Source organism: Impatiens glandulifera, chromosome 7 (assembly GCF_907164915.1).
Source record: "Impatiens glandulifera chromosome 7, dImpGla2.1, whole genome shotgun sequence".
NCBI lineage: Eukaryota > Viridiplantae > Streptophyta > Magnoliopsida > Ericales > Balsaminaceae > Impatiens > Impatiens glandulifera.
In genome coordinates this window covers 35185827-35246774 of record NC_061868.1, presented here as the reverse complement: position 1 = coordinate 35246774, position 60948 = coordinate 35185827, and the positions used below count along the sequence as shown (strand labels likewise).

Sequence of the window (60948 nt, the reverse complement as noted above, 5' to 3'; positions counted from 1 at the left end):
ACGTGTATATGCGACACACCCTCCACCACCACCTAAGCATTAATTAAACCTACCACCGTGGCCATTGGATTTTGTATTTAAAGGTGGACACACTTTGTCTAGGTGAAAAAAAGTTTAATTTCAAACATCCCAACACTAAGCATATAAGAATCTCACTACCACAAATGCCTTTAAGGCTGTAGCTGATCACAAACTTAAGATGCCTCTGGATCATTAAGATATGTAAAACCAAAAGTAAAAAGAGTATGAATAAAGATTGATAAAAGTGTGTGTTTGATGGGTTAATATAATTTTTTACTAAACAAAATTGAAATGGTTCAACTACAAGTAAAATTGATTATGTAATTCTTCTTAATTTGAATAATAATTTTATCATATTTGAAAAATTTGTTCGATCACATGAGATAAAAATATAACAAGCAAACTCGTATATTTGTTATAACCAGATTTTTGTTATTTATTTAATGCACATTAACAGTTCTGTGTTGTTTCATTGTACATTAAAAAAAATTAACTTAGTTGTCTTTAATTTTATTTTACATTTTTTAAAGATAAAACTATATATTTCCATTTAGCAAATCCATATATATAATAATGCTTAATTTCAAAGTGTCTGGATTGTCAGGTTGTGAGTTATGGTTAATTTGGATATGGATATTTGAGTCAGATTATGGGTTGACCCACTCATAAACTTAAAACGGTTAAAAATAAAATTAAAAATGCTATAAGTATGTTTTGACTTGCAACCTAACAAAAACAAGTATAACCATTTAACTAACTAGGCTAATAAAATTTACTTTATATCTTAAATTCAACGCCAAATTTAATGAACGTGGTACATTTTTAACAATATAAGTTTAACTTTTTAACTAACTAATATATATATATAATAATAATAATAATTCTTAATTTCAAAATGTCCAGATTGTCGGTCGAGAGTTGTGGTTAATTTATATATATATATATATATATATATATATATATAAAAGAGTAAATGAATATTTAGGTTAGATTATAAGTTGACTCACCCATAAACTTAAAACGGTTAAATAATTAATATATATATATATATATATATAATTTATAACATGACAAGTCGAATACTTTAAAAAACCTTTTTAATTCATATATATATATATATATATATATATATATATATATATATATATATATATATATATATATATATATATATATATATATATATATATATATATATATATATATATATATATATATATATATATATATATATATATATATATATATATATATATATATATATATATATATATACCTTAATAGTGAAAAAGAGAGTTTAGTTAATTATAAAAGAAATTGACACATTTCATTATTTTTTATTTTATTAATAATTCTAAATAAATAAAATTTAAATTTTATTTAAAACAATAATAAAAAATCAACATTAATAATATAATAATAATTCATTCATATATATATATATATATATATAATTAACCTTAGTGAAAATTTAATTGATTTTAAAAATTAAAATTTAATTTAAATATATTAAAATAATAAGTATTTATTAAATATTTTTAATAATACAAATATTACATATAAGTATTTTTTTTTAATTATTAGTCAAATAAATTATATATGCATACACATTATAAATCAACAATCTTAAGTGGTCTAATAGTTGAAGTGTTAATGTTACATAATAGAGACTATATTTCAAATCTTGTTAGGCACAATTTTTAAATTATTAAAAATATTGATGATTAATATGTGAAATAAAAATGTTGGTTTATCAGTAATGAGGAGATGACATTCACAAAATTAGAGGTTAAAACTAGGGGGAATTTGAGCAAATGACCCTAAAAAGGCCTTAAATGCGTCGGTGATCACAGCATAATTTTAATTGCACTGGTGACCACTTTATTTTTTTTTATGAAAATACTCACATCACGTAACGCAATGAGAAAAAGTGTGAAAAGTACCGAATATCCTTACTATTTAATATAACTTCGACATCTTTTTTTCATTTCTCTTATTCTCCTTTTCTTTTTTCCGCTCTTCTCCTCATTCTCTCTAAACGACGACGATATTCGACGGACACCACCACGAGCACGATAAGCACGAGCACTTTGGAAACTAATACTCTCGATATGTTTGTTGTTTTTATTGTTTATTTAAATGCATGCAAATGAGTTCATCTTGTTTCAGGGAAGATTCATTTAATTTTCGCGACTGGGCTTCTCGCGAAGGGCCTTCCCTTTTCGAGATAGGTCGCGAAGAGACATCCATTTACGAAGGGCCTTCCCTTTTCGCGATGGGTCGCGAAGGGCCTTCCCTTTTTGCAAAGGGCCCTCCCTTTTTGCGAAGGGCCTTCCCTTTTCGCGATGAAACTTCTCGCGAAGGAACATATTTAATGAATAATTGCATGACTTCCATATTATTATTTATCCATTCATGTTTTCTATTGCAGCTGAAGTTTTTGTTTTTTATAATGGAGAGTGAAAATTTGCTACTGATGGTATAATGTATTTTCATGCAACTTCAATCAAAACTTTGGATTTACCCTAAAATACTACGTTTGCCGAATTAGTTGATATCCTCTATGATAGACTTAATGTGAAAAAATCTACATATGATTTAGTGTTTCAAGTCAAGTATGATGTTCCGCGTATCACAAATCCTCCCCCTCTTATTATTGATCAAGATGAGGATGTGAGCACATATTTATCATGGTTGATTTCGGGTCGCACTATGTCACCACTATGTGTCTCTGTAGTAGAGAAGTCACCACATACTCAAGAAAGTATACAAATACTTACATACCCAACTCAAGAAAGTATACTACCACTATCACTTACTCAAAAAAGTCTACCACTTACTCAAAAAAGTATACCATGAGTTGTAACCTCACATGATGTCTTTGAAAGTCAAAATGAAGCAGTAGAAGAAAAATATTTGCCTCATTATGGGATACTTACTTAGGACTTGCATGCTACTACTAGTGCCGCACCAGCAACTGCACCCACGCCTCATCGAACATCACTACCTACACCATATACTCCAAGAGATACATTTCAATCGACAAAACGATCATCAATACCTACACCATCTAGTGCAAGAGCATCAATGGCTACACCATCTAGTGAAAGAGCATCAATGGCAACACCATCGACAGACCCGACAGACCCATCACCAATAGACCTATCACTAACAGACCCCTCTTTTGCAATGACATTAAGTAGTGAAACCATATTGGAAGTCGATGTGTTTTTTAATAGTAAAAAATAACTTCAACTGAGGTTATATAAATATGCGATGACTAATCATTTTGAATTCAAAGTGGAGAAGTCAAGAAAACATCTTTGGTATGTGAAATGTTTGGACGAGACATGCAAGTGGAGATTGCGTTCTGTGAAAGGTAAATTATCTGAGGTGTTTGAGATTCAGAAATTCGACCAACAACACTCATGCTCAGATTTGTCGAGGCTAGAGAGAAAATGCATACACCAACATGGGTTATTGGGTAGTGCATGAAGAGTAAGTACATGGACCATCACTATGACCACCTGCTTAAGAAAATAATTGAATACATGCAGACAACTTATGGGATATATTTGAGTTATAATAAGGCTTGAAGGTCAAGAGAAAGGGCTTTAATGGCGGTGCGAGAAACGGTAGAGGATTCCTATGGAAAATTGTCATCATACTTTTACACGTTGGAGAAGAATAATCCGGGTACCATAACAGACAAACGAATTCGGCCACTTCAGGTATATGTTCATGTCCCTAGGACTCTCAATTAGGGGTTTCAAAGCCTCTTTCCGTCCTGTATTGTGCGTTGATGCCAGTTTTCTTAAGCACAAGGTGGGAGGTCAACTATTTGTGGCTATTACATTGGATGCGAATGCGTAACTATATCATATCGTATTCGACATTGTTGATTCCGAGAATAATAACTCTTGGAATGATTTCATGCAAAAACTAAGAGAATCAATTGGATTAGTTGTTGATCTCGTATTCGTATCCGATAGATTCTCAAACATCGTCAATGCCTTGTGTGCTGTTTTTTCAAAAGCAGACCACGGTGCGTGCACATATCACATAAAGATGAATATTATGGCCAAATTCAAAACTTATAAATCTCATATGGAGTTTTATTTGGCTTCTCGTGCGGACACAATCTCCAAATTTAATCGGTTTTTTAACAAGATCAGAGTTAAAGATCAAAGGATTGCTGCCTATTTGGAAGAAATTGGGTTCCAAAGATGGAGTAGAACATTTTCCCCTAGTAAGCGATACAATCAACTCACAAGTAATTATGCTGAGAGTTTTAATAGTTAGAGTAGGGAAGCCATAAAGTATCCATTTCAACAATGGCTGAGTATTTAAGATTCACAATACAAAATTGGTTTTATGATAGAAGAGAAAAAACGTCCAACCACCAAAAACCTTTATCTCCAACTTATGAAAAGTTATTACGTGAGGAATTCGAGAAAACCAGATTTTATACCATATCCTCGCTTAACCGATTCGAGTTTTATGTGCATGACAATGAGTTCCATTTTAAATTCAATTTGAAATACATGAACTGCACTTGTAGGGTATTTGAAGTATCCGGCTTCCTTGTATGCATGCACTAGCTGTTGCCCGCCATAATTCTTTGGTATGTTTTAGATGTAAAGTTCATGTTCATTTCTTTGGTATGTTATCTTGTCTAAATCTTGGTATGTTTTAGATCTTGGTATGTTTTAGATGTAAAGTTCATGTTCATTTCAATTTAGACGTGAAGTCCCATCGCGAGACATGAAGTCCCATCGCGAGACGTGAAGTCCCATCGCGAGACGTGAAGTCCCATCGCGAGACGTGAAGTCCCTTCACGAGACGTGAAGTCCTTTCGCGAGATGTTAATTTCCTTCGCGAGACGTAAATTCCCTTCAAGTACAAATAGTCCAATGTAATGAATACAAAATAAGGCCGAATACAAAATATACAAAATTCACTTCAAGTTCTCTCTAAAATTCACTTCAAATTCACTTTAAGTACAAAATATTAACATTACATCAACTTTACAAAATACAACAACTATGGTTCTATAATTTGATGGAATAACCTGACCGCCAACTTCTTTCTCAAAAATCCATTTCATCTGAGGTCACATGTACACCTTGGTTAGTAGTCAAGTATTCCATTAATGGTGTATGCATGTAACTCTTCTTCCTATATAATAAAACAACCCAAAAAAAACTATAGAAAAGCAAAAATAGATCATTTCCTTAAAAAATAAATAGTAAGAAACAATCAGCAAATCTCAAACTCTTAGGCAAACTTATCTTTCATGCGAGAAATGAGCTTAATTTTTTCCTCCGTCTCAACCAGCTTCTGAAGATCAGATTCTGAAGCTCTATCTAGGTGAAATCTCAACACTGCACGTTTATAAGTTGCTCGGACCTAACCAAATAAAATAAAATTCAAGTCCTTGTTCTCTTTTGGTTTTTAAAATAACCCAAACAAAATATTAAAATACCCTCTATTTCAAACTAATATTTATATATATCAATACCTTTTAAGTCTTTTTACCAAAAATAATCATCATCTCCTCAAAATCATCAACATTCATTATTTATTTCTCCCTCTAGGTTTTAAAAAAAAACAATCCGAACATGATCCAATAGTTAAGTAAATGACTAGAAGAAAATCAAGGTGTTAGATTAGGTTAGGCAAGGTAACTCACAACATTTGGAAGAGGATGGAGTCCACCCTCAACATGAATTCCTAAGTTACGTAAAAGTGAAGCCATATATAAACAAGTTCTTTCTAAATATGGTTAAGCTCTACTTGTACTCCAGCTCTCGTAATTTCTCCTTCAAGTTCAGACTCTCCTCGTCTTAAAAATTAATTAAAAACTAAAAATAAAAGTAAAAAAGGCCTTTAATCTTCATATCCATCAAATTGCTGAAAGGGAACCCAACCTTCTTTTGAGTCTCCCGAATTTCTTCAAGCCTTAGTTGTTGCCATCTTTCCATGTCAATTAGACGCAAACTTTCATTTTTCTTTCGCTTCCGCAATCTCCAATGCATTTGTGCTTCTTCAGCTTATAAAAATGCAATCAGATAAAAAGAAGTGGGTAAAAATAACGGGAAATTTGATCAAATGACCCTCATAATAAGGTTATGTTTAAAAATAGCAGGCCTACAATGTTATTTGCAAAAATAACTTTTTGCCCCTAGCAAAAGTCTAAACTACCCTTATTGTATTTCCCCTTTTCCCTTATTCCCCTTCCATTCTTCATTTCAGTTTCACTCACTCCCTCCCCTGACCGTTGGGCTCCCGACTCCCCTCTTCTTCCTCCCTGACCTAACTAGCGCTGCAATTCCCCCGACTCCATACTCCCTAAACAATACAGGCAACAACTCCTAGCAACTCCCAACGATGCTGGAACACCTCCCCCGATGACGTCTTCATCATTTCAGCAACCGACGTCTTCAACGTTCAGGTGAGTTTTTGTTTTTCCATCGTTTTCCTCTTGCATGCATGCTGAGTGAGTATGAAATGGTGTAAATCTATATATTACGTTTATGTTTTAGGGTTTTAGGGGAATAATTGTTTTGTGTGAATGCTGAATGCTTTGAAATGGTATGAATTTGTATAATACGTATGCGCAATTGCATTTTGTTTCTACGATGATGCATTTTTCATCGGCGCAATTGCATCGACTCAAATTGCATTTTGCGTCGGCGTAATTGCGACGATGCAAATTGCAATTGCTCAGACGCAAATATAATTGCGCTGACGCAATATTCAATTGCGTTGACTCAATATGCAATTGCGCTGACGCAAAATGCATCTCACAGACGCAAAATTTAATTGCGCAAACGCAAATTGCATCTTCGTAGACACAAAATGCAATTTTCACTTTGCATTGAAGTATATTGTGTTTTCATTTGTTTAACATATTGTTTATTTGCAGATGACACCAACCAAAACCAAAACCAAATTTATTATTGAGAAGTTTCTTGGCGTGTTTCATGGAAATCCGCTAGTAGCTGCTAGTCAAAGATAATGGATATGTTTAATAACCTTGATCTTATGTACATGGCTTTGCAGACCCAATTCCAGCATATATTCAATGCCAAGATTGTATTTTTATCAGGAACAATAATCCATCAGATGTTGATGAGGAAAAGCAGCTCAAATTCAAAGAAGATAAAGTTCATAGTCAATGGTCAGGAGGTCTGTTGGGGCATGAAGGAACATGCCTTGGTGACAGGCCTCAACTTTGGTAGATTTTATGTGGTGGAAAACAAGGACATTAAAGAATGTCCGCAATGTCCACCCATTGTCCTTAAATATTTTGGAGGTAAAATGATTGTTAGAGTGATAGAGGTTGAAGCAAGTTTCCTCTGATGCTCTGATAAGGAGGATGCATGGAAGATGAGACTCATATACCTGATTTACTAGTATCTTTTCGCAGCTGATAATATGAGGAGGGTAAGTTTGGAAATCTTCCGCATGGTGGAGAACAATGAAAATGAAAGTACTCCCAAAGATGAAAGGACTCCCAAACCGGCCACAAAGAGGAGAACACTACATAATCCCTAGCCCTCCAAAACTACACTAGCCAAGAGGAAGAGGACCAAAAGGTCATTTAATGATGAATCTAACCAAGACACCTCTCGGTCTACTCGGCAAGTCCCTTTTACGATGAATCCTCAACATAACCAAGATAATTCTCCATCTAGCCAAGACACAAATCGAGTGACTCAAGCCTAGACTGATGTCAAACTTGATGAGCTAACAAAGGATGTAAAGGAGCCGACAAATGATGTAAATGAGCTTAAAACTGAAATGAAGCACATCAAAGAGGATCAACGTCTTTTGTTCAACCAAATAATCACATTATTGGGGGAATAAAGAAACAGAATAATGTTGATTCAGTGGAGAAGGAGTTAGAGAAGGACAGGCTTGAGGAGTTGAAGAAAAATGAAGATGATGATGAGTTGGAGTTAAAGAGGCTTGATGAGTTGAAGAGAAAGAAAGATGATGATGAGTTGGAATTGAAGAGGCTAGATGAGTTAAAGAAGAAGCAATGTGATGAGTTGGAGAAGAATAGGCTTTTGAAGTTGAAGAATATGCAAAATGATGATGAGTTGGAGAAGAATAGGCTTGAGGAGTTGAAGAAGAAGCAAGATGATGATGAGTTAGAGAAGAATAGGCTTGAGGAGTTGAAGAAGAAACAAGATTATAATGAGTTGGAGAAGAATGAAGATGATGATGAGTTAGAGTTGACGCAAGAGAAGAGAAAGCGGAATGAGATACTTGAGTTGAAGTGGGTGGAGTCATTCGAAGAAGAGGAGTTGGAGAAGAAGAAAGTTGAGTTGAAGAAGGACGACAAGAAATATTTGGCCACGAAGAAGAAGGAAGATGATGATGAGTTGGAGTTGAAGAGGCTTGATGAGTTGAAGAAGAAGAAAGATGATGAGTTGGAAAAAATTAGGCTGAGTTGAAAAGGACAACAAGAAAAATTTGGCCACAAAGAAGAATGAGTTGGCCACGAAAAGGAAGGAGGAGTTGGCCAAAAAGAGGAAGGAGAAGTTGGAGAAGAAGAATGAGTTGAAGAAGAAGAATGATGGTGATCAGGAGTTGGAGAAAAAGAAGGATGATGATAATTTGTTAAAATTCACTCCAACAAAGTTTTCGGGAAAATGATTTCGGAGAAAAAGGCAGAAGTCCACCCGATTGGGGAATTACACAAATCCTAGTGGAAAAAGATTTAAACTCAATGATCTGGTAACTGTCAATTCTCTTTTAGATTATGACATTGAACAGATGAATGAGTTAAACAATTGAATGTAACTGAAGGAGGTGAAGGGTAAAGACTTGAAGGATGTGAATACTTGCATAGCTGATCAACAATTCTTTGATAAATTTCTGAAACCTCAAAATTGGCTATATGATAATGTAAGTTTTATTTAGTAATATACATTTTATGGCGACGTAAATGTATTTTGCGTCGGCGTAAATTGAAATTTACGTTGGCAAATGCAATTTGCGTCTAAGAAAATTGCATTTGCATCGGCACAAAATGCATTTGTATCGGCGCAAAATGCAATTGCGCAGACGCAAAATGCAACTTTGATTTAGTTGGATGCTAGTTGTCAATATGTATATTGTGCTTATTTAATTTTTTTATTGCGTAGGAGATAGAAGCAATATGTTTCCTTATTAGATGAAGGGTTGTCGAATTCTTCAGGACTTATATTCCAATGAATTTCACAATATGTGACTCATATCGCTCCGAAGTTTCAATCTCATTATGAAGAGCTCGCAGTAAATCCAGAAAACTTTAAGTTCAACACGAGCTTAATGGAATATTTTATGGGTGATGTTGACAGATTCATGACTTATTGGAATAACATAAATATCATATATATCCTTATGAACCTAAAGTAGAAGCACTGGGTCCTGTGCCAGGTGCACCTACAAGATTGATGCATCAATGTATATGACTGCGAACATGGACTTTTAAAAAAGGATCATTATGACAAGTTCATGAAACCACTATATGAAATGCTTCCATATTTGCTTGAACAGGGAATTACCCATGTTGACAAGTCCAGGTATCCTCGGTTCAAATTGAAAAGTCTTCCATATATTGTAATACCACACCTAATAGTCCCCAAGACAACCAAGAATCGGGACTGCGATATTTTTACAATTATATATATGTAGTACCTTACTTCCTCAATAGATGTATCAGATGTGATCACAGAAAACATGAATTTTTGGAGAAAGAAATGGACGGTAAGGTTATTCCACCAAATAATAGACCCATAGGTATTGGATATTTACATTTGAATATACAGTTTTGGAATATTCGATCTTCTCAGTTGAAAGCACCCTTTTACTCGATCATCTTAGTTGAAAGCACCTTTCTACTCGATCCATGTAAGAATTTCTTATATACATGTTCTTAAATAGTTTACTATTTTATCAATTGCCATTTCTGAGTGTTTAACAACACGGCTTAACATGTCAATATGTTTCAGTCTTGTTATAGCATGTTCATTTGTGGACAATCACCGGAGATGAAAGAGTTGAAGAAACTGTTTGACATGGATTAATAGTTATATTTGGGCAAAAAGAACTACAGAAATTGATGTCTATTTTGACAGTCATATTTGCTTTTTTAAGTTTAAATGCAAATTGATGTATATTTTGCAATGTTATAAGGACATTTATTATTGAGTATATAATGTAGTCTATTAACATTAATGTAGTCTATTAACACTAATATAGTCTATTAACATTTTTGAAAAGTATATAAGTCTATTAATGTTATTTTCCCAAAAATAAATCTATTAGCATTAATGATTGATATAACATTAATGTAGTCTATTAACATTAATGATTGAAGTATATAAAGAAATCTATTAACTTTAACATTAATGAGCAAAGTGCACTAATTTGTTACATTAATGAGCAAAGTGCACTAATTTCTTCAGTATTATACACTTTGCTTAGGCGCAAATTGCAATTGCGCAGACGCAAAATGCAATTTGCGTTGGCAAGTGCACTATGTGTCGGCGCCAATTGCAATTTGCACTTAAACAACTTGCATTTGTGTCCGCGCAAATGTAATTTGCGTGGACTCTCACTATTAAACCCTTGTCCAGCACATAACCTTCCTACTAGTGTAGAAAGGGGATAGTATCATCTACAGATGCTCAATTAGTATATATTTCATCCATCCATTATAAGACACATAACCTTAAAACAACAAAATATCACCATCCATTAGAATCCATTAGAAGACACCCAAGAAATCTATTTTAATATCACAAACAAAAAGGAGATAACAACACTCAAACACATAACATTCAAACTCCTATATAAAACACAACACTTTTCACACCACAAACAAAACACCAAAAAAAGGAACAACAATCAAGAAACCTATATAGTAGTAGAACAAAGCAATTTAAATATCCAACAATCATTTTTCAAGCATCAACTCTAACACATTCTTTAAGCATCAACCCTAACACTCTCTTAATATATTTGTTTGATTATAAATAATCTAACACAATTTGATCAAGAAATATCATTCTATCATGCCAAAGGTTGTGCATTAGATTGTGAATGTTGTGTACTAGATTGTGATGGTCTTGTAGTAGATAGTGTAGGCATCACTGTTGAGCATGTTGCCCTGTTATAGCATAAACCGCCACATAAGATGCACTATCTTTGTTCCTTACGAGACTCACATTGTGATGACCTACGCTTTAATGGTAGTTGTCCTTTCTTAACCTTAACATGGGTTTTAGGCACACTCGTTCCTTGATATATTCGGAAATTTCCCAAGAACCTTCGTTACAAACTGGATAATATGTCTCTGCATATGCATTGTACCACACTTTAGTTGAGTAAAACCTGAAAAATTATATTTAAGTCATATAAATTCAACATGCGGTCAATTTGTTACATTCTATAACCTTGTGTAGCACTCATAGAGAATCCGTTTCCGAGAATGGGCAGTAGCCAGGACATGCGTACAAGGAAGATCGGATACATCAAATACCCTACAAGTACAATTTCGAACTTTGAAGTCAACTTGAAAATCAAATTCACCGTCATGCACATGAAACTGGAATTGGTTAAATGGATTAACGTTGTAAAATCTAGCCTTCTCGAGTTTTCATGTAAAATTTCTCATAATATGGAGATAAACGTTATGTGGTTGAAAGTTTTTTCTCTTTTTTGATGAAATCATTCTTGTATTGTGAGTATTAAATAGTCAGTTGATGTTGTTACATGATATTTCCTAGCATTCATGCTCTAACTAGTAAATCTCTCTCTACGTAATTGTATGTCATTTAATTGCACCGCGAAGCGGGGAAAAAGGCACAACTCCATCTCTCTAGTCCAATTTGTTCCAAATATTCAGCAATCTGAGAGTCTTTAGTCCTAATCTTGTCAAAATGCAGATGAAACTTTGACATGGTGTATGCGCGAGAAGCCAAATAAAACTTGGTAGTTATTAGTTTTAAATTTGGTCATAATATTCATTTTGATGTTGTATGTGCATGCACCGTGATGTACTTCTGGAAAAACCGCTGACAAGGTATTGACAATACTTGAGTGTCTAACGGATACGAAGACGAGATCCGGGACTGATTTCATTGTCACTCTTAGTTGTTGCATGAAATATATCCAGGAGTTCTTATTTTCTAAATCAACGACGCCAAAAGTAACGAGATATAGTTGCTCATTTGCTTCCAATGTTATTGCAACCAATAGTTGACTTCCAACCTTGTGCTTAAGAAAATTGTCATCGACGCACAATACAGGACGACAATAGCTTCTGAAACCCCTAATTGAGAGGCCTAGGGACATGAACATATACCTGAAGTGACTTTGTTCATCCGTCTGGATGTTAGTTATGGTACCTGGGTTATTCTTCTTCAACATGAACAAGTATAATGACAATTTACCATATGAATCATCTACCGTTCCTCGGACCGTCATTAAGGTCTTTTCCCTGGACATCCAAGCCTTATTATATGTCAGATTTAACCCATAGTTTGTCTTCTATTATTTTCTTAGGTATGTGGTCATGGTGATGGTGCATGTACTTACGTTTGATGCACTTCCCAATTATTCATGATGGTGCTTGCCTCACATCCTCTTGCCTCGTCAAAATTGAGCATGTGTGTTCTTTTATTAATTTTCGAATCTTAAACATCTATGAGAAGTTTCATTTTGTAGCACGTAATCTCCACTTGTAGTTCTCACCCAGAAATTTCACAAACCAAAGATCTTTTGTTGACTTCTCCACTTTGAGGACAAAATTATTAGCCATCGCATGTCTATATAACCTCAATTGAAGTTCTTTTTTGTTATCAAAAAACGTACCCACTTCCAATCCACTTTCAAGGGTTAATTGAGTAGGTGTTTCAATCTTGAGTGGTTCATATGAACTAAGCCACTCAGTATGGCTGGATGTTTTCCTGGTATGGGAAGTGATTGGTTCCCGAGGTACAAGAGAAGGACATACTCCGGTACTAGCAACCAATTCACTAGCCCCTGACTCGGACACAAACATGGACCTTGTTCTCCTTCTTCAACATGGTTTAACAATATATAATTTTGACTTGGAAAGACATCTTGCTTCTCAAATATGTCATTTTAACTTGGAAAGACATTTTGTTGCTCAAATATGTCATTTTTCTGGTCAAATATTGGGAATACGTCACGATTACATCATAGAACTACATTTCCTAGTATTTTTGGTTTCTTGAGTTGAAAGTAGTGACTTCTCTACTAAAGAGACACACAGTGGACTGCGATGATTGGGGAGTGAAGTTGAAATTTCTTTTAAATAGAACGCCACATCCCTATTTAGCTTGATAACAGTAGGAGAAACATTACCATACCCATATTATACTTCACTTTGACCACTAAATCATATCTTAATTTGTCCACACCAATAGCATCATAGACGATGTCAACTAATTCAGTCATATGTAGCATTTTGGGGTAGATTCACACCTTGACATGAACTAGAGACAAAAGAACTAACACCATTATCGATTTTCCACACTAAGGACAAATATATTGTGATCTGCAATTGATAAAAATTCGCAGAAGTGAGTGAAAAGGGCAAAGTGCAAAGTGCAGTTTGCAAACTGTAGATTGCGTTGAAGTTTGCGCCGACTCAAAGTGCAGTCTGCACCGACGCAAAGTACAGTTTGCGCACTGAAACAAAGTGCAGCAAAGTGAGCAAAGTGCAGTTTGCACTGATTCAAAGTGTGCAAAGTGCATCATGTGCCGACACAAAGTGTAGTTTGCATTGGCGCAAGATGCACTTTACGTCGGCGCAAGATGCACTTTGCGATCCCAATTGATGAATAACAAGTGTTTTCAGCTAAAACAAAGAAATATCTAACTTACTCATTGATTCGGCGTTTGTTGGAGATCTAGCTTGATAGTACAGTCGTTGGGGGCTACAGTTCTGTGTAGATGCTATACAGAGTCGTCGAAGGGATAGTATACATCAGGAGGGGAAGCATAAGTAGACGTTGCTTTGCTTATGATAGACGTGTCGTCGGGGGATAGAAGAGACGTCGGAGGGGATAGTAGACTCGCTTTTGCTGTGGGAGAAGAAGAGAGAAAGAAGAAGAAAAGTTATTATGAGTAATTTGAATTTTCCCCAAGAACAAAAGGTTATTTTTGCAAATAACATTGGAGGTTTTTATTTTTAAAAACAACCCTAGGGTCTTTTGATCAAATTTACCAAAAACAACATCATAGCTTTGAATGTAATCATCTCACAAATCAATTGTCCTCAAAGTCTGCTTTGAGGTTCACTTCCAAAGAAATCTCTGGTTTGGTGTGGGTTACAAATCATCAATCTACTCACTAGTCAAATCACGAACAAAATTATAAAAATACCTTCTATTTTAAAAATATATATTTTTCATTATACATTTATACCCTCATCAAGAAAATAAGATATTGTGAGCATATACTACTAACAAGAAAGAGATTAAAACAGATGAAACAAAGAAACAGAAATTTGATCAATAAATAAGCTTAGAGGTGAAATTTTGTAAATATTAAATCCCTGAAACTGAGTCAATAACTCTTAGATTTGGATCGCCGGTACTCCAAATGGGCGAGTCATTTGAAAATGTCCAACCCACAGATGGTATAATAGAAAGCTAGAACTGAAGTTTTTCCAAAAAAAAGAAAAGCTAGAACTGAAGTTCCTAATATGTGAAGAGGCCCGAATACCTAATGTTACCTATTTCTCAACTTTGAAGTAGGGTTGTACAATGTATTGCCCTTCCCAACTCTATACTTGAGCAATTTACTTGTTTCAAGTCTCGAGATTTTCTTTTTCTATTCCAAAAAATATCAGATTTAAGTTCAATTGAGGAGAAGCTCATTTGATTACATTAGATTGGATTCAACTAACCCAAAGAGAGTCTTGATTCATAGATATAGCCAATAAATGTTTCATGAAAAAAGTTTTGTTCCACACCCACACCCAACTATTCTTAAATCCAAAACATTCACATCCAACTCATTTTCTTACATCCACTTCCCATATTGCCCTTTTAGATAAAATTTCTCATCTTTAGGTTCGGTAGATTTGTGACTTTCATCCCACCCGGAGTAGTTCACATGGTATGAGTCTTCAATTAAGAGTTGAGATCTCATCTTCGATTCTCACTAAAAGCAACTTGATTGAAAGGTTATGGCGGTGGGATGTTGTGCTAGACTTCTCTAGAAAAAAGTCAGGTCTGAGAATAATTAACAGAAGTTTTGTGACTTTCATTGGGATCCTCAAGTGCTCTTTCTTAATGGTACAAAATAGTCGAATTGGTATTTTGGACCAAAACATGAATTTTCATGATGGTTGTATTAATCGTTTCTCATATTATCATGTAAACAATCCTTTGATGAAAAGTTCCTGTCAATGGACAACTTTTTTCCTTTAAGTATAGTAGATCCTAAAAAAATTGGTTATATTTTTCAGATTGCTATTAGTGGGATTGATGAGGAAGTTCTGGAGATTGTATTTGCATTTTTCTTTTACCAATCAATAGTTTTGGGAGACTGATGGGTTGAAGAAGAGAGTTATAGTGTTGTTATACCAGCCAGTTGCTCTTTCGTAACATCATAATACTTTATAATTATATATATGTTGAAGGAAGATATATTTGAATTAATTATGTGTTTACCATCTTGAAGTTATAGCTCTACTTAAAATAGGTTTCACCTCGTAGTAGTTTAAATGGTAAGATTATTAAAGATTAAATTTGTTCATAGTTTTGGCCAAAGTCTTAAATTTTGTACTCAGAATATTAAATTTGTTCATAATTTTGGTTAAAGTCTCGAATTAAAAATACATATTATAGACACTTTTTACATATTATAGACACGTTCTTATAAATTTTGTTATTTTATCCAAATTTTGTTATTTGATCCAAATTTTGTTTTATCATGAATTATAAAATTGTGAAGACCGAAGGCGTGACTTAAAAGCTGAAAAAAAAAACATCTTCATAACTGCTACAAAAAAAAATAAGAGAACAAGAACAGACAAGGAATAACCCAATAAACATGACTAAAAAAAAGGAACAAATGAATCATGATATTAAGTAAAAACTCTTCAAGGATGCAGCCTATAAGATAGAATAATAGATATACACTTTAGAACACATAATATTTCAAATCAATAAGTATAAATAAACATCAAGACCATTTATGGACCCCTCCCAACAGTAAAAAGAACATCATAACAATAAAAGGAAGTAAGAAAGTAAATTGAGCCAGTTTTAAGAGTTTGGAAACAAAAGAATCAAAATAAACAAAATGAGTATTTAGTACAAGTTGATGAAACAAAAAAAAGTTTTTTACCATAGAACAAAAATAGAAGAACATTTCATTGAAGTCATAGACACAGAGGACGGTTCAGGAAAGGACTTAGTCTCTCTGGCTTGTTATCCCAAGTTCAAGGAACATAAGGTTTGTTATCCCAAATCTCTCTGGCTTCAAGCACATCCAATTTATATCGTTGCGCTAGAATTTCAACTAGTTCAGGAAAGGACTTAGTCTTATAATTATGAATATGACGAATCATTTGGTTCCATCGCCTCCTACACACTTCGCCCGGCCTCTGTTCGATAATATTATCCCAATCCACTTCTTCTACACTGCAAGCATCCAAGTTAAAAAGCATACCCAACAATCGATAGTCATCTGTATCAGCCCAAATGCCTTCTTTCACCATAGGGGACGTCAGTTGTTCGTACCATTTAAGGCAGCAAAATGCAGGTATTCTTGTAGATAACGTATCGCTAATCGCAGTCCAACCAATGTTGTCCCTCAACATTCCGTGTTTCGATTTCTTTTCTGCAAATACTTTTAGCTTCAGATCGGTGTTGACTAAATCGAATAATTTTTGGTATTCGTCTTGAGACCAACGTCCTGATTTCTGGTCTGCCAATTTTATTCTACGCCATGTATCCTTAATGTGAAGTCTATGGCGACCTGTTATTTCAGCTAGTTGCTTCCATTTTGGACCATATTCTGCGTGGAACTTTCTTAACATATCGAATTCATCTTCATTCCATTTTCCATTATCGCCTCGTTCAAATAGAATGTGGGCTCGGTAATAAACAGCAGCGGAAGGTCTGTGGGGCAAAGCTAGTCCGATTTCCTTCCAGCAATTTCTTATTTCGGGATATTTCATAGAGTGCATAAGCATGTCCAGACCTTTTTCACCCAAGTTGTGATCAATTATGTAGTTATTAACCGCTTCCTTAATCTTCTCATCCTCCTCGGGAGTAAACCGCTTACCTTGAATTAGCTTTTTTTCATGGTTCTCCTTTGGAAGACCGTCGTTGTCTAATGGAAAAACCTCCACTTCAGAAGAGAATGTAACTTTCTTGGATCTTTTTTTCTTCTTTTTGACTTCCTCAATTGCTTTATTTTTCCTCGACTGATTTTCAACTTGCTTAGTTACATCATTGACATTTTCGGTTGCTGACAAATCCATCTTCATCATTTTCTTTTCTAACTTCCTCTTCTTTTTCTCAGATTCCTTACTCAAATCACCATCTTGAACATTGGCTTCCTTCTCTCCTTTGTGACCCCCATCATTAGCCTTTTCCTTGCTTTGTTTCTTCTTCTTCAACTTTTCAGTCTTGTAATTCCCATCCTCAATTTCAATGTTGCATTCATCCTTCTTCTTTTCCTTTCTAGCTTTATGAACCTTCGATTCCCTGGTGTCACTGCCTTCCAAGGTCATGTCAACATGATCAGATGATGGCAGACTCTTATCCTCAAGAGCTTTCAGCTTTCTGTTCTTTTTCTCTTCTCCCTGATCTGGGTTTAGTGTTGTGTCTAAAGCTTCTTTACAAACACCACCATCTTGATGAACTTTAGTCTTCTTTTGTTTCTTCTTTACTTTCTCATCATCCTTGCTCATGTTAACTGCATCACTGAAATGCTCGTTGTCTTGCTTATCATGTTTTCTCTTTTTAGACTTATTCTTCTTCTCACTGTCAACGAAAGAAGCATCGTTTTCCAAGGTCATTATCTTGAATATAAACTTCCAACACAATTGACCTGGCAGAGAACACAAAGAAAAGAGAAGCAATTAAAACTTGAGACATTCTAACGCATCCCCCCAATCTCCTCCCTAAACCCAAAAAGCCCAACTTTATTTGCTTTTGGAATCTTAATTCTTGACACAATGTACAACTTAAGAATTGAGTCCTAAACCATGCATCAAAAACCAAATTCAGTTAGGGAATCAATTTGCTAAACCCTTGTTTGAAATCAGTTGAAAAAAAAACAAGACATTTTAGAAATTTCAGAAAGTTATAAGATCAGTTATCCACCTCAACTTCCAAATAATTTTCTCACAATTGGATTTACCCCCAAGAAAGTTATCCTATGTACTTTGACATCTTAGCTATCAGTTTTTGTTAAGAAGCGATTTCAAATAACATTCGTTCGTGTACCTAAAAAGCTTACCGTTGCGGTGAGAGAGCAGGCAGGCACAGAGAGAAGCGACGGAGACCGGTGAGCGAAAGAGAAAGATCGGCAGTCGAATTGGGAGAGTGTTGGCTGCAGAAAGAGATTAGGGCGACCTATTTGGTTTGAGATTTTTGTTCTCTTTTTATTTATATAATATATTATTTGAGTTTTAATTTATTTAATTATTCTAATATTTTTTATATTTATAATTGAATGATAACATAGTTGTAAAAATAATTAAGTAAATTACTTTAATTTTAATTTCTTACAAACATTTTTTTTTATTTGAACTATTTAAATAAATATTTTCTAATTCAACTAATAATAAAATATTTTTAAGTCAATTTTTCTAAAATAAAGTTTCAATCAAATATATTTGTAGGCATAGTGAAATCTATTGAATATATTTTAGAAAATCAATTACTTAGTTTTATTTTATTTTGTAATGTTGTTCAACTATTTTTTTATCATTTTAAATTTAATGTAATAGAACAATAATGAATAAATAATAAGTTACAAAATGTCTATATTTGTGCATGGATGAATTTACTCTCATTTACATTCCAAATCTATTCAAGTGGTAGAAGTAACATTTCCTTCATGCTTAACTAAAAAGTTTAGCTCCTATCAATTGTGTTTTGTTCTCAAAATAATTTCTCCATTTAAGCATGACATATGATCATTTTTATATTAATGGTCTCTTTTTTTAGGGCTAGGGAGATTAAAAGCAAAAGTAACATGAGCTTGAGTTGAAATTGATAATAATTATATTTTTTACTTTATAAATCATAATCATAATATTTAGTAATGATAGTTCTACCTCTTTACCCAATTTCAGAAAAAAAAATCCTAACTTTATTAACCATAACTCAGGATAGCTTACAAATATGAGTGACCTAGAGAGGAGCATTTCATGGGCACATATACATCAAAATTGAGAGTGGACTAAGATGAGTTTTATTTATCGTGTATTTGTAATGTGTCAACTTTTCATTATGATATAATTACACAACAAAATTTTATCAATTTTATAGTGGTTGATTAATAAGAAGGTTAATAAAACATTAAATGTGGTGATTATGTGCTATGTAATTAATATAGTGCAATGCAAATATTAAACCCGTGACATAAGGATACTAACATAAAATCAAGCAAGAAAAAACAAGAAAACAAGAAAGAAAGCAAACAAACAAAGAGGTTCTTCTCTATAATTTTAAGTGTTTTGGTGTTTTCAAATATATATATTAATATTTAATAAAAAAATAGGTAGAATTTTTTTTTGCCGACTAGCTCTCTTAAATTAAGTTCAATTTTAGTTATTTGTTTTAAAATGTATTTTTATATTAATTATTTTTAAGCTTAAATATTTAACATTATTGAATGCAGATAGTTGTAATTGTGCTATGTTAAGAATACGAATTAAAAAAGATTAATATATGGAATGTTCAAAAAAATTATATAATTTTGTACTTTAATTTTGGAATTTTATGTTTTAGAATTTTGATTAGTAACAGTGGTTTGATATTTTCTAATTCAATTAATAATAAAATATTTTTAAGTCAATTTTTCTAAAATAAAGTTTCAATCAAATGATATATATATATAATTTTGTAGGCATAGTGAAATCTATTGAATATATTTTAGAAAATAAATTACTTAGTTTTATTTTATTTTGTAATGTTGTTCAACTATTTTTTATCATTTAAATTTAATGTAATAGAACAATAATGAATAAATAATAAGTTACAAAATGTCTATATTTGTGCATGGATGAATTTACTCTCATTTACATTCCAAATCTATTCAAGTGGTAGAAGTAACATTTCCTTCATGCTTAACTAAAGAGTTTAGCTACTATCAATTGTGTTTTGTTCTCAAAATAATTTCTCCATTTAAGCATGACATATGATCATTTTTATATTAATGGTCTCTTTTTTTAGGGCTAGGGAGATTAAAAGCAAAAGTAACATGAGCTTGAGTTGAAATTGATAATAATTATATTTTTTACTTTATAAATCATAATCATAATATTTAGTAATGATAGTTCTACCTCTTCACCCAATTTCAAAAAAAAACCTAAACTTTATTAACCATACCTCAGGATAGCTTACAAATATGAGTGACCGAGGGAGGAGCATTTCATGGGCACATATACATCAAAATTGAGAGTGGACTAGGATGAGTTTTATTTATGTATTTGTAATGTGTCAACTTTTCATTGTGATATAATTACACAACAAAATTTTATCAATTTTTAATGTGTTTTCTTCTAACTTAAGGGGTTGTAAAAAAATATGTCTTACGTTAATGAACCATTAAATATGTTGATTGGTTAGTAGGAAGGTTAATGAACCATTAAATATAGTGGTTGATTAGTAAGAAAGTTAATAAACATTAAATGGGGTGATTATGTGCTATGTAATTAATATAGTGCAATGCAAATATTAAACCCTTGACATAAGGATACTAACAAAAAAAAAGCAAACAAGAAAAAAACAAGAAAACAAGAAAGAAAGAAACCCTTAAACCATTACATATGTTGGTTGAGAGTAAATGAATATTTGGTTCAGATTATGGGGTTGACCCGTCCATAAACTTAAAACGGTTAAAAATAAAATTAAAAATATTATATATATGTTTAAAACTTATAAGATAACAAAACAAGTCTAACACTTTAAAAAACTACTTTAATTCTCATATATATATATATATATACCTTTACTCAGGTGATTTTTCAAACCCTAGCACGAATCTTCTCTGCTACAATATTCTCGCAAAAATGGCTTTTAATGGGGATGGCGTCGAAAGTTCTTTGTGATATTTGGGATGATGCTAATGCAACATTGGATCCCTTAAAGTGTGTAACGACTTGCTGTTGGACATCTGCGATTTCTCTGTTAGAAATCGTCTTTCGAGTTTTTGTCTTCTTTTTGCAGATTTGGGTTAACCAGATCTGTAAGAGACTGTTCATCTTCTTTTTTGATTTTAATATTCTTCCCAAAGTATTCGGATGATGTCGTCTGTTAACTAGGTAAGACTCTAAAAGATCTTCTCGCATATCTTAACAGGTATAATGGAGGCTTTCTTTAACAACTATTACGACAAAAATACTTCATATCATTCACTATTAATCAACATTATTACTCTGTAACTCAATTTTATTTTTCTAATGGACAAGAGTAGGATTATATATGTTGTGAGATATGTGGGAATGAAGGGTTATAATGAATGTCTTGGTATTTGTTCTTCCTGTTATTCTCACCCGCATATATAAGATAATATCACTTTGCATGTCAGTCATTTTTTTTTAGATATATGTTATCAATAATAATTTATATTGCAGAGATATAAATTTTTTCTACTTCATCTCTTTGATAGTAACAGAACATTATAATAGATTATTAAATCAACGTTCTTGCATTTTTTTTAAAGTATTGCATGGTGGAGTGGAGGTGGTGCCAAAAGAATGACATTGTGAAGAATGTCACACAAAAATTAAAGGTGGTTTATGTTTCTATCAATTATACTATAATATTTGTTTGTGATTGTGTAATAAAACTAGTTTGTAAGTCTACTATATGAGAAATGCATACATATTTTTATAAACAGCCATCCTTACAATCACCTAATATACAGTCATATGAGGTCTATTGTTGAATCATTTAGTGTGCTAGACTTCTCTAGAAAAATGTCTGGTTTGAGAATAATTAACAAAAGTTTTGTGACTTTCATTGGGATCCTCAAGTGCTCTTTCTTAATGGTACAAAATAGTCGAATTGGTATTTTGGACCAAAACATGAATTTTCATGATGGTTGTATTAATCAATTCTCATATTATCATGTAAACAATCTTTTGATGAAATATTAAGAAAACAGAATAATTAGGTTTTGAGATGAAGAGTTAGAGAAAACAAGAAGATAGAATTATCAGAAAAAGTAATGACACATAGGGGGTCATCTCCCGTTTTATTGATTAATGAATAATGTCAATAATAGTCTCTATTCTTTATCTATCTATCAATCTGAGTATCTTAATAATACTTATATATTCAGTTTAGACTAAAGTTATGTCTAAACTTATTTTAATACATCTATAATATTCCCTCCAATTCCAATGTCAATTCCAGGGTTATCAAACACGCCCTTATGGATTTCACAAAAAATATTAGAAAAACTGACCTGCAACATTTTTGCTAGTTGATGTTTAAGAAGAAAAAGAGTTATTCTGCTTCATTTGTTGTAGTACAGCACTCAGCATAGAGATGGTTTCTTGAGTATTTTCCCGCTGAGAGTTGTTATACTTTTGATCATCGTCGAAATAGTTGAGGGGAGTGGACGCCATGTTAATGTGGTTTTTCATCTTTTTTTCCATCTTTGTTCTCTTTCCACCAGTCAGGGTACCCAATAATTTTGAAGCATCCCTCTTGTAGATGTTCATTTCCTCGATAAAAATTGCAGTAGAGGTTTCCTTTTGAGCTTCCCCTTTAGTGGTTTTATTCACCTTGTTCTTGCTCTGATACCATATTAAGAAAACAGAATAGCTATGTTTTGATATGAAGAGCTATGGAAAACAAGAAGGTAGAATTATCAAAAAAAATTGATGATGCGTTGAGGTATATCAAGTTTTATTCATTAATGAATAATGTCAATAATAGTCCCTATTCTTTATCTATCTATCAATTATCTTAATAATACTTTTATATATATATATATATTAAGTTTAGACTAAAGTTACGTCTAAACTTATTTTAATACATCTATTAATATAATTTATAATACAACTTTACCTACAGCTTCTTTTATCTAGCTCTAGCTATTTGGAAGAGAATAAAGAAGGTGGTTGTGAGAAGAAGAGTGATGTTGAAGAGAAAGTAATTTGAGCCAGTTTTAAAAGTTTAGAAACAAAAGAATCTAAGTTCATGAAACAAAACAAAGTTCTTTACCATAGAACATTTCATATAAGTCATAGACAGAGGAACGACTTCAAGTTATCCCAAGTTCAAGGAACATAAGGTTTGTTATCCCAAATCTCTCTGGCTTCAAGCACATCCAATTTATATGATTGCGTTAGAATTTCAACTAGTTCAGGAAAGGACTTAGTCTTATAATTATGAATATGACGAATCATTTGGTTCCATCGCCTCCTACACACATCGCCCGTCCTCTGTTTGATAATATTATCCCAATCCACTTCTTCTACACTGCAAGCATCCAAGTTAAAAAGCATACCCAACAATCGATAGTCATCTGTATCAGCCCAGATGCCTTCTCTCACCATAGAAGACGTCAGTTGTAAGTACCATTTAAGGCAGCAGTTTGGATTAGCTCTTGTAGATAACTTATCGCTGATAGCAGTCCAACCGATGTTGTCCCTCAACATTCCGTGTTTCAATTTCTTTTCTGCAAATACTTTTAGCTTCAGATCAGTGTTGACTAATTCGAATAGTTTTTGGTATTCCTCTTGAGACCAACGTCCTGATTTCTTGTTTGCGAGTTTTATTCTACGCCATGTATCCTTAATGTGAATTCTATGGCAGCCTGTTATTTCCGCTAGTTGCTTCCATTTTGGACCATATTCTGCGTGGAACTTTCTTAACATGTCTAAATCATCTTCATTCCATTTTCTATTATCGCCTCGTTCAAATAGAACGTGGGCTCGTTTATAAACAGAAACATAAGGCCTATGGGGCAAAGCTAGTCCGATATCCTTCCAGCAATTTCTTATTTCGGGATATTTCACACAGTGCATAATCATGTCCAGACCTTTTTCACCCAAGCTGTGAGCAATTATGTAGTTATTAACCGTTTCCTTAATCTTCTCATCCTCCTTGGGAGTAAACCGCTTACCTTGAATTAGTTTTTTTTCATGGTTCTTTTTTGGAAGATTGTCTCTGTCTAATGGAAAAACCTCCACTTCAGAAGAGAATGTAACTTTCTTGGATCTCTTTTTCTTCTTTTTGACTTCCTCAATTGCTTTCTTTTTCCTCGACTGATTTTCAACTTGCTTAGTTACATCATTGACATTTTCGGTTGCTAACAAATCCATCTTCATCATTTTCTTTTCTAACTTCCTCTTCTTTTTCTCAGATTCCTTACTCAAATCACCATCTTGATCATTGGCTTCCTTCTCTCCTTTGTGACCCCCATTAGCCTTCTCCTTACTTTGTTTCTTCTTCTTGTCCTTCTTCAACTTTTCAGTCTTGTAATTCCCATCCTCAATTTCAATGTCGCATTCATCCTTCTTCTTCTCCTTTCTAGCTTTATGAATCTTCGATTCCCTGGTGTCATTGCCTTCCAAGGTCATGTCAACATGATCAGATGATGGCAGACTCTTATCCTCAAGAGCTTTTAGCTTTCTGTTCCTCTTCTCTTCTCTGTGATCCGGGTTTAGTGTTGTGTCTAAAGCTTCTTTACAAACACCACCATCTTGATGAATTTTAGTCTTCTTTTGTTTCTTCTTTATTTTCTCATCATCCTTGCTCAAGTTAACTGCATCACTGAAATGCTCGTCATGTTTTCTCTTTTTAGACTTCTTCTTCTTCTTCTCACTGTCAACGAAAGAAGCATCGTTTTCCAAGGTCATTATCTTGAATATAAACTTCCAACACAATTGACCTGGCAGAGAACACAAAGAAAAGAGATAAGCAAGTAAAACTTGAGACATGTGAAGAAAACAACATTAAAAATAGAGACAAAATTCTAACGCATCCCCCCAATCTCCTCCCTAAACCCAAAAAGCCAAACTTTATTTGCTTTTGGAATCTTAATTCTTGACACAATGTACAACTTAAGAATTGAGTCCTAAACCATGCATCAAAAACCAAATTTAGTTTTAGGGAATCAATTTGCTAAACCCCTGTTTGAAACCAGTTCATCTGTAATAAGATTAGTTTTCCACCTCAACTTCCAAATAATTTTCCACAATTGGATTTACTCACAAGAAAGTTATACTATGTACTTTGCTATCTTAGGTATCACTTATAGGTTTTCAGATCAAAATGATTTGATTAGACTAGGTATTGGAATTTTACAAAAAAAAATGTGGAGCAGGCTGGACATCATTGACACGAATGTACCTAAAAAGCTTCCCGTTGCGGTGAGAGAGCAGGCAATCAGGCAGAGAGAAGCGCCGGAGAAGGAACCTGAGGACGAATGATCCAATGAAGGCGACCCTGAGAAAGAGATTAGGGTCTAAGATGGGAGAGCGGTCAAATTATTTGAGTAAATAAAAATATTTTAATTGAATAATTTTATTTTTTTATAAATTATTTTTTTCATTTGAACTACTTTTAAATAAATATTTTCTAATTCAATTAAATAATAAAATATTCTTAACTCAATTTTCTAAAATAACAATAATTTATCCAATTTTAAAATTGATGAGAAGATTTATAATGGTATGAATTCAATTTTTATGTAAAATTATTGAATTTAGTTATAAATGTCAAATTATAGGATTATGATTTTTGAGTTGGACAATAAAATAAACTTAATTTAGCTATAAACAAATTTACTATACAAATCAAATGTTACAGATTTTAAGTTTTCTATCAAATAAAAAACTTAAACTGTAAACATAGACATAAAATTAATGTAAAAATTATTTCAAATTATATCCCATTTTGTAACTAACAAATATTAGCACCATTTGGTAGATCTATATAATTCCCTTCACTCCTATTTATTTAAGAATTTAACTGCACGAAAAATTAAAGAAAAAAATACTAAATAACCTATTTTTTACTTGTACCAATTCAGGTATTGAAAAGAAAAATTAAAAAATAAATTAATTTCTTAATAAGAGAGACAAAAACCGATCTCCTTTTCTCTATAACTGAAAATTCTACAAATATCCCTATAAAGTCATAAAACAATTTTTTTTTCTTTTAGGTATAGGGAAATTTATTAAATATATTTTAGAAAATAAATTATTTAGTTTTATTTTATTTTATAATGTTGTGCAACTATTTTTAATTATTATTTAAACATAATGTAATAGAAGGCTAATGAATAAATAATAAGTTACAAAATGTATATTTGTGCATTGATGAATTTACTCTCATTTACATTCCAAATCTATTCAAGTGGTAGAAGTAATATTTCTTTCATACTTATAGTTCCTATCAATTTTCTTTTATTCTCAAAATAATTTTTCCAATTCAGCATGGGATATGATCATTTTTATATTAATGATGTCTCCTTTTTTTCTATGACTAGGGAGATTAAAAGCATGCAAAAGAAAACATGAGCTTGAGTTTAAGCTGATAATAATGTTATTTTATACTTCTCATAATCATAATATTTAGTAATGACAGTTCTATCTCTTCTCTCTTCACCCAATTTCAGAAAAAAGAAAAAAAAAGTTTCTAACTTTATTTTTTTTACTTTATTAACTATAACTCATGAGAGCTTATAAATATGAGTGACCTATGAGAGGAGTATTTCATGGGCACATATAAATCAACATTGAGAGTGGACTAGGATGAGTTTTAGTTCTATGCACTTGGAGTATGTGCTTTTCATCTTCTATAATAGGTGAAAAAAGTGTGATAAAAAGTGTTCACATACTCGAAATCTTCTAAAGACAGGGCGGCTCTGTATCTACTATACCGATCTGCCGATGAATCTGACTTTGAAAAGATAGTTAACGCAAAATCTTCCAAAGTAGCACCGGACACACTCGAAATTGCAAACAAAGGAGACGAACGGGTGAAGCAAGTCTGGGTTCAAACCCTAAGGGGAGATCTAAAATACATGAGGATGAAAGATTCTAAAAGCGTATCCAAGTTAATTACTTGGGTGGAGACCGTAGTGAACAAACATAATTTGAATGGTGAGAGTCTTTCATCAAACCAAGTTGTTGAAAAGATTATAAGGTCATTCATAGATAGTTTCGAAAATATCATGTGCGCATTAGAGGAATCCAAGGATCTATTAACGCTCACCATTGAAGAGCTTGATGGGTCCCTGAAAGCACATGAGCAAAGAAGGAAAAATATTAAGGGGGGAGTACCTTGAACATGCTCTCTAGGCGAAGGTGACAATAAAAGAGGAGAATGTGCTCTATGCTTAGAGTAACAAAGGTAGAGGAAGAGGAGAACGAGTAAGTGAGCAACTCGGTCAACAGAAATGGCATTGCCGATGTCAAGCTCGGGGTAGCCGAACAAACACAAACAACAATATTGAGTGTTATAACTATGGAAAGTATGGGCATGTTGCCAATGATTGTTATTCGATAAAATGCTACAACTACAGAAAATTGGGTCATATTTCCAAAGATTGTAGATTCGAGAAGAAAAAGGAGGTACCAACAAACTTCTTTGCTGAGAAAGAAGATTAAGGATTGTTGTTGGTGAAAAAAATTCTAGAAACTAATATCAAGTCGAACTATTCTGATAACTCGTTTTGGTACTTGGACACTAACACAAGTAACCACATGTGTGGTGATGAGAGTTTAATCAAAATACTCTCAAAGGTGGAGTCCAGATCAAATTCTTTTAGCGGTGCTTCAAAAGTAGTCGTCAAAGGTTGAAGAATGATCATGTATCAATAGAGAAATAGGGGAATTAGAGAGATCAAAGATGTTTACTACATACCTAATCTCAAAATCAACATACTGAGCATGAGACAGTTGATGGAGAAATGGTACTCGACTTTAATGAAGGGCCGAAAACAACAACTGAAAGATAAACTCAGAAGGCTCATTGCCTAGGTAGAAATAAAGAAAAATTGCATGTACAAACTTGAGCTTAAAATAGTGTAAGATAAATGTGTGCAACTTGATCTGGAGGATGAGGTCATGAAGTGGCATTATCGGTTCAATCATCTTCACTTTCGGGGGTTGAACGAGTTGGTGAAAAAGGAGATGGTGCTTGGACTACCTAATATTATAATCGAAAAGAGGTTCTGTGAAGAATGTGTGATAGGGAAGCAAGCGAGGAATTCTTTTCCAAATAGTTCTGAATACTTAGCAAATGAGCAACTCGGATTGACCCATACTGATTTATGTGGCTAATAACTCCATAATCATTTAGTGGTAAAAGATATTTCCTCTCTTTAATTCATGATTTCTCGAGGAAGACGTGGGTTTATTTTCTGAAGGAGAAGTCAAAAGTGTTTGAAACCTTCAAAAATTCAAAGTGATGGTGGAGAAAGAAACAAGTAAAGTCATTAAAACAATCCGATTTGACACAGGAGGTGAGTTCACTTCTGCTGAGTTCAATAATTAATGCGAGGAATATGGGATGAAGCGTTTCTTGACTACGCCATATTCTCCACATCAAAATGGTGTAGCGAAACGAAAGAACCAAACTATTCTCGATATGGTTTGATCTATGTTAAAAGGAAATAATATGCCGAAAGTTTTAGGCAAAGGCGCAGTGCGCAGTCTATGTGCAAAATAGATGTTCACATAAAATGCTAGGAGAGAAGACGACTTAGGAAATTTGGAGTTGTATGAAGCCGATTGTCTTTCATCTCAAGGTGTTCGGTAGTGTGGCCTATGCGCAAGTACCAAGTCAGCACATGACAAAATTAGAAGATTGGAACAAGAAGTACATATTTATCGGGTATGACGAAAAATCTAAGGCATATAAATTGTTTGATCCCGTTAACAAGAAATTGGTGGTGAGTCAAGATCTTCATATGGAGGAATCAATGTCATGGAACTGGAGTAACTCGATTGAGGAAGAGACAAGTTTGGAGGTTATTATGCCCCCGATATCAACAACCACCAAGTTTTCAGAAGATGAATCTGAGTCTCAGCAGTCCAGAATGAGAAGTCTACGGAGATAAATGACACTAATAATGAAGTTCATGTTGTATGTCTCTAGTCGACTTAGAAGATTTGAATTTTGAAAAAATTATACAAGACGAGAAATTGATATCAGCTATGGATGAAAAAATTGGGGCAATTGAAGGAAGTAAAACATGGGAGCTGACCGACCTTCCTAAAGGAGGAGCTCGACCAATTGGATTAAAATTGGTGTACAAAAAAAGATGAATATTGAAGGAGAGGTTGAGCGTTATAAGGCTCGACTTGTGGTGAAAGGCTATAGACAAAATGAGGGAATTGATTATGATGAAGTATTTGCACCTGTCATGAGATTGAAGTCAATCTGACTTATAATTTCTTTAGCTTCTTAGAACCAATGTCCAATTATATAGATGGATGTGAAGTCAACCTTTCTAAATGGAGTGTTGAAGGAGGAGGTGTACGTCAATCAACCACTCGGGTATATGAAGAGAGAGGATGAGAAGAAAGTGCTGAGATTGAGAAAAGTCCTTTACGGGCTGAAGTAGACTCATCGTGCTTAGAATGAGAGAATTGACGAGTATTTCAAGAAAAACGGGTATGAGCAATATTTTTACGAGCATGCCTTGTACACAAAGAAATCAGAAAAGGATATGATGATAGTCGCTCTTTATGTCGATGACCTCATATTCACCGGAATTAACTCAGAACTAATTAATGGGTTCAAGGAGGTAATGAAGAAAGAGTTCGAGATGACAAACTTAGGCCTAACGAACTATTTTCTTGGCCTAGAAATTAAGCAATCGGAAAGGGATTTTTATATTCGAAGGGAGGTACGCGCTTGAAATTTTAAAGAAGTTTAAAATGGAGGACTACAACCCAATTTCTACTCCAATTGAAACATGCACTAAACTCTCAAAGTTTGATGGAGGAGAACGAGCTGATATTGGGAAATATTGAAGCTTAATCGGAAGTCTAAGGTATCTTACAAACATGAGACACAACCTAATATTGAGTGTTGGGATAGCAAACAGATTAATGGAGGATCCAAGCTATACACAATGGAAGGCCTTGAATAAAATTTTGAGATATGTTTGAGGAATCCTTTCACTTGGTCTTTTCTATTCAAAATAAGATGACTACTGATTAGTGAGTTACTTAGATAGTGTTTGGTGTGATGATGTTGATGACTAGAAAAGTACTTCGGGTTATGTATTCCTACTCAAGAATACGACTTTTACTTGGTTGACAAAGAAGTAGCTTATTGTAACTCGGTCGACCTGTGAGGCAGAGTTTGTGGCAGCCTCTTGGAGCGTGTATCATGCAATATGACTTCTAATTTTACTAAGGCATTTGGGAGTGATCTGAGATGAAGGACTATGATCAGAGTTGATAACAAGTCAATGATCGAGTTTGAAAAGAACCTGGTTAATTAGGGAAGAAACAAACAGATTGACGTCCAATTTCATTTCATCTAAGAACAAGTTAGAGAAGGAAAGGTTGATCTGGAGCATGTTGAAAGTCGAGCTCAAGCTGTTGAAATATACATCAAGTTATTACCGATCACACTACTAGATAGTTGTTAAAGACTAATTGGAAAGAGAGATGAGAAGAGTATTTAAGTTTAAGGGAGATATTTGTTGAATAAATTTAAATTAATAAGTTTTTTTTTGTTTTTAATGTTTAGTATTCCTAGAGTAATAATAATGGTTTTATGGTGAGTGAAATAACCAAGAGATTTAGGTGGGAGACCTATTCAATATGCACAAATTTATTTTGTCATTTTAAGAGTCAAGCATACTAAGAGTCAATGCTTTCCTATAAAGACTTGTAATAATCCATTTGAGATGAATAAGAAGAAATATTTTATGTCTCCTTGTTACCAACATTTACAAATGTCATTGCAAAAATATGATTCGAAATTCATGGTTGTAATCTCGTTCATAATTTTGAGTGTAAAATAAATACAAACTTTGTCGGACACTGAAACCCTCTTTCAAAGTTTGATGAAGAAAAAACGTGTATCTATGACACACCCTCCACCACCACCTAAGCATAAATTAAACCTACCACCATGGCCATCAATAAGTTGTGGAGCTCGTACGCCTCACGCGCCTCCAAACTTTAAAGGTGTTTAGGGATGTGAAATGAAGGACCTTAATAAAACACTATTAACTAGTGTAATAATTTCTTATTACTAACCCATGAAATGGTTAGTACATATACTTAATGATATTGTGATTCATGTCAAGTTTTTATATTTGTGATTTGAAAATGAGTTCTCCCTCCTCTAACAAATTTAACAACCGCTTAAGATATATTAATTAATCACTCACAAATTTTGTATTTAAAGGTGGACACACTTTGTCTAGGTGAAAAAAAGTTCAATTTTTAAACATTTCACTGTTAAGTATATAGGCATCTCACTACCACAAATGCCTTTAAGGCTGTAATTGATCACAAACTTAAGATGCCTCTAGAACATTAAGATATGTAAAACTAAAAGTAAAAAGAGTATGAATAAAGATTTTTAAGAGTGAGTTTTTGATGGGCTAAAATAATTTCTCACTATACAAAATTGAAATGGTTCAACTACATGTAAAATTGATTATGTAATTCTTCTCCAATTGAATAATAATTCTATCATGTTTGACAAAATCGTTCGACCGCATAAGATAAAAATATATAACAAGCAAACTCATATATTTGTTATAACCAGATTTTTGTTATTTATTTAATGCACATTCACAGTTATGTGTTGTTTCATTGTATATAGAAAAAATTAACTTAGTTTTCTTTAATTTTATTTTACATTTTTTAAAGATAAAACTATTTATTTCCATTTTGTAAATATATATATATAATAATGCTTAATTTCAAAGTGTGTGGATTGCTAGGTCGGGAGCGATGGTTAATTTGGATATTGATACTTGGGTCATATTATGGGTTGACCCGCTCATAAACTTAAAACGGTTAAAAATAAAATTAAAAATTCTATAGGTATGTTTTGACTTGCAACCTAACAAAAATAAGTACAACTATTTAACCAACTAGGCTAATAAGACTTTATATTTTAAATTCAACGTAAAATTTAATGAACTCGCTACATTCTAAACAATATAAGTTCAACTTTTTAACTAACTAATATATATATATATATAATAATTCTTAATTTCAAAGTGTTCGGATTGTCGGGTGGAGAGTTGTGGTTAATTTGGATATATATGTGAGAGTAAATAAATACTTGGGTCGGATTGTGGGTTGACCCGTCCATAAACTTAAAATGGTTAAAAATAAAATTAAAAATGTTATATATATGTTTCAAACTTGCAACATAACAAAAACAAGTATAACACTTTATAAAACCCTTTAATTCATATATATATATATATATATATATATATATATATATATATATATAATAAACTAATAAACTAATAAAAAAGAGAGTTTAGTTAATTATTAAAGAAATTAACACATTTTTTTTATTTTTATTATTTTAATAATAAATCTAAATAAAAAAAATTAATAATTTAAAATTTAATTAAAACAATAGTAAAAAATCAAGTATAATAATAATTCATCATATATATATATATATATATATATATATATATATATATATATATATATATATATATATATATATATATATATATATATATATATATATATATATATATATATATATATATATATATATATATATATATATATATATATATATATTTATATATATAATTAACTTTAGTGAAAAAATTAATAAATTTTAAAAAATAAATTTTAATTTAAATATATTAAAATAATAAGTATTTATTAAATATTTTTAAAATACAAATATTATATATATAAATATTTTTTAATTATTAGTTATGTAAATTATATATGCATACACAAAATTATAAATATAAGTCAACAATCTTAAGTGTTCGTATTCTAGTGGTTGAAGTGTTAATGCTACATAATGGAGACCATGGTTCAAATCTTGTTAGGTACAACTTTTAAACTATTAAAAATATTGATGATTAACATGTGAAATAAAAATGTTGGGTTTATCGAAGTGAAGAGATGGTTGGATGCGAATGATATTTGGGTTAAAATATGCGATGAAATTGGTGGTTGGATAAATGACATTCATGATATGGAAAGAGATGGTTTGTTTTTGTTGATTTGACCGAAGTAAATTGTAAGGTCACAAGGTTAGATGTCAATTGAGGTGAATAAAAATAAGGAATTAGATGGTTGGTTAGTCGAAGTGAGTATGTCACACGATGAGAAGTCGACTGGGTCAATTGAGTTGGATAAAAATATGGAATGAGATGGTTGGTTAGTTGAAGTGAGTATGACACACGATGCGATGTTGATTGTGGATTGGTGGACCAAAGTGAGGGTAAAAGAGATTTTTTTAATATACCAAAGTGAAAGTTTAAGGTCATGATATGAAATGTCCAATTATGGTGGATAAATGTGAAATGAGATGGGCTGATCAATCGAAGTGAGATAAGTAAGTTGAGTTGTTTATTGTAAAATATGTGAGGAGATGAATTGATTGAACGGAATGAAAGTAAAGTCTCGAAATGAAAGGTCGATTGAGATTAGTGGGATAAAAATATGGAATAAGATTATTTTGGTTAATTAAAGTTAGTAAGATAACACTATGAGAGGTCTATTGGGGGATTACCGAGTCAAAGTGAGGATAAAGAGATTTGTAAAGTTGTAGATGGTTGATTTGACCGAAATTAAATTGTGTAAGGTCACACAATATGAGAGATTAATTAGGATGTGGATAAATGTGGAATAAGATGGTTAGTTATTCGAAGTGAGGATAAAAAAGTCATGTTGCATATTATAAAATATGTGAGGAGATGGGTCTCGAGATAAGAGGTTAGTTGGGAATTGGTGACCAAAGTGAAGAATAAAGATATTGGTGATGTTGGAGATGATTGATTTGATCGAAGTGAAAGTGTAAGGTCACATATGAGAGGTCAATTATTGAGGTGGATAAATGTGGAATGAGATGGATGGTTAGTCGAACTGAGGATAAAGAAGGTCGAGTATTATATTGTAAAATATGTTAGGAGATGAATTGTTTGACGAAGTGAAAGTAAGGTCTAAAGATGAGAGGTCGATTGTGAATTGATGGATAAATGTTGAATGAGATGGTTAATTAGTCAAAGTGAAAGTAAGGTAACGAGATGATAGGTCAATTGTGGTGGATACATATGGAATGGGATGTATGGTTAGTCAAAGTGGATAAGAATGTCGGGTTGTATATTATAAAATTTGTGAAAAGATGAGTTGTTTGATGAAGTGAAAGTAAGGTCTTCGAGAGAATAGATGTCGATTGTGATTGGTGGATAAATATGGAATGAGATGATTTTTGATTAGTAGAAGTGAAAATAAGGTAAAGAGGTAGATGTCGATTGAGAAAGAAATTGATATTGATGGTTAAAATATGCGAGAAGATTAGTTGTTTGACCGAAGTAAAAGTTAAGGTTCCGAGATGAGAAGTTCAATTGGAATTAGTATATAAATGTGGAATGTGATGGTTAGTTAGTCTGAGTGCTTTAAGGTCACGAGAAGAGAGGTCGATTGAGCATTTATAGGCTAAAGTGAGAGTAAAAAAGAGATTGGTAATGTTTGAGATTTTTTATTTAACCAAAGTGAAAGTATAAGGTCATGAGATGAGAGGTTCATTGAGAAAAAAATATGTGATGAGGTATGTGAGAAAATGAGTTGTTTTACCGAAGTGAATAAAATATGAAATGAGAGTATTCTATTTTTTATTTTAATATATTATTCATGATTATTAAGAATTTTAAACATTCAAATACATATTATTATAACTTTTTTAGTAATTAATTTTGTTTATATTTTTATCCTTGTGCATCGCACAAAAATCTTCGTAATAAATGATAAAATTTATAAACTATAAATTGACAAGATTTATCCATAGCTACATAAAAATATAAAAATAAAAGAACAATAATAAATAACATAAAAAAACACAATGAGGGAAGAAAAACACTTTGATGTGACTGCAATCAAGTTTTCAACAACCAATCACCAATAATATATAGGGCATGGGTGGTGTGTTATTGGTCATCATTTGAGCCACATCTACATTTTTTATAGTTAGTAAATAAATACACAATTAACATTTGTGCACATTTCCACACTATGCACAATCCTCGATTCCTCGTTATAGGTTATAGTCAATTTAGATTATCAACATGTTGGAGCTTCTTTTCTTTCCTTTTTAGATCCTCAATTCCTCGTTATAGTCAATTAACTTTACTATTTCCTCTATACCAATGGTTGAAAAACATGATATGATTCTGAGACTAATCGGGATAAAAAAGAGATGAATATAAACTAAGAAAACACAATAAATAACACAAGATTTACGTGAAAACCCAAGACGGGAAAAACCACAGGCAGAGGAGGAAAAATTTACTATGGTTAAAGTAGAAGATTACAACTTTAGATAGAGAGGAATAATGATAAATATTCTTAATATTGTAAATAAAACTCTAATTAAGATCATATATTTATAGGTCACATAATTGGGCTTAGTTGACCCAATATCAAACAGTTAGGAATTTATATTATATTATATAATATAATATAATATAATATTGTATAATATTATATTATATTATTATATCCTGAGCCTGGGCCCAAGCCCCGATCAAAACTCATATAGGTCACCATAATCTAACAATCTCCACCTTGACACGGATCTAGTATGTCAAAAACAATTTGATCTTCAAAATATAGACAATAACCATAACAGTCTCCACCTCTTCCAAAAGCCCTATGAACTTTAACAACCAAGACTAACTAAGTTCGAGCAATGCTCAAAGTTAGCAATGGGGAGCGTCTTCATCATCATGTCACCAGGATTATCAACACTTACATCAATATCACCACGAGCAATAACACCACGTACAAAATGATATTGCACATAAATGTGCTTCGTTAGAATAATATCATTTTGATTATCACAAAAGACTGTCATCATCTGTAAATCCTTCTTGAATTCCCCGAATAGACCTTTCAGCCAAATATCAGCTTTACAAATTTATGTAATGGTCATGTGTTATACTTTAGTAGTAGACAACGCGAATTAACTTTGTAGAGTAGTTTTTTAACTAATCACAAAACCTCCAATACAAAAAACAAAACTTGTAAGCGACCTTCTTCTGTCAAGATTGCTAGCATAATCAGAGTTGACATAACTGAAAACTCCATCTTTAGTCCTCCCAAATTGTAGGTGAACGCTTGTTGAGCTTCTTAAATAATATAAGATCCACCAAACTTCTCTCCAATACTCTTTACCCAAATTTTCCAGATATCTTCTAACTACACTTACTGAATATGTCAAATTTAATCGAGTACAAACCATTGCATACATAAGTGAAATAATTACAATGAAATATGAAGCTCAAATACTCAATATCCTCATCAAACCAAGGTGATATAGTTGAAGGGAGTTTAAAGCGAGTTATAAATAGAGAACTCACATGACTAACATAAAAATTGTTGAACAGATAAAGGATTTTGATGTAGATGCAACTATCAAAATCACTTCTCTTGAAATCATGAGTGGTTATAAAAGAGTCAAAACTTTTATACCACCACCTTGGCGATTGCTTTAAACCATAAAAGAATTTCTTCAAATAACAAATACAGTCATCTTCTCTTAAGACTATAAATCTTTTAAGTTGATGCATATAGATGTCTCCATCTAAAACTCCGTGTAGAAATACTGTCTTCACATCTAGAATATTTATCGCCACGATACCAAGTAATACTTGAATCAAAATATGTTTTACAACCAAAGAAAACACGTTAGTTAAATCAATCTCCGGAATTTTACTATAACCTTCCTCATCGAGACTTCGAGGAGGTCTAATTTCATATATGGGCTTATCTCCAACAATATTATATTGTGGTGCAAGCAGTGAAGTATCTGACAACTTTGGTGTAGTTAACGGTAGTGTTGCAACTTCAAATTCTGATATGCTCTCAAACTCCACATGGTTGTTAAATTCGAAAATATATAGAGGATGTAGCATGTAACATAGGTGTTTTATCAAAAGTAATATCTTGACTAATTATTACCTTTCTAGTTTCTAGGCACCATAGATTATACCCCTTTACACCATATTTATAATCGATGAAAATACACCTCACAGATCAAGCTTCCAATTTTCCTCGATCAACATGAGCATACATCGAACAACCAAAAATTCTCAAATCAGAATAACTAGAAGGAATACCATACCATACTTTTTGCGGAGTCTATTTATTAATTATAGTTGACAAAGAACGGTTGATGAGAGAACATGCTAAAGCTGCAGCTTTAGCCAAAAAAAACTTTAATAAATCAACATTTTTTTGGAAAAACAGCTTAGTGTCATTTCATTAAAAAAACAAAAGAGGGAAAAAATACAAAAGTTTAAAATTAGATCTAGATAATTTTTAGATTTGACATTGTGACAAGAACTAAATTACAGACATCAACAATAATCAATTAGCGCCTATATCGTTTTTACTTTGATTCACTTGTGACTTTCTCAAACGAAATATCGCATACATGGTAGAGCTTTCTATTTTATTCATTACTTTCGAATCCTCTCCAAGATTGAATGAGTGCATTTCCATCTGAAGTTATATCTCCCCAAATATCTTCAGTATTTCTACTTCTTCCACTGTGAGTTGTTGAATTTCTTTCTTTCTAGATATTGTAGATTATTGTTCCAAAGTAGCATTTTAGCATACTTAAATAGAAGAATCTTCCTTTTGCTTTATTCTTCATTCACTTTTGGATTTCTTTCTATGTTCCTGGAAAGATGATGATGTTAATGTTTGCAGCATACCTCTTTCAGATTTATATTACAAAAGAGCATTCCCCAAATAAATGGTTTATGTTTTCCTGAACTCCTAAACATATGACACAGTTGATATCAGGAATGATTATGTATTTTTGAATTCTGTCTTTTGTTGTTAACATTTTCCTGTATACTAGCTAGAGAATAAATTGGTGACGAGGAATAATCTTTTGAGATTATACCACATTATGCAAATCTATCTCCTATCCTCTTGTTCTAACCATTTCTCATTCCTTTCCTATAATGAACTTTTTGTTACTTTCTGTTTTCCAGCATATTTCATCATTTCTTTCATTGAGTTATGTCTACCTCATTAGGTTTAGGATTCTATCACCTTCTGAAATACGCTTCAGAAGTGAATCACATTTATCTTCATAGACGTCTCTAAATGAGTACTTGATGCATTCTTGTATTTCTTCTTTGAATATTATGGGAATATTATCCAGTCAAGGATCATGTCAGAATAGTACCTCTATTTTATTTTTAATTGTAGTTTGCACCATTTTTAAATGCATATTTTCTTGTTTTTAGGATATTCTTCAATGACCATGACATTCTTTCATTGATACTTCGTGTCTAGATATTATACTCTTCTTTCATCAAACTTGTATGCACCCATTTGACCCATATGTAGTCCACTTTCTTCTCCAATTCCCATAGGTTCCTAATGGTGAGGGATTTGTTCCATTCAACACAAATTTTTATTCCTAGTCCGCCTTCTTGTATGGGAGTGAAAACATCCTCCCATTTGACCTTTTTGCCTCCTCTGCCTCGTGTTCCCCATATGTAATCTCTTATGATTCTATCTAGTTGATTCATTACTTTCTTTGGGATGACTATCTGTTGTGCCTAGTAGCCAATAATTCTAAAGAGTATTCTTTTAACGAGCTCGATTTTATATGCATAAGACAGTTTTTCTGTAGCCCAACCCAAGACAAAATTTCTAACTTTTCTACCACTTGTCTGAAGTTAATATATCGGAGTTGTTTTGATGACAATGATACTCCAAGGTATTTCCCTAGTAGTTCACCTTCCTTGATTCCCATAATATTGAAAATGTTTTCCTTCATTTTTTCATTAACCCTCCATAAAATTTTCACTGGTAGTTGCAAAGGAAGTTGTGAAAGAATTTGTAAATAACATTGCATCATTAAATAAGATGAAAGTCTTGAATTTTTTCCGGAATTGAATTTTTAGGAATTAAATTCAACATTGTGACGTTCTATTTCTTCAACATTTTCCTATTTTGGAAGAATTTCAAAACCCCTTCGCTTACATCTTTACCCACTATTTCCCGGTTTTCTTTGAAGAAGTTTGCGTTGAAACCATATAGTCTTAGGCTTTTATTCCCTTTCATTGAAAACACTGCATTTCTGACTTCTTTAATACCGACTCTTGTAATCAATTGGTTATCACTTTCTTCACTGATTTTCCTTTGCACAATCTGTTAAAGCAATCTTTGGTTGTCCTCCATTATTGTGCTCGTTTATGTTCCAATCATCTCTTTATAAAAATTTATTACTTCCTCATGAATTGCCTTTTATCCCTGTAAAACATCTCCATTTGAGTTTGTGAGCCTTAGGACCTAATTTCTGAAATTCCTTGATGAGCATTTTTTTATAGAAGAAAGAAGTATTCTTGTCTCCTAATGAAAGCCAATTTTCTCTCGATTTTTGCTTAGCAAAGCTTTCCTCTTTAGAACAAAGGTCTCTGAATTCCGTAAGAGCCTCTTTTTCCTCTTCCCTGTTATAAGGTATATTCGGGGATCTCAGTGTCTTGCCTTGTATTTCCTCCTATTTCATTTTAACTTCCTCTACTCTTTTAGAAATCCCACTATATTTTTTCCGGTCTAGCTTATTCATCTTCCTTTCAGTAATCTTAGTTTCTCACAAACTTTAAACATCTTTGTTCCATTAATTTTGATGTTCCAAGTTTCGTTAAGAATTTCATTAAATCCTTCATCTTTCATCCAAAAGTTGAAGAAATTAAAGGGTCTTTTCTGTTTTTTCTCCCTCTCCCAAAATAATTTGAAAGGGCAGTGGTTAGAGATATCTGGTTGCAAAACTTAGATTTGACTTCTTGGATAAAACTCCATCTATTTTTCATTCACTAGGCCTCTATCAATTCTGCTCTTTATCATGTTGTACGCCCCTATTGAAGTTGACCATGAAAATAAATTACCTGAGAATGACGGTTCAATGCAGCTTATGTCTCTAATGCATTCATTGAAATCCTGTATGTATTGTGTTATGTCTGTCTCAAGCTCTCTTTCATTCCTGAATCTTGTAACGTTAAAATCTCCCATAACAATCCATAGTTTGTCGTCCGTAATATTTCTTCTCAAATAATTCTAAAGTGTCTTCCTCTTTGTCCCAGAGTTGATTGCATACACTACCGCAAAGAAGATTTTAATCCTTGTCACCAAATTGATGACCTCTGTCAAAATAACTTGTTTGCTTTCAAATATTTTCTTGACTTCAACTTTTCTTTTATCCCATCCTACCCAGATTCTACTTTTAACCAATCAGAGTTATGAATAAATTCTCATTCTTCTTTGAAGAAACCCTGGACAACGTTCTCTATTTGACTTTGTCTGACTTTTGTTTCAATAATTTCAAATATTGTGATTTCATTCATTTATGTTATTCTTCTAACCTCTTTCTCTTTATAGGGTCATTTAACCCTTTAATATTGCATGTCATTATATATTATTTAGTAAAATATCTAACTTTAACTTTAGATAATCACCAAAAGTACCCACACACAATAAAATGTCAACATGCAGATCTTTCATATCTGCCTCTATAAGGGATTGCTGGTGTTTTAGTTTCTTACCATCTTCACAGACCAGCTAAAAAATACAAGTTCAGATCAAGTTAAATTTAGGAAATAAAGAAAAGACCCTTCAACAACCTTATTATATTATAGATTAACCAGCTTTGTTAAATTTTGCAGGATATCAGAAAGCTAAAATTTAGTACTGAGAAGAGCTTTAATCTTCTTAAAAGATGCAGCAATAGATATTGGAACTAAAAATAGGAGAAAGAAGTTTCCAACAATATTTAATTTTCAAGAGTGACTCATAAAGGCCAGACTCAACTCAAATAGTAGAGTAGTAAGACTGTCAACTTAATGTGAACTAAATCTAATAAGCATAATTATCATTATCTAAATGAGAATAGAGTTCAATTTTTGCTCACTTAATTATGTTCTTCTTCACCCTCTACAACATATTCTTTTTATAAAATGTAGCATTATCAAGAGTTGTTTCTAATATATTTCCCCGCTACTATATTGCAGACAAAGATGCAATATTCTAAGAAATAATTTCTAAGGGAAATACATATAAAATCTTGAATTTATAACTATCATAATTATGTATAGAACTATCAGTGATAAGTATTATTATATGCTAATACCATAAAAGGAAGTTAAGTTCATTGCATTCAAGAAATCTTAGGAAACCATAATGAACTGCAAGAAAGCTGAGGCAAGAAAACCCTCATGTCCCACCATTTTCTTTAACTACATCTTATATAGTTAATGTATCCTTCCGGAATTCACGAATAAATAGAGTCTAGGGGCTCAGGTATGCCTTAAACTCAATCTTTATAAACCTATCTAATTTGTCAGGTCAAAAGGAACAACAATTAAAAGAAAATATGACAAGACCATGGGAATAATTGTCATGTCCTATGGAACAACCAAATAGATAAACATGAACAAAATGGAAACCTCCAATTACCACAAACAGAAAGATCAACATTCCTGAAAGAAAATAAACGCTTCATGTAAAGTACACAACAACACTAACTGCCAAGAAGTTGGATATAGATAGGACGTTTACTCCACTTGCAAAATGTTACAAAATATGATAAAAATGGAGCTTTTCTATAGACTGCAAAAACAAAGTTAAGCACATTGTTTGAATGGCAAAGATACTAATCTGGTTTAAAAAATTTAAGATGCAGTCCTAAACTTTTTCTAAACATATCACATCAAATGCTCTTAGACATGCATCTCTATAGGCGAGATCAAATACATATGCCTCTTCTTATCTATCCATGAATAGGAGTAAATAATAAAGAGCAGTTTGTATAAGTCGGTAGATAAAGACTAAGTTAAGCACTTCAGCCTTCCATAATCTCTAAGTAAGCTCATTAGTATTGCCTATGAATAAAGATTGTCCCATCATGTTCAACAATAAATTCCTATTACACAAAATGGAGACACGTACCAATCCGGGAGGTGATGGTTGAGGCGGAGGTATCACAAGTTCACAACCCTCGGTTGAGTCAGAATGGCCCACGACAAAGCCAGCGCCGTCGACGAACTCCGGGGAACGAGTGTGGGGCCTTTGCGTTAAGCCGACTACTAGATTCGTTGCGCGATAGAGTCATCATCTGCAAATCGGTAGGAGGAGACTATAGAATATTAAATGCATAGGTGAACGGTAAATATGGAAGGGTTGAAAATGAAGTTAAGGACGACCATGAGAAAGAAGATGATCAAGTACTCTGAATGTTTGCGAAAACATGAAAGTGTCCTTAATTAGATAAATGGTTTATTTGATTTAAATTTTATTTAAGATCTCAATTAATAATTATTATTTTAAAAATAAAAGAAATAGTTTAGCTACAGTATAGAATATTTGTGGCATATTAATAAATAACTACTGTAATCTAATTATATCTTGTATAATAGCCACGACGTTAATATTATATCTCGTCGCTATTACCTTTTTTTTGTTTTTTTTAACAGTGTATTACTTAGATAATTAAGAAGATATTGATTAATATATTATATATATTTCGGTTATATATATATATATATATATATATATATATATATATATATATATATATATATATATATATATATATATATATATATATATTTATTTATTTATTTGGAGTTATATATATTCAGAATTATTTAAGAATTCATAATAATTATAAGAATCTTAACCCAATTATAGAAATTGAATTTTAGAATAATAATTTATTATCATTCTAATTAATTAAGGAATTAAGGAATTCAATTTTAAAATAATAATTAATTATTATAATTAATTAAAAAATTCAGATTTTAAAATAATAATAAATTATGACTAATTATTAATTAAGGAATTAAAATAATGATAATTATTATTTTAATTAGTTAAAGATTAAGTAATATTTATCCTCAAATAACTGTTAACATATTAATACATTCATATATAATTAAGAATAAAGTTAAAATATTTTATGAAAATAAAAATTAAGAATTATGAAATAAAATAAATTATGAAATTTAATATATATATATATATATATATTATATTATATTATATTATATTATATGTGTGTATATACATTATGATTTGAAAATTAAGTAAAAAAAAGTATACATGTTACTTAACATATTTATCAATATTATTATTCTATAAATATTGATTACATTAAAAATTAAATATTAAGGATATATTTAATGAATTAATATAAAAATCGAATAAATAATAAATATCTACGTTTAATTTATAACTTAATTAAGGTATTTATTATTTATGTTAATCAGAAGAAAGAGAAAGAAAATATTCATTATTATTTTTTTATTATTAATAATAGTTTATAATTAAAGAATAAATAAAAATATCAATAACTCTTTATTATATTTATCAAGAATTAAGAAAATAAATTATGATATATCAATTAATATAATAATTGATAAATTTAGAATTATTTATATTTTGTATATTATATTTGGATGAATAATCAATTATGTTATATATTTGAATATATATTCATATTTATGGAATTGTGTTAATTGATATTAAAAAATATTTGAGTGATTAGTAAAATCACAATTAATTGTTTTGTGTTACACGCATATGAAATTTATGGAATTTTGATACATAAAATAATATTTGAATTTTTAGTATTAATAACACATTCAAAATTTGGTACAATTTTAGACTCACTTAAATTTGTAATTATACGATTGTTAATCGGCTCAAAGGAAGGTTAATAATTGGTCGGACTGCAAATTTAAATTATGAACAAATTATTAATTTATAAAACATATTGATTGAAGTTATCTAATCAATTTGTTTTATAAAATTAAGACGGTTGTGTTTGTAACTATGCGGTTATTAATTGGACAAAATGAAGTTTAATAATTGGTCGAGTTACACACTTAAAATATGTACATAAATTATTAATTTATTAAATAAATTAATTGAAGCAACATCCTACCAAATTAAGTAGGATCTCTTGTGTAGGTAAATATGTTTTAAAAATTAAGAAGGTAGTGTGTATGTAATTTATACGGTTATTTAATCGGCCCAAAGAAAGATAAATAATTGGTGAGAATAACATTATGCACATGTGGTAGTAAATATGTAACAATTATTCGGTATGTCATGTGAATAATTGGACTATCCAAAGATAACCAATTGTTTGACAGAACTTATTGTTAATATTTGATTACTACAAAGGAGTATCGTTTGTAAGTTAATATTTAATGTCTAAAGACTAAATAGTATCTTATGATGAGACGTACCATTATTTTGAATTTACGTGATTATTAAAATTTTGTGAGTATGGTTATTCATTTATTTTTATCTAATTAAGTTAACACTTCTACTTATACAGCTTTTTCTTGTCAACATCTTAAGTTCATTTTTTATGATAAAGTTTTTAAGGCGTATCTAAAATTTGTTATTTTTTTAAGAATTATATCTAGAAGGGTTAAAATTGTTAAGGGTATTATTAGAATAAATATTTCATAATAAATACATCATATATTTTATTTTGTTTCAAAATTAAATACATTAAAGTTAGAGTTACACTAATGTATTCTCATGCATCTAATTTAGATTTTCTTATTCACACTTAAGTTAATTTGATGTGAATTATAGTTCAGTAAAAAGGGACTTAGTCTCTATATGAACTCACATCATATTGTGTATAAGAAAATAAAAGATTGAAACAAAAATAACATATATAGTATTCACTTAACAAATATCTTAAAAGATAATAAAGTAATGAAGTTGTAGAATTACAGATGTTGCACCTAAAAGAAAATTACTAAAAAAAAGTGGTGCATAAAAGAATACATATTATAGTTTTTTTTAGTTTTAAGAGTAATTTAACTTTAGTACTCATACACATTTGATGATAAACTTCAGTATTACTAAAGTAGATGGGTTGATATACGGTTGAGTTAGTTGTCAAAAGTCAATTGATGGTGAAAGAAACATCGACGTGGGCATTGACAATTCATATTAAAGACGAAGAAATAAAGAACTACTTCAGATACTCTTTATTTGGAAACATATATTCATGGAATATCTCCATATAATTAATTTATTTGGAGAGAATAATTTAAAATTACAACTTGTATACAAAATAAAATTTCAACTAAAACAACTAGTGAATTCTTTTGAGGATGTCTGGTTAGGGGTGTTCATCGGTTCGGTTTTCGGGTTATTCGAGTTCCTCGGTTCGGTTCAGTTTATTCGAATTTTTATTTTTTTAGCCAATTCGAAAACCGAACCGAACCGAATTCAAATAAATTTTAATTAAACCGAACCGAATTCGATATTCGGTTTGAATTCAAACCGAATTCGTTTTTTTATTTTTTGAAACTAGCATAACTCAAAATAAATTGCACCAACCGAGAATTGAATCGGGTGTGTACCATGGCAGGTGTCACACGGGCAAATTACACAACGGATTTTTACTAACTTTTTCGCCCTTGTGCGGCTTGTTTTGCGCACCAAAACAATCAGCCAAACTTAACACCGAGGTTTATTTCTCGCACATAAATAAACAGCAAACTCACAACAATCAATAAGTATGCAGGAAAGTAAAAGACACACAGAAATACGGGCCACGCCCAACTTTATAATATTATTTCGCTCACAAATAACTATTACAAAGAAGACTATAAACTCACTTGCCTGCACACAAAAAGACTCTCACTAGCTGTGGTATTTTTCTACTGAAACTCAACCAACCGTCTTTGTGCAGCTCATGTGTTATATTTATAGCCAAAGAAATAACATCAGCCTAGGAAAATAACTACCTCAGAACGTGGGGTTTAACTGCTCGGTCGTGGGTGTTGAATTGTGTGTCTCAACTGCCAGTACTCGGTCTTTAACTGCCCACTATCCAATCCCACGGTCTTCCTCGGTCTAGCTGCGTCACAAGCTGTTGGACGTGGGTATAACTGCAAGTAGTGGGTTGTAACCGTCCACTACACCCACGTTTTCCCTCAGACCCAGCTGTTGTTGACTTTATCCTCCACTTCGGTCCATCATGCCGACTTTCTAGGTCCTCAACCCATCATTCCGATATTTCTGGGTCTACAACTCATCATGTCGACATTTCAGGGTCTCTCGTCTGATTGCCCTCGATCCTTCTCTAACCGTCATCGGTCGACTCCGTATTTTCTGCACTCGGTATGCGCACTCTCGATGCGCTGGTCATTGTCACTTTTGTCACTTGTTGTCCGTATTTTCCGTATTTCCTGTTATGAATGAGGGACTCTTGAGATCACCAATGAAAATCCCTCTCAGGTGAGGCATCACAACCACCTTCACTTGGACCAGAAACTCAAGTCCTATAATGACTTCATAATCATGTAGAGGAACAACCACTAACTCGACCTGCCCCTACCAACTTCCCACCTGGAGGTCGGCCCTGGCCATGCTTTATTTGGCGTGGCTTCAGAATTCACGGCCTTCAATCGGCCCTTGTGTGGGGACATCACCAATCCCAGCTTCTGAATCTCTCGGTCTGCAACAAAGTTATGTGTGGCCCCTAAATCAACCAAGGTCATCACCTCTCTTTCATTGATGCAGATTTTCACAAACATCAATCTCATCCCTGGAAATGATTTCTCTGCATGCAAGGCACTCAATAGCTGTATCTGATTCACCCTTGCAGGAGCTTCTTCGCTAGGCTCCTCATCTTTCTCGTCCAAGAGTGCTTCTATTCTTGCACGCTTTGGACAGACCTTCATGCAGTGGTCTCCTTCACAAATAAAACACCTCTGATTGGCACAGTCCCAGAAAGCAAAACTTCCTTTTGTTTCCTTCTTGTTGCTAGATCCCTCGGACTTGGCTGCCTTTGTTTCATAAGATTTAGCCTTCCCCTTGTCCCTTTGAGTGTTCTTCTTAGCATCAGGATTTTCACCCTCGATCTCTTTGAAGTCCACTAAGCGATCAGCCGCAGCAACGACTGAGGGCAAGTTTTCACATCCTGCCTCCTTAGCTCAGTTTGCGCCCACGGTTGCAAAACAGATAAAAAGTTGAACAATTTATCTTCTTCGGACATGTCTTTCACATCCAACATTAGGGAAGTAAAATCCCTCACATAATCCCTGGTCGAACCAGCATGTTTCAAGTTTCGAAGGGCTTCTCTCGCCCTCCAAGACGAGTTTCGAGGCAAAAACTGTTCCTTCAGCTCACACTTTATGATTTCCCACGAGTCAATCTTAGCTTGATTCACACTCGTATCATCTGATAAGCGCGCTCTCCACCACAGCTTCGCATCCCCCGCAAGGTAAATGCTTGTGATCGAAACTCTTTCCTCTTCAGGGATCTTCGCTGTTGCGAAATAAGTTTCCATATCCCACAAAAAATTCCCTAACTCTTTGGCACTTCTCACGCCACCAAAGGGTTTTGGTTTCGGTACTTTGAATCTAGATGAAGAAACAAGGGTTGTGGTAGGGCTGTTGCCAACAGCTATCTTCAGGAGTTTGATCTCAATCTCAAACTGCTCCAACCTGGATTCTAAGTTCCCTTCAATACCAGTGCTCTCTGGCCAACCGACTTTGAAGCTTCTGCAACTCTTTTCAAGAGTTTGATTTCGGTCTCCAAGTGCTTCAGTCTGGATTCTAAGTCCTCTTGTGTTACCAGATGCTCCAGTCTGGAATCTAGGTCCTCTTCCGTTACTAATTCCTCCAGTCTGGACGCTAGGTCTTCAGTCACCAACTGCTCCAGTCTGGACTCTATGTCCCTTTCAGTTACCAGTGCCCTCCGACCAACCAACTCTGAAACTTCAGCAATGGAGTTTCTAGCAGACAACCATTTTGTGTTTAAGTCGTTGATCTGAGCAAATATGGAAGTGTCGTCTCCAGCATTTGGGGCTCCCACCAGCACTTCTAGGCGCGTCAGCCTTGGCTCCATCTCTAGAGTAAGGCCTCGGGTTTCTCTTCGTTCTGTCATGTTTGATAGAAATCGCAAACGGGGCTCTGATACCACTTGTCACACGGGAAAATTACGCAGCAAATTTTACTAACTTTTTCGCCCTTGTGCGGCTTGTTTTGCGCACCAAAACAATCAGCCAAACTCAACACCAAGGTTTATTTCTCGCACAGAAATAAACAACGAACTCACAATAATCAATAAGTATGCAGGAAAGTAAAAGATACATAGAATTACGGGTCACGCCCAACTTTATAATATTATTTCGCTCACAAATAACTATTACAAAGAAGACTATAAACTCACTTGGCTGCACACAAAAAGACTCTCACTAGCTGTGGTATTTTTCTACCAAAACTCAACCAACTGTCTTTGTGCAGCTCAAGTGTTATATTTATAGCCAAAGAAATAACACCAGCCTAGAAAAATAACTACCTCAGAACGTGGGGTCTAACTGCTCGGACGTGGGTGCTGAATCGTGGGTCTCAACCGCCAGTACTCAGTCTTTAACTACCCACTATCCAATCCCACGGTCTTCCTCGGTCTAGTTGCATCACAAGCTGTTGGACGTGGGTATAACTGCAAGTAGTGGGCTGTAACCGTCCACTACACCCACGTTTTCCCTCGGACCTAGTTGCTGCTGACTTTATCCTCCACTTCGATCCATCATGCCAACTTTCTCGGTCCTCAACCCATCATTCCAATATTTTCGGGTCCACAACTCATCATACCGACATTTTAGGGTCCCTCGTCTGATCGCCCTTGGTCCTTTTCTAATCGTCATCGATCGACTCTGTATTTTCCGCACTCGGTGCGCGCACTCTCGATGCGCGGGTCCTTGTCACTCTTTTTCACCTAGGTCGCTCGCACACGACCACATTTAGGCTCGGTCTCGGCACTCCGTATCATGCCGATCCGAACACGCATGCTAACATCCATCTCTTAGTCCTTGTATTTAAAACTCGCGCCCCGATAGAAACTTTCGACACATAGCACTCAACAACTCTGGTGCCCATGCCGCACACTCGCGACATTCTTTTTAGGCACCTCTCGGTCCTGGCCCTCCGCAATCAAGCCAAGAACGAGGCCAACATTTAAGGCTGTAACAGCAGGGTACTATTCTACCACTAGACCCCTGGTACTTTTGTTACTTTTTTATTATTATTAAAACTTGAGTTCAAAATATTCTAATTTGATTATTTTGAACTTTTTCTTAAGCTATGTTTGGAAAAATAAACAATAAAAAAATGAATTCGGTTTTCAGTTTTGTTTTCGAGTTGAAACCCAAACTCGAAAACCAATTCGAAAACCGTATTTGAATTCGAATTGGTTTGAAATTCGATTCAAAAACCGAAAATGAAATTCGAATTCGGTTTATTCGAATTCATTGAATTCGAATTCGGTCGGATATACGGTTTAGACCAAATATTGAACACCCCTATGTCTAGTTAAGGTTAGACTTTATAGGTCTAAAGAAAATAAACTGGACTAAAGAGTTGGTAGATGTTAATTATTGGATATTCTAAAAGATCCAGAGACAAATTTAGTCTCATAAGTACTTCAAGTAACCTTAAATACAAAAGACTCTTTAAAAAAGAGTCTAATGTATGTTCAAAATTATATGAATCAAGAAATTAAGTATATTTATGATGTTGGACAAATACTTGAAGATCCTAATTTGGATAATTAAGAAAGCAATCAAACAAGTAATGTGACATTTTAAAACAAAACATTACATACTCATAAGTGAAATCGAATCGGATAGAGATCATTTGATATTTTGATTCGAATTTTGTTGGATACCAAAATAGTCGAAAATTTGTGCCACATAGTTTTAGTTTAATTATTAGTTGAAAGAATTAGTTCTTATAAGAGTGTTAAGAAGACACTCGAATTATTTCAACATAATGGTAGAATTTATTTTGTGTTTTGTGACATCCAGTTAAAGAATCTGACTGAAAAATTTTGTCATAGGGTTACAAATTATGAATGATATAAAAGACCACTAAAGATATTACGTGACAATAATCTAAAGTTATTTTACTTTAAGAGTATTATGAGTTCGATTAACTCGAACTATTTGGAAAATAAAGAATTCAGAATGTATAGTTATCTATTGAGCATATTTGGACAAAATCTTAAATTACGGATTAGTTCTCTAAATATTTACTATCCGAAGTCTTTCATGAACATATTGTTCATATGGATATTGCATATTTAGATGATATACAGTTTTAGTGGGAGTTTGTATTTTGATGTTTGTATAGATATAATTTGGAATTTATGTGCACATTAAAGATTCAGTTATTAAAAAATTTAAAGATTCGGTTTTAAAGAAAAATAATAAAATAAAGTTATTTAGATTGATCTCTATAAAGAATAAAGGAGGATCAGTTAGTATTAGACATGTTAAAGATCACACTAAATGTTAATCCACACTACACGCACATGTTTAATCTATGTCATTTGATTGCATTAACATATGTGACTATTGAGGGTTTAATTACGAACTAATGTAACAAAAATCGCTTTAATCCTATGTTGATATAATTGATGGACGAGATTGATATAGATGTATTTTGAAATAATATATAACAATATTTTTGACATTTTAAGGTTATACTATACAATTGAAGAAAATATATATGACCCAAGTGGGAGATTGTTGGAATTATTTTCAATATTTGGGTACATATATTATTTAGTAGTGGTGTATTACTTGTTATCATATAAAGATTAAAGCCCAATTAAAATAATTTATTAAATTATAAAGATTATGGGACTTATTTAGACATCTATAATAAATATGGGGATATATTTGTGTAAAATCATAAATATCATTTACTATTTCATTGATGGGCGGAATAGTAAATGGGTATATTACGGTCAGGTCCCAACCCATATAGATAATCTACCTAATTTGTTTCTCTCATCAGATAAAAAAAGGTTTTATGTTTATTTTTCAAGAACACTCAAAAAGTTATCAATAGAGGGTTCGAAGACTTAAACTCCACCTACATAAGACATTCCGATCCAGATCCAGATCCAAAACAAGAATATCCAAGATCAAGAGAAGATTCGGAGAATAACGAAGAACGACTTAATGAACCGATCTTTATTTCAGTTCAGGTACATTTCCACAACTAAAGATTATTTCAATTTATCGACATTAGTACTGTTTAGATTATGTTTAGATTATAGAATTAAAGAATAAATAATTAGATAAGAGAATCTAACCCATAATACTTTATAATTATAGATGAAAACTAACAATATATTATATATATATGTTGAAGGGAGATAAATTTGAATTAATTATGTGTTTACCATCTTGAAGTCATAGCTCTACTTAAAGTAGTTTAAATGGTAAGATTATTAAAGATTAAATTTGTTCATAGTTTTGAAGAAAGTCTCAAATTTTGTACTCATAATATTAAACTTGTTCATAATTTTGACGAAAGTCTCAAATTTTTGTACTCGAATTACAGATATATATTATAGAAACGATCTTATAAATTTTGTTATTTTATCCAAATTATGTTTTATCATGAATTATACCATTCTGAAGACTGAAGGCGTCACTTACAAGTTAAAAAAAAAAAAAACATCTTCATAAGTACTAAAAATAAATAAGAGAACAAGAACAAACCAGGAATAACACCCAATAAACATGACTACAAAAAAGGAAGAAATGAATCAATGATTTAAATAAAAACTATTCAATGATGCAGCCTATAAGATATAATAATAGATATACACTTTAGAACACATAATATTTCAATTAATAAGTAGAAAATAAACATCAAGACCATTTATAGACCCTCCCAACAGTAAGAAGTATCCTAACAATAAAAGAAAGTAAGAAAGTAATTTGAGCCAGTTTTAAAAGTTTGGAAACAAAATAATCTTAAACAACATGAGTATTTAGTATAAGTTGATGAAACAAAACAAAGTTCTTTACCATAGAAAAAAAATAGAAGAACATTTCATTGAAGTCATAGACACAGAGGAAGGTTCAGGAAAGGACTTAGTCTCTCTGGCTTGTTATCCCAAGTTCAAGGAACATAAGGTTTGTTATCCCAAATCTCTCTGGCTTCAAGCACATCCAATTTATATCGTTGCGCTAGAATTTCAACTAGTTCAGGAAAGGACTTAGTCTTATAATTATGAATATGACGAATCATTTGGTTCCATCGCCTCCTACACACATCGCCCGGCCTCTGTTCGATAATATTATCCCAATCCACTTCTTCTACACTGCAAGCATCCAAGTTAAAAAGCATACCCAACAATCGATAGTCATCTGTATCAGCCCAAATGCCTTCTTTCACCATAGGGGACGTCAGTTGTTCGTACCATTTAAGGCAGCAAAATGCAGGTATTCTTGTAGATAACGTATCGCTAATCGCAGTCCAACCAATGTTGTCCCTCAACATTCCGTGTTTCGATTTCTTTTCTGCAAATACTTTTAGCTTCAGATCGGTGTTGACTAAATCGAATAATTTTTGGTATTCGTCTTGAGACCAACGTCCTGCTTTCTGGTTTTCCAATTTTATTCTACGCCATGTATCCTTGATGTGAAGTCTATGGCGACCTGTTATTTCAGCTAGTTGCTTCCATTTTGGACCATATTCTGCGTGGAACTTTCTTAACATGTCGAAATCATCTTCATTCCATTTTCCATTATCGCCTCGTTCAAATAGAATGTGGGCTCGGTAATAAACAGCAGCGGAAGGTCTGTGAGGCAAAGCTAGTCCGATTTCCTTCCAGCAATTTCTTATTTCGGGATATTTCACAGAGTGCATAAGCATGTCCAGACCTTTTTCACCCAAGTTGTGATCAATTATGTAGTTATTAACAGCTTCCTTAATCTTCTCATTCTCCTCGGGAGTAAACCTCTTACCTTGAATTAGCTTTTTTTCATGGTTCTCTTTTGGAAGACCGCCGTTGTCTAATGGAAAAACCTCCACTTCCGAAGAGAATGTAACTTTCTTGGATCTTTTTTTCTTCTTTTTGACTTCCTCAATTGCTCTATTTTTCCTCGACTGATTTTCAACTTGCTTAGTTACATCATTGACATTTTCGGTTGCTGACAAATCCTTCTTCATCATTTTCTTTTCTAACTTCCTTTTCTTTTTCTCAGATTCCTTACTCAAATCACCATCTTGATCATTGGCTTCCTTCTCTCCTTTGTGACCCCCATCATTAGCCTTTTCCTTGCTTTGTTTCTTCTTCTTGTCCTTCGTCATCTTTTCAGTCTTGATTTTCCCATCCTCAATTTCAATGTTGCATTCATCCTTCTTCTTTTCATTTCTAGCTTTATTAATCTTTGATTCCCTGGTGTCACTGCCTTCCAAGGTCGTGTCAACATGATCAGATGATGGCAGACTCTTATCCTCAATAGCTTTTAACTTTCTGTTCCTCTTCTCTTCTCGGTGATCCGAGTTTAGTGTTGTGTCTAAAGCTTCTTTAAAAACACCACCATCTTGATTAGTCTTCTTTTGTTTCTTCTTTATTTTCTCATCATCCTTGCTCGAGTTAACTGCGTCACTGAAATGCTCGTTGTCTTGCTTATCATGTTTTCTCTTTTTAGACTTCTTCTTCTTCTTCTCACTCTCAACGAAAGAAGCATCGTTTTCCAAGGTCATTATCTTGAATATAAACTTCCAACACAATTGACCTGGCAGAGAACACAAAGAAAAGAGACAAGCAATTAAAACTTGAGACATGTGAAGAAAACAACACTATAAATAGAGACAAAATTCTAACGCGTCCCCCCAATCTCCTCCCTAAACCCAAAAAGCCCAACTTTATTTGCTTTTGGAATCTTAATTCTTGACACAATGCACAACTTAAGAATTGAGTCCTAAACCATGCATCAAAAAACAAATTCAGTTTTAGGGAATCAATTTGCTAAACCCTTGTTTGAAATCAGTTGAAAAAAAAAACAAGACATTTTAGAAATTTCAGAAAGTTATAAGATCAGTTATCCACCTCAACTTCCAAATAATTTTCTCACAATTGGATTTACCCCCAAGAAAGTTATCCTATGTACTTTAACATCTTAGCTATCAGTTTTTGTTAAGAAGCGATTTCAAATAACATTCGTGTACCTAAAAAGCTTACCGTTGCGACGGAGAAGGACGTCTACCAGTGATGAAATCTGGTCCTGAGGAAACGAAGATCAGTGTGAGCGAAAGAAGGAAGAAAATTGAGAAAGATCGGCAGCCACTCTTCGAATTGGGATCAGGAGCGGGGGAGAGTGTCGGCTGCTGTAAGATCCAATGAAGGTGACCCTGAGAAAGAGATTAGGGTTTAAGATGGGAGCGTTCGGCGACCTGCGAGAGATGGTGCGTTTGGATCGGATTTTTGTTCTGTTTTTATGAAAAAAAAATATTATTTCATAGAAAAAAAAATAATAAATATATATATAAATATATATATATATATATATATATTATTTGAGTTTTAATCAATTTTAAGGTGAGATTAACTTTAATTATAAATGTCAATTTATTATAAATATAATAATAAATGAATGACATTAGGTACTACATTTCATATTTCATCGTTAATAAAGATTTTTTATTTCGTATCCTACATTTATTATTTTTTGTTTCATTCTAATAATATGACATGCATGATATGTTGTAAAGTATCTCATTCGATAAATAATAAGAATATCTCTTTAACTTTGTATTATTAGTTTATAACACGTTATCAACAAGAGTCTCTCGTTTCCGAAGCAAAGGTCAAGGCTATCTCCTCGTTCGTGGTAGCCAAATTTTGCACCTCATTTGCGAAAGTCAAATCGGTGTAGGTTGACAAAAGGTATCTTCAAAAACCTTTCAAATTAATTTATTTTATCTCAAATTTAATGTTGAACCTCACGAAATTGGAGTTCACGGCTCTTGACATCACCGGAAAGGATTACCTATCATGGATTCTAGGTGCTGAAATTCATCTTGCCGCCAATGATCTTGGAAATACTATCAAAGATGAAAACACCACATCCGACCAAGATAAGGCAAAAGCAATGATTTTCCTTCGTCGTCATCTTCGCGAAGGTTTAAAAATTAAGTATCTCGCAGCGAAATATCCATTGGTCCTATGGAACAATCTAAAAGAAATATATGATCATTTGAAAACAATCATTCTTCCTAAAGCTCAATTTGAATGGCTTCATTTACGCCTTCAAGATTTTAAATCGGTGAGTGAATATAATTCAGCGTTATTTCGGATTACTTCTAAACTCAAACTATGTGGAGAAATTATTTCTAATGATGATATGTTAGAGAAAATATTCTCCACTTTCCATGCATCGAATGTGTTCTTGCAGCAGCAATATCGTGCAAAAGAGTTTGAGAAGTATTCTGAATTGATGTCTATTATTGGCCGAACAGAATAATGAGCTTTTAATGAAAAATCATGAGGCCCATCCAACTGAATCAACTTCATTCCCTAAAGTGAATGTGTCATCATATAATTATAGAAGGCAACATCGTGGTCGTGGCCGCTGTCATTTTTCATGTCATTCTCGCAGAAATGGTCGTAGACGTGGTGGTTGTCATATGATAAAAGGGAAGAACAATAAAGAAATACATTATAATAAAAGAGATCAAATCAATAAGACTGTGGAAAACAAATGCTATCGTTGCGTTATGAATGGTCATTGGTCGTGTACCTGTCATACGCCAAAACATTTTATTGATCTTTATCAAGCATCGCTAAAAGGAAAAGGGTTCATCAAGACCAACTTTGTTTTCAATGATGAAAAAATGATAACGGAGACCAACTTGGCTTCGGCTTTCGGTGATGATAAAATAACTTTGATCTCGATGATTTCTCCCAGTTTGATGTAGCCGACTTTCTTGTCAAGCATGAAAATTAGAATGGGATCATTGGATATTTGTGTTTCTTTTATAATGTTTAGTATAATTTTCTAAATATATATTTATATATAATAATAAATAAAACTTATATTTATCGAGAATATATTTAGTTTGATGTTGCGTTTGAATTATTATTATCGGTTCATGTATTCATTTATTATTATTATTTGTTTATTTAATGAAGAAAATGAAGATTCCTAGAAGTGAATACTTGATGAATGAAAAATACAGTTGTCTCGTAGATAGTGCATCAACACATACTATTTTGAAAAGCAAGAAATGTATTACTTCTTTGATGATGAATGAGACATGCGTGAATACGATATCGGATAGTTCAAAAATTATTGAAGGCTCCAAAAGAGAAAATATTATATTACCCAGCGAAACAAATATTTGTGTTGATAATTCTTTATATTCGTCCAAGTCTCAAAGAAACCTGTTGAGTTTTAAAGATATCCGCAGAAATGAATATCACATTGAGACTTCAAATGAAAGTAATAAAGAATATTTATCTATCACGAGTATCATCTCGGGTAAAAAATGTTTCTTAGAAAAATTACTCGCAATTTTTTCTGGATTATATCTCACAAACATAAGTGTTGACGAAGTACATATAATTACAAACCAGAAGTTTGTCAATTAAAATAATTTTATTAAATGCCATGATAGATTGGGACATCTTAGAGCTATTATGATGCGAAGAATAATTCATTCACTGAAAAACCAAAAGATTTTTCTACCCAATGAATTTTCTTGTGTTGTTTATTCACAAGGGAAGTTAATAATAAGGTCGTCAGCATCTAAAATCAGGGTTGAACCCTTAAAATTTCTTGAAAGAATACAAGATGATATACATGGGCCTATCCACCCACCATGTGGACAATTCAGATATTTTATGGTATTAATTGACGCATCAACAAGATGGTCACATGTGTGTTTATTATCAACTCGTAATCAAGCATTTACAAGATTGCTTGTTCAAATTATCAAATTATGAGCTCACTTCCCAGACTATTTAATTAAATCTATTCGTCTTGATAGTGCTGGAGAATTCACTTCTCAAGCTTTTAATAATTATTGTATGTCAATAGGGATAAGTATTGAACATCCAGTAGCGCATGCTCACACACAAAATGGCCTTGCAGAGTCATTGATAAAACATCTTCAATTAATTGCAAGACCATTGCTTATGAAAATGAAACTTCCAATACAAGCTTGGGGACATGCTATTTTACATGCGGCAACATTAATTCATATCAGACCCACAAATTATAATGAGGTCTCCCCTTTAGAAATAGTTTATGGTCAGGAACCAAATATTTCTCATCTAAGAATTTTCGAATATGCAATATATGTGTCAATTGCTTCACCACAACGTAGAAAGATTGAACCTCAAAGGAGATTGGGGATATATGTTGGATATGAATCACCATCTATAATTAAATATCTTGAGCCATTAACAAGTGATTTATTCACGGCACGATTTGCCGATTGTTATTTCGATGAAATGATATTTCCAACATTAAAAGGGGAAAATAAGTAGTTGAAAAAGGAAATAATCTGGCGTGAGTTATCATTAGCTTATTATGATCCTCATACAAAGCAATCTAATCTTGAAGTTCATAAAATTATTCACTTGCAAAATTTAGCAAATCAATTGTTAAATGATTTTACTGACCCTAAGAAAGTTACAAAGTCTTATATTCCAACTGCAAATTCTCTAATTAGAATTGATGTCCCTGAAGGACAACCCATTATTACTAACGAGTCTAAAATGCAAGTGAAGTGTGGTAGACAAGTCGGTTCCAAAGATAAAAATCCTTGACAAAAAAGAAGTTCAAGTTGAGGAAATAATTACTCTAAAAGAGTACCAGTCATCGAAAAATGATTACGGAGGAATCACATGTACCTGAAAATGAAGAGATCTCTATAAGCCATGTTTTGACTAGAAAAAGATGGAATCGAGATGAAATTGACATCGATGAAAATTTTTCATATGCTATAGCATGCGATATTGTTAATGAAGATGAGGATCTTGAACTAAAGTCTGTAGAAGAATGCAGTAGAATAATTGATTGGCCAAAATAGAAAGATGCGATTGAAGCTGAATTAAAATCGTTTGCAAAACAAAAAGTTTTTGGACCTATCGTCCGTACCCACAAAGGTATTAAACAGATCGGTTATAAATGAGTATTTATAAGAAAAAGAAATGAGAAAAATGAAATTGTCAGATATAAGGCACGACTTGTAACCTAGAGATTCTCGCAAAGACCTGGTATTAATTATGAGGAGACATATTCTCATGTGGTGGATGCAATAACATTTAGATATTTAATAAGTTTATCAATACACGAGAAGTTATAGATGAGATTAATGGATGTTGTTATGACATATTTATATGGCTCCCTTGAGAACAACATATACATGAAATATCCTTAAGGATTTAAAATGCGTGAAGCATGTAGTTCAGATCGTCGAGACCTTTACTCGGTTAAATTATGCAGATCTCTATATGGATTGAAACAATCTAGACGCATGTGGTATAAATGTCTTAGTGAATATTTGTTAAAGAATGGATATCAAAATGATTAAATATGTTCATGTGTGTTTATCAAGAGATCTGGATCACAATTTGTAATAAATGCAATTTATGTGGATGATCTGAATATTATTGGAACAACAGATGAACTATCTAAAACAATTTATTATCTCAAGAAATAATTTGAGATGAAAGATCTCGGAAAAACAAAGTTATGTATTGGCTTGCAACTTGATCATTTAGAGATTGTAAATTTTGTCCATCAATCTACTTATACATCAAAAGTACTAAAAAGATTGTGTATGGATAAAGCACATCCCTTGAGTAGTCCAATAATCGTGAGATCGTTTAATGTAAATAAAGATCCATTTCGACCTCGTATGAGTGATGAAGAATTAATTGGTCATGAAGTACCATATCTCAGTGTTATTGGAGTGTTAATGTATCTAGCTAGTCATACTAGACCCGATATATCATTTGCAGTAAATTTACTAGCGAGATATAGTTTTTCACCGACAAAGAGACATTGGAACAAATTACATATTTTTCGATACCTTCAAGGAACTATGGACATGGGATTATATTATCCATATGTATGTGAAGCTGAATTGATTGGGTACGCAGATGTAAGATATATATCTGATCCTCATAATGGAAGGTCTCAAACGGGTTATGTATTCACATATGGTGGTACAACTATATCATGGAGATCTATGAAACAAACATTTATCGCTACATCTATAAATCATTCAGAAATCATAGTTGTTTATGAAGCAAGTCGAGAATGTGTGTGGTTGAGATCAATTATGCATTATATTCGAGAATCATGTGGTTTATTAGTAAATAAGAATTCTCCAACAATTTTATACGAGGATAATGCTTGCTTATATTGCGCAATTAAATGAATGATATATATTAAAGACGATAGAACGAAACACATATCACCAAAATTCTTTTTCAATCATGATTTCCAGAAGAAAGGTGATATTGATGTTCATCAAATTTGTTAATCAGATAATCTAGCATATCTATTTACAAAGGCATTCCCTACTACGACCTTTAAAAAGCTAGTGTATAAAATTGGCATGCGGAGATTCAAGAGTATAAAGGGAGTATAATCCTACTGCACTCTTTTTCCTTTCACCGTGGTTTTATCCCACTTGGTTTTCCTGGTAAGGTTTTTAATGAGGCGGTACATCCAATGGTAGTATTATAAATATAATAATAAATGGATGCCATTATGGATGACCATTGGTCTTTCATATTTAATTATTAATAAAGATTTTTCATTTCGTATTCTACATTTATTACTCTTTGTTTTAGTCTTATAAATATAACATGTATGGTATGTTGTAAAGTGCTCATTCGATAAGTAATAAGAATCTCTCTCCTAGGGATGCAAATGAGTCAAACTAGTTGTGAGTCACTCGCGAGCCGCTCGGCTTAAGCTTGACTTTAACTGAGTTCGAGCCGAGTTCGAGCCGACTCGTTTAATATTCAAGTCGAGCTCGAGCTCATATATTGTTTGCACGATGACTTGTTGAGCTTTTTCGAGCCTCATAATATAATATATATTTTTATTTATTTAATATTAAAACTCAAAATTCAAATAATATTTTTTCTCTCTCTTTATCTTTAAAACCTATAAGAAGGCCCACAATCTCTAAAGTAAAACCCTAATTCATAACATATCTACGTCACTCTTCATCTAACCTAATCTTCGTGACTATTCATCTAACCTAATCTTCTTCATCTAATCTAATTTACCATCTAAGTGTCTTGTACATCTTCTTCAATTCTTTCATTCTTCCTTCATTTTCTCTTCATTCTTCACAATTTCTTTCACTCACTCTTCACCATTTATTTCACTCTTCATCTTTTCTTCATTCATTCTACACAATTTTTTAGCTCTTAATTTCATCTTCTTTAGTTTTCACAATTTTTTTACTCATCTATTCATTTTCTTCTTTTTCAGTCTTCACATCCATCTCATTCATTCAGAAGAGGCTTACTTGTAATTAAAATTTATTTTCACTTTTATAATAACTATTATTTTTGCTTTTAGATAACTTTGATTTCTTTTTATCTTAAAGAAATCGAGCAACAAAAAAAAAGAAAAAAATTATTTTATTAGTTAACTC

General features: G+C 32.6%; 5 protein-coding genes across 5 annotated transcripts; 2 read left to right on the top strand and 3 right to left on the bottom strand.

The window, feature by feature from the left end:
• Positions 1-16409: 16409 nt before the first annotated feature.
• LOC124910796 (RNA polymerase I termination factor-like) lies at positions 16410-18648 on the bottom strand. Its single transcript, XM_047451475.1, has 2 exons — positions 18532-18648; positions 16410-18120 (listed from the first exon to the last, which is right to left on the bottom strand). Exon 2 carries the CDS (start codon positions 18086-18088, stop codon positions 16502-16504), a length of 1587 nt encoding a protein of 528 aa, XP_047307431.1. The 5' UTR covers positions 18089-18120; positions 18532-18648; the 3' UTR covers positions 16410-16501.
• LOC124910797 (cyclin-D-binding Myb-like transcription factor 1) lies at positions 16410-25711 on the bottom strand. The gene is made up of 3 exons (XM_047451476.1): positions 25611-25711; positions 23532-25149; positions 16410-16529 (listed from the first exon to the last, which is right to left on the bottom strand). The coding sequence occupies exon 2, from the start codon at positions 25115-25117 to the stop codon at positions 23534-23536; it is 1584 nt and encodes a 527-aa protein (XP_047307432.1). The 5' UTR covers positions 25118-25149; positions 25611-25711; the 3' UTR covers positions 16410-16529; positions 23532-23533.
• Positions 25712-52278: 26567 nt separating this feature from the next.
• On the bottom strand, positions 52279-54724 carry LOC124945868 (RNA polymerase I termination factor-like). The gene is made up of 3 exons (XM_047486383.1): positions 54609-54724; positions 54503-54545; positions 52279-54056 (listed from the first exon to the last, which is right to left on the bottom strand). The coding sequence occupies exon 3, from the start codon at positions 54022-54024 to the stop codon at positions 52432-52434; it is 1593 nt and encodes a 530-aa protein (XP_047342339.1). The 5' UTR covers positions 54025-54056; positions 54503-54545; positions 54609-54724; the 3' UTR covers positions 52279-52431.
• A 529-nt stretch (positions 54725-55253) lies between these two features.
• On the top strand, positions 55254-55784 carry LOC124909802. The gene has a single exon (XM_047450439.1). It carries the CDS (start codon positions 55254-55256, stop codon positions 55782-55784), a length of 531 nt encoding a protein of 176 aa, XP_047306395.1.
• A 3325-nt stretch (positions 55785-59109) lies between these two features.
• LOC124909801 (secreted RxLR effector protein 161-like) lies at positions 59110-59712 on the top strand. Its single transcript, XM_047450438.1, has one exon. The coding sequence runs from the start codon at positions 59110-59112 to the stop codon at positions 59710-59712; it is 603 nt and encodes a 200-aa protein (XP_047306394.1).
• Positions 59713-60948: the final 1236 nt, after the last annotated feature.

What these genes read in the sequence shown, in the direction of transcription:
- LOC124910796 (XM_047451475.1), bottom strand. Translation starts at nt 18,088, where the DNA reads ATGACCTTGGAAAACGATGCTTCTTTCGTTGACAGTGAGAAGAAGAAT.
- LOC124909802 (XM_047450439.1), top strand. Translation starts at nt 55,254, where the DNA reads ATGTTGAACCTCACGAAATTGGAGTTCACGGCTCTTGACATCACCGGA.
- LOC124910797 (XM_047451476.1), bottom strand. Translation starts at nt 25,117, where the DNA reads ATGACCTTGGAAAACGATGCTTCTTTCGTTGACAGTGAGAAGAAGAAG.
- LOC124945868 (XM_047486383.1), bottom strand. Translation starts at nt 54,024, where the DNA reads ATGACCTTGGAAAACGATGCTTCTTTCGTTGAGAGTGAGAAGAAGAAG.
- LOC124909801 (XM_047450438.1), top strand. Translation starts at nt 59,110, where the DNA reads ATGGATAAAGCACATCCCTTGAGTAGTCCAATAATCGTGAGATCGTTT.